Source organism: Oncorhynchus mykiss, chromosome 25 (genome assembly GCF_057628025.1).
Source record: "Oncorhynchus mykiss isolate SJ-2025 chromosome 25, ASM5762802v1, whole genome shotgun sequence".
Lineage (NCBI taxonomy): Eukaryota > Metazoa > Chordata > Actinopteri > Salmoniformes > Salmonidae > Oncorhynchus > Oncorhynchus mykiss.
In genome coordinates, this window is record NC_143046.1 from 716,702 (window position 1) to 777,981 (window position 61,280).

At 42.8% G+C, this 61,280-nt stretch overlaps 1 protein-coding gene across 1 annotated transcript; it reads left to right on the plus strand.

Annotated features, from left to right (window-relative positions):
• Positions 1-21,333: 21,333 nt before the first annotated feature.
• On the plus strand, positions 21,334-43,825 carry tbx22 (T-box transcription factor 22). Its single transcript, XM_021583215.3, has 8 exons — positions 21,334-21,818; positions 22,235-22,451; positions 23,919-24,020; positions 26,900-27,074; positions 31,141-31,305; positions 40,427-40,491; positions 40,578-40,651; positions 41,657-43,825. The coding sequence occupies exons 1-8, from the start codon at positions 21,662-21,664 to the stop codon at positions 42,205-42,207; spliced, it is 1,506 nt and encodes a 501-aa protein (XP_021438890.3). The 5' UTR covers positions 21,334-21,661; the 3' UTR covers positions 42,208-43,825.
• The last annotated feature ends 17,455 nt before the right edge of the window (positions 43,826-61,280 follow it).

Below are 61,280 nucleotides of genomic sequence, written 5' to 3' on the forward strand. Positions count from 1 at the left end.
CAGGTCCTCAGAGCTGCGCATTTAGCAAGAAAATTACTCTGCCATGAAAACATAGCTTCTGACGGTGGGCTTTCTGGGACCTTGTGTGTGTGTGTGTGTGGGAGGGGGGGTAGAGAGAGGGTGGCATGTTTGGGGGGGGGGGGGGTAGAGAGTGGGTGGCACGTTAAGGGACTCCTTAGTGGTGTTCATCCTGTCCCAAGGCCCCAAAGACAGACCCAACTCTACACACACCGCTCAGCATCACTATCCAACCTAAAACAAACCATCAGGAGCTGTCAGAACCACTCAGCACTGAGACACAGGCCGCCTGCTCTGTGTTTATAAACACACACACACACACAAACACACACACACACACACACACACAAACACACACACACACACACACACACACACACACACACACACACATGGCTGCGGCAGGGAGCCTGCCTGCCCAGGGAATGCTGCTGGACATGCTCAGTCTGGGCACGAGCCTCCCTTCAGCTACACACTGCTATGGTTACACACATGCATCCACACACACATACACATACACATCCACACACAAACATGTACTACACCATCATCATCATCACCCCCATTATCTTCCTCACCTTCGTCAGATTTGTAATGATCGTCATCGACAGTCTCCCTTGTTGACTTATAAACAACATAACTAGCTTATGATTGTAGGATAGTGATTGAAGGATAGTGATTGGAGGATAGTGATTGGAGGACAGTGATTGGAGGACAGTGATTGGAGGACAGTGATTGGATGATAGTGATTGGAGGACAGTGATTGGAGGATAGTGATTGGAGGACAGTGATTGGAGGACAGTGATTGGAGGACAGTGATTGGAGGACAGTGATTGGACGATAGTGATTGGAGGACAGTCAGCAAGATCACACCAGACAGTCTTCAGTATTTGACGTTTGTCCAGGTCCCAGGACATCGGGAGATGTATTCGATAACGTCCACTATGGCAAACCAAGCGTTTCAGCTCCTAGGATTGCGGGTTCAATCCCAGTGCTACACATTCTGTTTTTATCCTCATTCCAAACCTTAACCCTTACCTTAACCAGTCGGTATTAATGTATAAACTTAACCATCAAGTTGTTTCATAAAGGGAAACTGGCCCTAGAACCATCTTGTCTGGTTATAAAGGGAAACTGGCCCTAGAACCATCTTGTCTGGTTATAAAGGGAAACTGGCCCTAGAACCATCTTGTCTGGTTATAAAGGGAAACTGGCCCTAGAACCATCTTGTCTGGTCATAAAGGGAAACTGGCCCTAGAACCATCTTGTCTGGTTATAAATGGAAACTGGCCCTAGAACCATCTTGTCTGGTTATAAAGGGAAACTGGCCCTAGAACCATCTTGTCTGGTTATAAAGGGAAACTGGCCCTAGAACCATCTTGTCTGGTTATAAAGGGAAACTGGCCCTAGAACCATCTTGTCTGGTCATAAAGGGAAACTGGCCCTAGAACCATCTTGTCTGGTTATAAATGGAAACTGGCCCTAGAACCATCTTGTCTGGTTATAAAGGGAAACTGGCCCTAGAACCATCTTGTCTGGTTATAAAGGGAAACTGGCCCTAGAACCATCTTGTCTGGTTATAAAGGGAAACTGGCCCTAGAACCATCTTGTCTGGTCATAAAGGGAAACTGGCCCTAGAACCATCTTGTCTGGTTATAAAGGGAAACTGGCCCTAGAACCATCTTGTCTGGTTATAAAGGGAAACTGGCCCTAGAACCATCTTGTCTGGTTATAAAGGGAAACTGGCCCTAGAACCATTTTGTCTGGTTATAAATGGAAACTGGCCCCTAGAACCATCTTGTCTGGTAATAAAGGGAAACTGGCCCCTAGAACTAGAAACTGGCTCTTCTCCTTGTTCCGGCGGCGTACGGTGGTCGACGTCACCGGTCTTCTAGCCATCGCCTCTCCACATTGTTCCATTTGTTTTGTCTTGTTTCCCCGCACACCTGGTTTACATTCCCTAATCACACTACATATCTGGGGTGGCAGGGTAGCCTAGTGGTTAGAGCGTTGGACAAGTAACTGGAAGATTGCAAGTTCAAACCACCGAGCTGACAAATCAAATCAAATTTATTTGTCACATACACATGGTTAGCAGATGTTAATGCGAGTGTAGAGGGATAAAGAATATGTACATAAAGGTATATGAATGTGTGATGGTACAGAATGGCATAGGCAAGATGCAGTAGATGGTATCGAGTACAGTATATGAGATGAGTAATGTAGGGTATGTAAACAAAATGGCATAGTTTAAAAAGTGGCTAGTGATACATGCATTACATAAAGATGCAGTAGATGATATAGAGTACACTATATACGTATACATATGAGATGAGTAATGCAGGGTATGTAAACATTATATTAAGTGGCATTGTTTAAAGGTTGAGTCACTGATGTGATCTTCCTGTCTGGGTTGGCGCCCCCCCCCCCCCCCCCCCCCCCCCCCCCCCCCTTGGGTTGTGCCGTGGCGGTGATCTTTGTGGGCTATACTCGGCCTTGTCTCAGGATGGTAAGTTGGTGGTTGAAGATATCCCTCTAGTGGTGTGGGGGCTGTGCTTTGGCAAAGTGGGTGGGGTTATATCCTTCCTGTTTGGCCCTGTCTGGGGGTGTCATCGGATGGGGCCACAGTGTCTCCTGACCCCTCCTGTCTCAGCCTACAGTATTTATGCTGCAGTAGTTCATGTGTCGGGGGGCTAGGGTCAGTTTGTTATATCTGGAGTACTTCTCCTGTCCTATTCGGTGTCCTGTGTGAATCTAAGTGTGCGTTCTCTAATTCTCTCCTTCTCTCTTTCTTTCTTTCTCTCGGAGGACCTGAGCCCTAGGACCATGCCCCAGGACTACCTGACATGATGACTCCTTGCTGTCCCCAGTCCACCTGGCCGTGCTGCTGCTCCAGTTTCAACTGTTCTGCCTTATAATTATTCGACCATGCTGGTCATTTATGAACATTTGAACATCTTGGCCATGTTCTGTTATAATCTCCACCCGGCACAGCCAGAAGAGGACTGGCCACCCCACATAGCCTGGTTCCTCTCTAGGTTTCTTCCTAGGTTTTGGCCTTTCTAGGGAGTTTTTCCTAGTCACCATGCTTCTACACCTGCATTGCTTGCTGTTTGGGGTTTTAGGCACTTTGAGATATCAGCTGATGTACGAAGGGCTATACAAATACATTTGATTTGATTCCCAGGACCACGCATAGTAAATCGCCAGGGTAGTGTGTTTGATTCCCAGGACCACGCATAGTAAATCACCAGGGTAGTGTGTTTGATTCCCAGGACCACCCATAGTAAATCACCAGGGTAGTGTGTTTGATTCCCAGGACCACCCATAGTAAATCGCCAGGGTAGTGTGTTTGATTCCCAGGACCACCCATAGTAAATCGCCAGGGTAGTGTGTTTGATTCCCAGGACCACCCATAGTAAATCACCAGGGTAGGCTGTACGCGTGTAGTAGTTGTGTTGGCGAAGTAAGATGGGCTACGTGATGACTAACGAAAATATACACACAGCAATTTAACTCCACTATAGTATGCAAATGAACCTACACACCGATAAACATGGCGGTCAAATGTACTTACATCAACATATTTATTTATTGGCTTTTCATTTTTTTTAATCGGTCAAAAGTCGGCAATTGTCGGCTAACAGAAACCTTGTTGTTGTCACTCTATTAGCATAATTACTTCCAAACTAGAAAAGTTATTTTTCTTACTATATTTTTATTGAGTGATGATACTGTGCCTTCACAAAGTATCCATACCCCTTGATATATTCCACATTTTGTTGTGTTACAGCCTGAATTCAAAATGGATTCAATATTGTTTTTAATCACCAATCTACACACAATATCTCATTTACTTAAGTATTCACACCCCTGAGTCAATACATGTTAGAATAACCTTTGGCAGCGATTGGCAGCAAGTCTTTCTGGGTAAATCTCTAAGAGCTTTCCACTCCTGGATTGTACAATATTTGCACATTATTCTCTTAATTTCTTCAAGCTCTGTCAAATTGGTTGTTGATCATTGCTAGACAACCTTTTCCTCTGAATTTAACCTGTGCTTAGCTCTATTGTTTTCTTTAAATCTTAAAATAGTCCCTAATATTTGATGATGACAGCCATACCCATAACATGAAGCAGCCACCACTATGCTTGAACATATGGAAAGTGGTACTCAGTAATGTGTTTTATTGGATGTGCCCCAAACATATTCAAGACAACAAAGTTGTTGCAAACCGGGTGCATGTTTTGGAATATTTGTATTCTGTACAGGCTTCCTTCTTTTCACTCTGTCATTTAGGTTAGTATTGTGGAGTAACTTCAATGTTGTTGATCCATCTTCAGTTTTCTCCCATCACAGCCATTTAACTCTGTAACTGTTTTAAAGACACCATTGATTTCGTTCCTCTCTGGCAACAGAGTCCCTGTAGTGACTGGGTGTATTGATACATCATCCAGAGTGTAATTATTAACTTTACCTCTACCTGCTCAAAGGGAAATTCAATGTTTGCTTTTTTATTGTTACCAATAGGTGCCCTTCTTTTCGAGGCAAAAACCTCTGGGTCTTTGTGGTTGAATCTGCCTTTGAAATTCACTGCTCGACTGAGGGACTTAATTGGATGTGTGGGGTATAGAGATGAGGTAGTCATTCAAAAATCATGTAAAATTAAACACTATTATTGCACACATAGTGAGTCCATGCAACTTATTTATTATTTTTTACATTTTATTTCACCTTTATTTAACCAGGTTGGCCAGTTGAGAACAAGTTCTCAATTACAACTGTGACCTGGCCAAGATAAAGCAAAGCAGTCTGACAAAAACAACAACAGAGTTACACATTGGATAAACAAACATACAGTCAATAAAGCAATAGAAAATAAAAATATATATACAGTGTGTGCAAATGTAGTAAGGAGGTAAGTCAATAAATAGGCCAATAGTAGCGAAGTAATTACAATTTGTGGCTAGTGGCTAGTGATATATTTCACATCAATTCCCATTATTAAAGTGGCTGGAGTTGAGTCAGTGTGTTGGCAGCAGCCACTCAATGTTAGTGGTGGCTGTTTAACAGTCTGATGGCCTTGAGATAGAAGCTGTTTTTCAGTCTCCCGGTCCCTGCTTTGATGCACCTGTACTGACCTCGCCATCTGGATGATAGGGCAGTGGCTCGGGTGGTTGTTGTCCTTGATGATCTTTATGGCCTTCCTGTGACATCGGGCGGTATAGGTCTGATGCGTTGTGCAGACCTCACTACCCTCTGGAGAGCCTTATGGTTGTGGGTGAAGCAGTTGCCGTACCAGGCGGTGATGCAGCCCGACATGATGCTCTCGATTGTGCATCTGTAGAAGTTTGTGAGTGCTTTTGGTAACAAGCCGAATTTCCTCAGCCTCCTGAGGTTGAAGAGGCGCTGCCGCGCCTTCTTCACGACGCTGTCTGTGTGGGTGGACCAATTCAGTTTGTCCGTGATGTGTACGCCGAGGAACTTAAAACTTACTACCCTCTCCACTACTGTCGATGTGGATAGGGGGGTGCTCCCTCTGCTGTCTCCTGAAGTCCACAATCATCTCCTTTGTTTTGTTGACATTGAGTGTGAGGTTATTTTCCTGACACCACACTCCGAGGGCCCTCACTTCCTCCCTGTAGGCCGTCTCGTCGTTGTTGGTAATCAAGCCTACCACTGTAGTGTCGTCCGCAAACTTGATGATTGAGTTGGAGGCGTGCATGGCCACACAGTCGTGGGTGAACAGGGAGTACAGGAAAGGGCTCAGAATGCACCCTTGTGGGGCCCCAGTGTTGAGGATCAGCGGGGTGGAGATGTTGTTACCTACCCTCACCACCTGGGGGCGGCCCGTCAGGAAGTCCAGTACCCAGTTGCACAGGGCGGGGTCGAGACCCAAGGTCTCGAGCTTGATGACGAGTTTGGAGGGTACTATGGTGTTAAATGCTGAGCTGTAGTTGATGAACAGCATTCTCACATAGGTATTCCTCTTGTCCAGATGGGTTAGGGCAGTGTGCAGTGTGGTTGAGATTGCATCGTCTGTGGACCTATTTGGGCAGTAAGCAAATTGGAGTGGGTCTAGGGTGCATGTGGGGACCGCAGACTGGGATAAGGATTGATTGAATATGTCCGTAAACACACCAGCCAGCTGGTCTGCGCATGCTCTGAGGACGCGGCTGAGGATGCCGTCTGGGCCTGCAGCCTTGCAAGGGTTAACACGTTTAAATGTTTTACTCACGTCGGCTGCAGTGAAGGAGAGTCCACAGGTTTTGGTTGCGGGCCGTGTTAGTGACACTGTATTGTCCTCAAAGCGGGCAAAAAAGTTATTTAGTCTGCCTGGGAGCAAGACATCCTGGTCCGTGACGGGGCTGGTTTTCTTTTTGTAATCCGTGATTGACTGTAGACCCTGCCACATACCTCTTGTGTCTGAGCCGTTGAATTGTGACTCTACTTTGTCTCTATACTGTCGCTTAGCTTGTTTGATTGCCTTGCAGAGGGAATAGCTACACTGTTTGTATTCGGTCATGTTTCCTGTCACCTTTCCCTGGTTAAAAGCAGTGGTTCGGGCTTTCAGTTTCACACGAATGCTGCCATCAATCCACGGTTTCTGGTTTGGGAATGTTTTAATCGTTGCTATGGGAACGACATCATCAATGCACTTCTAATGAACTCGCTCACCGAATCAGCGTATTCGTCAATGTTGTTGTTGGACGCAATGCGGAACATATTCCAGTCCGCGTGATCGAAGCAGTCGTGGAGTCGTGGTCAGCTTTTCCGAAAGGAGGGCGGAGGGCCTTATATGCGTCGCGGAAGTTAGAATAGCAATGATCCAAGGTTTTACCAGCCCTGGTTGCGCAATCGATACGCTGATACAATTTAGGGAGTCTTGTTTTCAGATTAGCCTTGTTAAAATCCCCAGCTACAATGAATGCAGCCTCAGGATATGTGGTTTCCAGTTTGCATAGAGTCAAATAAAGTTTGTTCAGGGCCATCTATATGTCTGCTTGGGGGGGGGATATATATGTCTGTGATTATAATCGAAGAGAATTCCCTTGGTAGATAATGCGGACGACATTTGATTGTGAGGAATTCTAAGTCAGGTGAACAGAAGAACTTGAGTTCCTGTATGTTGTTGTGATCACACCACGTCTCGTTAATCATAAGGCATACGCCCCCCGCCCCTCTTCTTACCAGAAAGATGTTTGTTTCTGTCGGCGCGATGCGTGAAGAAACCAGCTGGCTCTACCGACTCCGATAGAGTCTCTCGAGTGAGCCATGTTTCCGTGAAGCAAAGAACGTTACAGTCTCTGATGTCTCTCTGGAATGCTACCCTTGCTCGGATTTCATCAAACTTGTTGTCAAGAGACTGGACATTGGCGAGTAGTATGCTAGGGAGTGGTGCGCGATGTGCCCGTCTCCGGAGCCTGACCAGAAGACCACTACGTTTCCCTCTTTTACAACGTCTTTGTTTTGGGTCGCAGGTTGGGATCTAATCCGTTGTCCTGGGTGAAAGGCTGAACACAGGATCCGCTTCGGGAAAGTCATATTCCTGGTCATACTGATGGTGAGTTGACGTTGCTCTTATATTCAGTAGTTCTTCCCGACTGTATGTAATGAAACCTAAGATTACCTGGGGTACCAATGTAAGAAATAACACGTAAAAAAACAAAAAACTGCCTAGTTTCCTAGGAACACGAAGCGCGAAGCTGTCCTCCTGCCCCTGAACAGGCAGTTAACCCACTTTTCCTAGGCCGTCATTGAAAATAAGAATTTGTTCTTAACTGACTAGTTAAATAAAGGTAAAATACAAATAAATATATTCCCTCTGTTCCCCCCCATGTCTTTGTGTGGAATTGTTTTGTTACGTGTTTAGTGTTACGCGCCAGGCTGGTTTTTCCCTGGGTACCGTGTTTAACCAGAAGTATGTTTAATTGTTAAACATCTGCATCATTGTGACTGTTGTCGCGCTTTTCACTTTTGCCATTGGCTGGAGGTTTTTTGATGCAGTTGCGTCAGTCTGTTGGTTTCTCCTGCCTCATTAAAGTGTGCGCCTGATCACCCTCTGCTCTCCTGCACCTGACTTCTATACCAGTAGATCACAACTGCTCTACTGCACCTGACTTCTATACCAATAGATCACAACTCTCTGCTCTCATGCACCTGACTTCTATACCAATAGATCACAACTCTCTGCTCTCCTGCACCTGACTTCTATACAAATAGATCACAACTTTCTGCTCTCCTGCACCTGACTTCTATACCAATAGATCACAACTCTCTGCTCTCCTGCACCTGACTTCTATACCAATAGTGTATTCTATATGGGGGGGACCCTGTGTATTCTTTATGGGGGGACTGTGTATTCTTTATGGGGGGCCGGTGTATTATTTATGGGGGACCTGTGTATTATTTATGGGGGGGGGGCCCTGTGTATTCTTTATGGGGAGACCCTGTGTATTCTTTATGGGGGGGGGCTGTGTATTCTTTATGGGGGGACCCTGTGTATTCTTTATGGGGGGACCCTGTGTATTTTTTATGGGGGGCCCTGTGTATTCTTTATGGGGGGACCCTGTGCATTCTTTATGGGGGGCTGTGTATTCTTTATGGGGGGACCCTGTGCATTCTTTATGGGGGGGCTGTGTAGTCTTTATGGGGGGACCCTGTGTATTCTTTATGGGGGAACCCTGTGTATTCTTTATGGGGGAACCCTGTGTATTCTTTATGGGGGGACCCTGTGTATTCTTTATGGGGGGGACCGTGTGTATTCTTTATGGGGGGGACCCTGTGTATTCTTTATGGGGGGACCCTGTGTATTCTTTATGGGGGGACCCTGTGTATTCTTTATGGGGGGACCCTGTGTATTCTTTATGGGGGGACCCTGTGTATTCGTCATGGGGGGACCATGTGTATTCTTTATGGGGGGGACCCTGTGTGTTCTTTATGGGGGGGACCCTGTGTGTTCTTTATGGGGGGACCCTGTGTATTCTTTATGGGGGGAACCTGTGTATTCTTTATGGGGGGACCCTGTGTATTCTTTATCGGGGGCTGTGTATACTTTATGGGGGGACCCTGGGTATTCTTTATGGGGGGACCCTGTGTATTCTTTATGGGGGGACCTTGTGTATTCCTTATGGGGGAACCCTGTGTATTCTTTATGGGGGGGACTCTGTGTATTCTTTATGGGGGGGACCCTGTGTATTCTTTATGGGGGGACCCTGTGTATTCTTTATGGGGGACCCTGTATATTCTTTATGGGGGGGACCCTTTGTATTCTTTATGGGGGGACCCTGTGTATTCTTTATGGGGGGACCCTGTGTATTCTTTATGGGGGGACCCTGTGTATTCTTTATGGGGGGACCCTGTGTATTCTTTATGGGGGGACCCTGTGTATTCTTTATGGGGGGACCCAGTGTATTCTTTATGGGGGGACCCTGTGTATTCTTCATGGGGGGACTCTGTGTATTCTTTATCGGGGGCTGTGTATACTTTATGGGGGGACCCTGTGTATTCTTTATGGGGAGACCCTGTGTATTCTTTATGGGGGGACCATGTGTATTCTTTATGGGGGGGCCCTGTGTATTCTTTATGGGGGGACCCTGTGTATTCTTTATGGGGGACTCTGTGTATTCTTTATCGGGGGCTGTGTATACTTTATGGGGGGACCCTGTGTATTCTTTATGGGGGGACCCTGTGTATTCTTTATGGGGGGACCCTGTGTATTCTTTATGGGGGAACCCTGTTTATTCTTTATGGGGGGGACCCTGTGTATTCTTTATGGGGGGGACCCTGTGTATTCTTTATGGGGGGGACCCTGTTTATTCTTTATGGGGGACCCTGTGTATTCTTTATGGGGGGGACCCTGTGTATTCTTTATGGGGGGACCCTGTGTATTCTTTATGGGGGGACCCTGTGTATTCTTTATGGGGGGACCCTGTGTATTCTTTATGGGGGGACCATGTGTATTCTTTATTGGGGGGACCCTGTGTGTTCTTTATGGGGGGGGCCCTGTGTATTCTTTATGGGGGGACCCTGTGTATTCTTTATGGGGGGACCCTGTGTATTCTTTATCGGGGGCTGTGTATACTTTATGGGGGGACCCTGTGTATTCTTTATGGGGGGGGTAGATAGAGTATCTGTATCGATGTACCACCAGACAACATCTTGATAGGTAGAGTATCTGTATCGGCTGTGAATGACAATAGAAGATGAAAGACAAGTGTAATATTCACACATTGTTATATTAGAAACGTCTCAAGGCAAGGCATTCCGGTAGAGGGACAACTTCCGGTGAATCTGGAGGGCGCGTAATTCAAAAAAATAATTTAAAATGATGGATATTAAACATTTAGGAACATACAAGTGTCTTATATCGGTTAAAAGCTTAAATTGTTGTTAATCTAACTGCACTGTCCGATGTTCAATAGGCTTTACAGCGAAAGCATGCGAAGCGATTGTTTGAGGAAGGCAGGGAACCCCCCCCCACATTCAGCTGCAAAGGTGGCGCAGGGAATGCAAAAATATTATTTAGAAATATTTAACCTCCACACATTAACAAGTCCAATACCTCAAATGAAAGATAAACACCTTGTTCATCTACCCAGCGTGTCAGATTTTTAAAACGTTTTACGGCGAAAACACAACATATATTTATGTTAGACCACCACCAAACCAAAGAAAAAACGTAGCCATTTTTTCCAGCAAAAGATAAAAATCACAAAAGCAGGATTAAAAAAAAAATCAATCACTAACCTCTTGAAAAACTTCATCAGATGACAGTCATATGACATGTTACACAGTACATTTATGTTTTGTTCGATAATATGCATTTTATATCCATAAATCTGAGTTTACATTGACGCCATGTTCAGAAAATCCTCCAAAATATCCGGAGGAATTATAGAAAGCTACGCCAGATAACAGAAATACTCATCATAAACTTTGACTAAAAATACATGTTCCACATATAATTAAAAAGATACACTGGTTCTTAATGCAACCGCAGTGTCACATTTTTTTTTAACGTTACGGAAAAAGCCTAACATTGCAATAATCTGAGACGCCGCTCAGACGTAACAATATTTCTCCGCCATGTTGGAGTCAACAGAAATACAAAATTACAACATAAATATTCCCTTACCGTTGATGATCTTTCATCAGAATGTAGTGCAAGGAGTCCTAGTTCCACAATACATCGTTTTGTTCCATAATGTTCAATTCTAGTGTCCAAGTAGCAGCATTTGCTATCACTTTCAGCTCACAGGGCCAAAAAATGACTTCTGGTCCTGGATAACTTTGCATCAAAACTTCCAAAACTTCCAAAAGACATATTACAGGTCGAAGAAACTGGTCAAACTAAGTGCAGAATAAATCTTCAGGATGTTATAATCATATATATCCAATAGCATTCCAACCGGATCATTTGTTTTCATCTGGGGCTGATTGGAACAGCCGTAGCAATCAAAGACAAACGCGCCACAACAAAATGGCATTCTTTTGCGACACCGACTACTTTCCTTCCCATTAGGTCAAAGTTCACAGCAAATGCTCCATTACACTTTCTACTGAATGAGGTTATCTAGTGGAAGACGTAGGAAGTGTTTCCAGATCCATAACTTATTGGGAAGGGAGGGGGCGATGACATCAAAGTTGCCCCAACTTTCATGATTTCAAAACCTGTTTGGAAGATTGCCTGCCCTGTGAGTTCTGTTATACTCACAGACATAATTCAAACGGGTTTAGAAACTTCAGAGTGTTTTCTATCCAATATTAATAATAATATGCATATATTAGCAATTTAGGACAGATTTTGATGCAGTCACTATGGGCACGCAATTCATCCAAAGTGGAAATACTACCCCCTATCTCTAATGAACTTATTTTCCACCATAATTTGCAAAAAAAATCATTAAAAATCTTACAATGTGATATTCTGGATATTTTTTTTCCTAATTTTGTCTGTCACAGTTGAAGTGTACCTATGATGAAAATTACAGGCCTCTCTCATATTTTTAAGTGGAAGAACTTGCACAATTGGTGGCTGACTAAATACTTTTTTGCCCCACTGTATATTATATATATGTACATATTCTTATTAATTTCTTTACACTTATAAGGAAGTTGATGTGAAATTGTTAGATTACATGTTAGATATTACTGCAAGGTCGGAACTAGAAGCACAAGCATTTTGCTACACTCACATTAACATCTGCTAACCATGTGTGTGACCAATACAATTTGATTTGATTTGATCTTAACACACTGCTTGCTTAACCCGGAAGCCAGCCGTGTCGGAGGAAACACCTTCCAACTGGCGATGGAATTTAGCTTGCAGGTGCCGAGCCCACCACAACGAGTCGCTAGAGCGAGATGGGACAAGGAAATCACTTCTGGTCAAACCGTCCCCTAACCCAGACAGTGCTGGGCCAATTGTGCGCCACCTCATTAGACTCCAGGTCGTGGCCAGGCTGTGACACAGCCTGGGATCGAACCCAGGGCTGTAGTGATGCCTCAAGCACTGCGATGCAGTGCCTTGGAAAGCTGCGCCACTCCAGAGCTTCCATTGATCATCCTTGAGATGTTTCTACAACTTGATTGGAGTCCATGGTGATGATTTGGAAAGGCACACACCTGTCTATATAAGGTCCCACAGTTGGCAGTACATGTCAGAGAAAAAACCAAGCCATGAGGTCAGAGCAAAATAAAAAGTAATGAGGTTGAAGGAATTGTCCATAGAGCTCCGAGACAGGATTGTGTTGAGTCACAGATCTGGGAAAGGATACCAAAAAATGTCTGCAGCATTTAATGTTCCCAAGAACACCGTGATCTCCATTATTCTTAAATTGAAGAAGTTTGTAACCACCAAGACTCTTCCTAGAGCTGCCCGCCCGGCCAAACTGAGCATTTGGGGAAGAAGAGTCTTGGTCAGAGAGGTGACCAAGAACCCAATGGTCACTCTGACAGAGCTTCAGAGTTCTTCTGTGGAGATGGGAGAACCTTCAAGAAGGACAACCATCTCTGCAGCACTCCACCAATCAGGCCTTTATGGTAGAGTGGCCAGACGGAAGCCACTCCTTAGTAAAAGGCACATGACAGCCTGCTTGGAGTTTGCCAAAAGGCCAAAAGGCACCTAAAGGACTCTCAGACCATTAGAAACAAGATTCCCTAATCTGATGAAATCAAGATTAAATTCTTTGGCCTGAATGCCAAGCATCACGTCTAGGGGAAACATGATACCATCCCTAAAGTGAAGCATGGTGGTGGCAGCATCATCCCGTGGGGATGTTTTCATTGGCAGGAACTGGGATTGAGGGAAAGATGAATGGATCAAAGTACAGCAAGATCCTTGATGAAAACATGCTCCAGAGCGCTCAGGACCTCAGACTGGTGTGTGAAGGTTCACCTTCCAACAGGACAACAACCCTAAGCACACGGCCAAGACAACGCAGGAGCGGCTTCTGGACAAGTCTCTGAATGTCCTTGAGTGGACCAGCAAGAGACCGGACTTGAACCTGATCAAACATCTTTGGAGAAACCTGAAAATAGCTGTGCAGCGACGCTCCACATCCAACCTGACAGAGCTTTACATAATCTGCAGAGAAGAACGGGAGAAACTTCCCAAATACAGGCGTGACATGCTTGTAGAGTCATACCAAAATTCCTCAAAGCTATAATCACTGGTGCTTCAACAAAGTAAAGGGTCTGAATACTTACACTACCAGTTAAACAAACTCATTCCAGGGTTTTTCTTTATTTTTACTAATTTCTATAATTGTAGAATAATAGTGAAGACATCAAAACTATGAAATAACACATATGGAATCATATAGTAACCAAAAAAGTGTTGAACAAATCAAAATATATTTTATATTTGAGATTCTTCAAATAGCCACCATTTGCCTTGATGACAACTTTGCACACTCTTGGTCATTCTTACAACCGGCTTTATGAGGTAGTCACCTGGAAGGCATTTCAATTAACAGGTGTGCCTGTTAAGTTAAAGGGATTCATTTCCGTAAAACCTCTCTGGGATATGTGGGACGGTAGCGTCCCACTTCGCCAACAGCCAGTGAAATTGCAGGGCGCCAAATTCAAACAACAGAAATCTCATAATAAAATTCCTCAAACATCCAACCACAGTCTCTCATTTCAAAAAGGCTTTACGGCGAAAGCACACTTTGCGATTATGTTAGGTTAGCACCTAGCCACAGAAAACCATACAGCCATTTTCCAACCAAGAAGAGGTGTCACAAAAGTCAGAAATAGCGTTAAAATGAATCACTTAAGTTTATCTTTATGTCCAAATACCTCCTTTTGTTCACGCGTTTAATCCAGTAATCCAAATGCACAAGGCGCTGGCACTGGCAAGTCCAGACGGAAAGTCAAAAAAGTTCCATTACAGTTCGTAGAAACATGTCAAATGATGTATATAATCAATCTTTAGGATGTTTTTATCATAAATCTTCAATAATGTTTCAACCGGACAATTCCTTTGTCTTTAGAAATGAAAGGGAATGGAGCTTGCCCTCACGGCAAGACTTAGCTAAAGGCTTTCAGCCAGACCCCTGGTTCAAACAGCTCTTATTCGCTCCTCCTTCATAGTAGAAGTCTGTAACAACGTTTTAAAGACTGTTGACATCTAGTGGAAACCTTAGGAAGTACAATCTGACCCCATTTACACTGTATATTAGATTGGCAATCACTTAAATAAAACGACAAAAAAAGATTTTTCTCCGGTTTTTGCCTGCCATATGAGTTCTGTTATACTCACAGACATTATTTTAACCGTTTTGGAGACTTTAGAGTGTTTTCTATCCAAATCTACTAATTATATGCATATTCTAGCTTCTGGGCCTGAGTAGCAGGCAGTTTACTCTGGGAACCTTATTCATCCAAGCTACTCAATACTGCCCCCCCGTTCCCAAAGAACTTATCGTGTTTGAGCCAATCAGTTGTGTTGTGACAGGTAGGGGTGGTATACAGAAGATAGGCCTATATGGTAAAATGGTAATACGTTAAAATACCAAGTCCATATTATGGCAAGAACAGCTCAAATAAGCAAAGAGAAACGATCATTACTTTAAGGCATGAACGTCAGTCAATACGGAACATTTTAAGAAGTGCATTCGCAAAAACCTATCAAGCGCTATGATGAAACTGACTCTCAATGGACATTAGACCGGTGGAAATTTGTCATTTGGTCTGGAGTCCAAATTAGAGATTTTTGGTTCCAAACACTGTGTCTTTGTGTGATGCTATTTTACCAAGAAGGAGAGTGAAGGAGTGCTGCATCAGATGACCTGGCCACCGCAATCCCCTAACCTCAACTAAATTGAAATGGTTTGCAATGACTCTGTTCTATTCTGCTCTAATATACTGTGTTCTGTTCTACTCTACTCTGCTCTGCTCTACTCTGTTCTGTTCTACTCTGCTCTAATATTCTGTGTTCTGTTCTACTCTACTCTGCTCTGTTTTACTCTACTCTACTCTATTCTGCTCTAATATACTGTGTTCTCTTCTACTCTACTCTGTACTGCTCTAATATTCTGTGTTCTGTTCTACTCTACTCTGCTCTGTTCTACTCTGCTCTGCTCTACTCTGCTCTAATATTCTCTGTTCTACTCTACTCTGCTCTGTTCTACTCTGCTCTGTTCTACTCTGCTCTAATATTCTGTGTTCTGTTCTACTCTACTCTGTTCTGTTCTACTCTGCTTTAATATTCTGTGTTCTGTTCTACTCTACTCTGCTCTGTTCTACTCTGCTCTACACTGCTCTGCTCTGCTCTACTCTGCGCTGATCTACTCTACTCTACTCTAATACTCTGTGTTCTGTTCAACTCTACTCTGTTCTGTTCTACTCTGCTCTAATATACTGTGTTCTGTTCTACTCTAGGGAAAAGGGAATGGAGCTTGCCCTCACGGCAAGACTTAGCTAAAGGCTTTCAGCCAGACCCCTGGTTCAAACAGCTCTTATTCGCTCCTCCTTCATAGTAGAAGTCTGTAACAACGTTTTAAAGACTGTTGACATCTAGTGGAAACCTTAGGAAGTACAATCTGACCCCATTTACACTGTATATTAGATTGGCAATCACTTAAATAAAACGACAAAAAAAGATTTTTCTCCGGTTTTTGCCTGCCATATGAGTTCTGTTATACTCACAGACATTATTTTAACCGTTTTGGAGACTTTAGAGTGTTTTCTATCCAAATCTACTAATTATATGCATATTCTAGCTTCTGGGCCTGAGTAGCAGGCAGTTTACTCTGGGAACCTTATTCATCCAAGCTACTCAATACTGCCCCCCCGTTCCCAAAGAACTTATCGTGTTTGAGCCAATCAGTTGTGTTGTGACAGGTAGGGGTGGTATACAGAAGATAGGCCTATATGGTAAAATGGTAATACGTTAAAATACCAAGTCCATATTATGGCAAGAACAGCTCAAATAAGCAAAGAGAAACGATCATTACTTTAAGGCATGAACGTCAGTCAATACGGAACATTTTAAGAAGTGCATTCGCAAAAACCTATCAAGCGCTATGATGAAACTGACTCTCAATGGACATTAGACCGGTGGAAATTTGTCATTTGGTCTGGAGTCCAAATTAGAGATTTTTGGTTCCAAACACTGTGTCTTTGTGTGATGCTATTTTACCAAGAAGGAGAGTGAAGGAGTGCTGCATCAGATGACCTGGCCACCGCAATCCCCTAACCTCAACTAAATTGAAATGGTTTGCAATGACTCTGTTCTATTCTGCTCTAATATACTGTGTTCTGTTCTACTCTACTCTGCTCTGCTCTACTCTGTTCTGTTCTACTCTGCTCTAATATTCTGTGTTCTGTTCTACTCTACTCTGCTCTGTTTTACTCTACTCTACTCTATTCTGCTCTAATATACTGTGTTCTCTTCTACTCTACTCTGTACTGCTCTAATATTCTGTGTTCTGTTCTACTCTACTCTGCTCTGTTCTACTCTGCTCTGCTCTACTCTGCTCTAATATTCTCTGTTCTACTCTACTCTGCTCTGTTCTACTCTGCTCTGTTCTACTCTGCTCTAATATTCTGTGTTCTGTTCTACTCTACTCTGTTCTGTTCTACTCTGCTTTAATATTCTGTGTTCTGTTCTACTCTACTCTGCTCTGTTCTACTCTGCTCTACACTGCTCTGCTCTGCTCTACTCTGCGCTGCTCTACTCTACTCTACTCTAATACTCTGTGTTCTGTTCAACTCTACTCTGTTCTGTTCTACTCTGCTCTAATATACTGTGTTCTGTTCTACTCTACTCTGCTATGCTCCACTCTGCTCTGCTCTACTCTGCTCTGCTCTGTTCTGTTCTACTCTGCTCTAATATACTGTGTTCTGTTCTACTCTACTCTGCTCTTCTTGCTCTAATATTCTGTGTTCTGTTCTACTCTGCTCTGCTCTATTCTGCTGTACTCTACTCTGCTCTACTCTGCTCTAATGTATTGTGTTCTACTCTGCTGTACTCTGTTTTACTGTACTCTGCTCTACTCTGTTCTACTCTACTCGGTTCTACTCTACTCTGCTCTAATCAGCTCTGCTCTACTCTGCTCTGCTCTGTTCTACTCTGCTCTAATATACTGTGTTCTGTTCTACTCTACTCTGTTCTGTTCTACTCTGATCTAATATACTGTGTTCTGTTCTACTCTACTCTACCCTGCTCTGCTCTGCTCTAATTTCTGTGTTCTACTCTACTCTACTCTGCTCTACTCTGCTCATTCTACTCTAATCTGCTCTACTCTACTCTGCTCTACTCAGCTCTACTCTGCTCTGTTCTACTCTGCTCTAATATACTGTGTTCTGCTCTACTCTGCTCTACTCTACTCTATCTTACTCTATCTACTCTACCTCTGCTCTGCTCTGCTCTACTCTACTCTGCTCAACTCTGCTCTGCTCTGCTCTACTCTACTCTGCTCTGCTCTACTGTACTGTGTTCTGTTCTACTCTACTCTGCTCTGCTCTACTCTGCTCTGCTCTACTCTGCTCTAATATACTGTGTTCTGCTCTACTCTGCTCTACTCTACTCTGCTCAACTCTACTCTACCATGCTCTGCTCTGCTCTGCTCTGCCCTACTCTACTCTACCATGCTCTGCTCTACTCCACTCTGCTCTGTTCTACTCTACTCTACTCTACCATGCTCTACCATGCTCTGCTCTGCTCTACTCTGTTCTACTCTACTCTGCTCTACTCTGCTCTGCTCTACTCTGCTCTAATGTACTATGTTCTGTTCTACTCTGCTCTGCTCTACTCTGCTCTAATATACTCTACTACTCTCTCTCTCTCTCGCTCTCTTTCTTTATCTCTCTCACTCTCTTTCTCTCTCTCTCTGTTCTCTCTTTATTTCTCTATTACTTACTCTCACTCACTCTCACATACACACACTCTCTCTCTCACTCACTCACACACACACACACACACACACACACACACACACACACACACACACACACACACACACACACACACACACACACACACACACACACACACACACACACACACACACATCTTCTCAGAGGGCAAGGACCTTCTTGAGAGGTTGTAGGCCAGTAGGCATTACTCTAGTGTCAACAGGTTATTGAAATAGAGTTGGGCGGAATTATGAAGTTGCCTAGTAGATCCCGTCAGAACTAGTCAACCTGCCATGTGCCCCTGCAGGCCGGACATGATGGGAAAGACCAATTACAGCTGATCAGCCAAGCTCCTGGGTCGATGGAAACTTGAAGCATGTCTAAATTGGATTGGAGTTTCTAGTTTCCGCCAAGAGTGTGCACATCGAGCTAAGAGCGTGCACGTCGAGCTTAATAAAAGGAAACACGTGTGCCAAACATCCCGAATCAGACAAACCATGACTTGTGTTAGATTTAGAACCATAAAACAACTAGCGCCGCTTCCTGTGAACACACACACTCCGGGCCCTATCCTGTATGGTCGTCAGTCTGTTGACAGCCACATAATGTGATCAGGAGAGTTACGATCTGAACAGCGACACAGCTTTCTGCCCCGAGGACTGACATACACACACACATACACACAACTGCACACATTACAGGACAATTCACCAGTTGTTGGCTGGAAGCTAAGGAATTAAACTAGGAGTTTATTGTGTACTAAATGGATTTTTATCAATAATGGACATTATCCGTGACAGGGTGTAGACCCTGGTTGAAGCCCACAATAAACTCCTAGCTTCCAGGCCTACAGAGGAGCAGACATAATGCCACCACGTTTGTAATGCACTTTGTCACAGTAATTTATGGATTCAAATAAAGTTAAATAAGAATATGAAAATGAATAAAAGAGCAAGTCTCCAAAACAAGCTGGAGCCTAGCTGTACCGACAGAGCCCCATCTGAGTCTGGGTCCAAAACAGGCTGGAGCCTAGCTGTACCGACAAAGCCCCATCTGAGTCTGGGTCATCATCGCTAGTTCTCTGGTTCCCTCCTGTTGTCACACCAAAGTCCCAGGGCCTCCATCAGGCACCAAACCAACCATTCACCACAACAGAGTCCCGGGGCCTCCATCAGGCACCAAACCAACCGTTCACCATATCAGAGTTCCTGGGCCTCCGTCAGGCACCAAACCAACCATTCACCACATCAGAGTCTCGGGGCCTCCATCAGGCACCAAACCAACCATTCACCACATCAGAGTCCCGGGGCCTCCATCAGGCACCAAACCAACCATTCACCACATCAGAGTCCCGGTGCCTCAGTCAGGCACCAAACAACCATTCACCACATCAGAGTCCCGGGGCCTCCATCAGGCATCAAACCAACCATTCACCAGACCAGAGTCCTTGGGCCTCCATCAGGCACCAAACGAAGCATTTACCAGACCATCATAAACACAGCTAAATTTGTTTTGCCTTCTAACCAATTATTTTCTGTGATTAAAAAACATTCTGTGTTTGTGTTGAATGGATCTATTTCATGTCAGAAGGTAATGTAATAATCTCCAGCTGTCATTATGGCCCCGTTTTCCCGCACGCCAAACTCCATCTGATCCCTGTTATGAGAACCAGACAGCTCTCACATAGCACCGCAGACCCTCTCCCACACCGGTGCAGCGCGAGACACAAAACCGTTTTACTTACAGAAAGCCTCCAAATTAATAACGGAAATGTCAGCTTCAACCGAGAAGGAGAGAGAGTTTCAGGGATATATATTAAATAGGCTCTCCAGATGTTCCGAGTTTGTCTCGAGTCAAATATTTGTCCCAGGATTTCCCCCTGTCCTTTAAATAACATTATATTACCACTCTCAACATTATGTTGCCACGCAGGCTGAAAAATATAAAATAAATATGGAATATGAAAGACTACAATGGGTTCGCTTAAAAAAATATAGGCGAACTATCTAATTTATTTTATTGAGAAACTAATATCTCATTTATTTTTTTGACAAACTTACGTCTCGTTTATTTTATTGACAAGCTAAAATGGCATGTATTTGATTGACAAACTAACATTGAATTTCAGAATCTTTTTTTTATAAACCTGTTATTTTAGATTAAATATCACACGTGTAAATATTCTCTAATAGGCTGTTTTATTATGTATGATCATAGTTAAAACAGAGCAGGGCTTTCTATAACGGGAAAACTGTAAATACTGTTGTTCACGTTAAAACAAAATAGTAGTGTATTAAAAACATCTTTCGTTTAGCTTAAATCAATCGTATAGTTGGGTGCCTTTTAGGAACGAGTTATTCAACAAATAGATGTTGAATGTAATTTCACTATTTTGAATAATTGACAAAATACAAATTTAAAAACTGGACATGGAGAAGATGTAATTAAACCAACACACCAAACAAATGGAGCAATAAAATTCATTATTCACTGTTTTTTCACCATTAAAATAATTATTTTCATAACTCCAGATTGTTTTGTTACAATCTGAAATATACAAAAAAAGCTACGGTTTGTGACGGGGATGAGCAATGTCTTACTCAATGGTGCTTTAACAGTTCACCTAATATGGCTGTCTAAATGTTTGTTTCAGTCAAGAGATGAGTCTAAAAGCTGTCCAAAAACCCAGACAAAAGGAGAATGCAGGAGTATCAGATGCATTAATAAAATAGAATGATGACGCTATCATAAACATGCAATTACCTAAGAAATACATAATGAGAACTGATAATTGCCGTCTATCGACGTGAGTGTAATGTTTAGTGTTTATTTACGTTGTTTATTTACCGTTTTATTTATGTTCTATTCTATTTGCTTTGGCAATGTAAACACATGTTTCCCATGCCAATTAAAACCCTTTGAATTGATTTGAGAGAGAGAGAGGGGGGGGGGGGGGGGGGAGAGGGAGATGGAGAGAGAGAGAGAGAAGGAAAGCGAGGAGAGGAACAGAGGAGCGTGAAAAGGAGGAAAGGGAGGAGAGAGGCAAGCGGAAATCGCGGGGCCGTTAACAAGGATTTAGATGCATAGTGCGCACGCCACGGAGAAATGGGAACTCGCCGGGTCAATTAGCTGCGTCGCATAGCCACATGAACAGAAGACAGATAGACGGACCGGGGGCTCGCAGAGGCCCTGGGTGAAGCGGAAAACGGAACAGCGCACGACAAGAGTGCAGCTTTCAGGACCCCAGAGAAAGGAGACTGACCGCCTCGCGCCAGGATGCAGGGTCTGAGCTCACGAGCCCACGCTTTCTCGGTGGAAGCGTTGGTCGGTAAAACGATAAAGAGGATGAAGAGGGAGAACGGGAAGGACTCGAGCTCACCGGGAGACACAGAGACGGAGACAAGCTCTGTTCGACAGGAGACATACGAGCACGGTCGGTCAACTTTAACCCGCGCGCATCTCTCTGTTTTTCACACGCATTATTCTGCGACGAACTTGAATAAAAAGTCATTTTTTTATAAGACAGAAAATGTATACAATAATGTAAAAATAAAAACAGTACAGTGTATTGGAGTGATGTCTTTGCTTCTTCTGAGAAGCACTGTCCAAGTAGTAAAATAGAAAACAACAACATGTTTTGTGGCTTTGTGTTGAGTTTGTAGGACTACACATTCCTAGCGTTTTTCACTTCAATGGTTTGTCAAATTGATGTGTTTTAATTAAAGGAAACAGCTGAAAGCTTTACACTTAAATGGAATCAAGCCAGCAGCATTCCGCATGTTCAGGATGCAACAGTTCTAATTTATCAACAACATAGAATGTCTTAAACTGTTCCTTTACACAAAAAAGATTACCCAAACGACCAGAGGAGGAAGGCTGGTAACACGCCAAGAAGGCTGGGAGAGTGCGACTCTGAGCCTGGGAGAGAAGAAAGGACAAGGACGGGAGAAAGTGACTCTAACCCGGGTAGAGAGGAGAGTGAGGTCCGGGTGGAGCTCCAGGGGTCGGATCTGTGGACCAGGTTCCATGAGATCGGGACAGAGATGATTATTACCAAAGCCGGCAGGTAAAACTGACCCCTTCACACGCCTACCAAACTGTCAAATTACAGACCTTTACACAAGCTAGCTAAACTAGGTAAAACTCAGACCTTTACACACTAACACACAGTAGCCAATACACTACACTATGGACTAAACACTAATCAAACTGTTAATTCATCTGATTTACAGTATGAGGATAATACACATTGGTCAGGAAAGAGACACAATCGTATAGGCGTATAGGTGTGTTACAACAAGTCACTGATGTTGCACTTGCAAAAACATATTTTCTATAGCGTATTATGCAGGCCTATATTATGTTATACAGGCCTATAGGCTATTATTTTTTATTTTTTTTATTTTACCTTATTTAACTAGGCAAGTCAGTTAAGAACAAATTCTTATTTTCATTGAACAGTGGGTTAACTGCCTGTTCAGGGGCAGAACGACATATTTGTACCATGTCAGCTCGGGGGTTTGAACTTCCGGTTACTAGTCCAACGCTCTAACCACTAGGCTACCCTGCCGCCGCTATTATACAAGCCTATATTCTATTATACAGGCCTATAGTCTATTATACAGATTTATAGCCTATTATTCGATTGATGTGTACGAAATCTTTATGTAGGCTGTATCTACAGTTCGCTAATTGTATTTTCGTTGTATAAGATGACCGCCAAATTAAATGTACAGTTTACTGCAGCCTTTGAACTATTGAATGTTTATTTAATTTCACCAATAGAAACAACGTTTTTACACAGTTAAAACAACAACAGCAGTTTGTGTAGGTGGGGGGAAAATCGAGTATTTACTTTACAGGGTCAGTGCTACCCCGTAAAAACTACTTGGGATGCTTTTTTATCATTTTATAAAGGCCATTGGAATTTTTTCAAGTATTTTAGGGTTGTATTTTTTCATAGTATTTTAGGGTTGTATTTTTTCATAGTATTTTAGGGTTGTATTTTGTCATAGTATTTCTATAACTTTATATTCTTTGACTCTTATCATATAATTAACTATGTACACGCTTTATTCCTCAGGAATTAGAGCTCTGTTATTTTGTAATTACATTTTGGGGTAATTTTGTCATTTGAATTTCTTTGCATATTCGTTCACATTTTCATAACAGTTTCATAAAAGCACATGTTATTCTACATAGCCTAAACATTTCATGACTTGTTGTAAATTCTATTATCTCTGTTGCTGCAAAGTTCTTTTTAAACATTTGATAGTCCTTTTTATGAGATGAGTAATGCCCTCGTGGCCTCAGAGATTCACCTTGACTGAGGCCCGCATTCTCTCTTTCACTGGTGTTACATTTCCAACGAATTTAACTGACGCATCAAAACACTGATCTCTGTTAGTTTTATTAGTTCTCCACACTAGCTGATATTTAATAACATTATGGATTGAATTAAATACGCTTATTATATGATAACCATTTTAGCTAATTTGTCCTACTTTAAACTCTTTGTGTGTGTTTTCTACAGGAGGATGTTCCCGTCCTTGCGCGTAAAGGTGCGTAACTTGGACCCGTGCCAGCAGTACTACATCGCCATGGACGTTTTGCCCGTCGACTCCAAACGATACAGGTAGACCCTAAACGTATATGTAGCCTACAATTGTAAATTGCACGAAAGGAAATTGTCTCCTATTTTAGAAACGTACTTTAAAACCAGCGCATTATTGCATCAATAGGTATTTCCTTTGTATTAAAATTTATCTGAATGAAGCTGCAATTATACTATATTTTTATACTATAAATCAAACATTTTACCCAATATACACAGATTTAACGAGCACAGGGTGACAGTAGCGGTGCTTGGGTAAAATCACCGGGGAAGTCAAGCTAGGGGAAAAAGCCATATTACAACCAATGTGTTGTGATAAATGCGTTGTTTGCTCTATAACCTGTTAGTTCGCTCTATAACCTGAGACACTACATTTCAAGTTTTAATGTCACGTGCACAAGTACAGTGAAATGCAAATCTAGCAAACTCAAAACCCATCAATGCAATAAAGAATAACATTTTTTTTTTAAATACAAAAATAAAGATAATTCTGAATTAGAAATATGAAATACACAATAAAGTAAGTAAGTAAGCAAGTAAGCATACTATATCCAGGAAATATGAAACAATTCAGTTCCAATACCATATTTAGAAGACACAGTGGCAGAATAAATTCCACCAAACCTTTGTTTTATTACCAAACTGGAGAGCAAAATCTGCTGGGTGAAGTCCACAAAGCATATAGCATGTAACAGTTACATGACCATAGCATGGTCAGGCAAGTTCATATTTATAACATTCTTCAACTACTAAACAACTATTGATTGAGAACACAGAAGAGTTACCACAAGTGGAAAATAAAACAGGAGCTGCCTCTATTGCAGAACCACATCAACATCATCTAATCACCTCTGCATCGTGTAATACAGCGCCAACTAAAATATTTTAAAAACCATTCAGAAATCAATGTAAGCTATGTGCCTGTCCATGGTGCTGCTTGCTGTGTGTTTAAGTTGAAAAAACATGTTGACTCACCCTACTTGTAGAGAAACGCCAATGCCATCCTCCTGTCTTTCATGTTGGCAAAACGGTCTATCACTCTGTCATACAGTACACCCTTTTAGTTTTTGTTGTCCTAACCTACCTGACTAAAATGCTTGCTAGCTTGCCTAACTTCCTTTCATGGGCAACGATTAGCCAACTAGTTAACATTAGCCTCCTATGGCATAGCTTTGTAAGAGGAGAACTATGTGGTCACAATTCATTATTAGTATTTTCATCTGTTGTTAGTGAAGCCAACTTGTCAACTCTAGGTGGACAATAGAGTTGAAGGATATTCTATTCTGATATTCTATTCTGATATTGTGTTCTGATGGTCTGTTCTGATATTCTGTTCTGATATTATGTTCTGATGTTCTGTTCCAATGTTCTGTTCTCATATTCTGTTTTGATATTCTGTTTTGATATTCTGTTTTGATATTCTGTTTTGATATTCTGTTCTGATATTGTGTTCTGATGTTCTGATATTCTGTTCTGATCTTCTATTCTGATATTCTATTCTGATGTTCTGTTTTGATATTGTGTTCTGATATTCTGTTCTAATGTTCTGTTCTGATATTCTGTTCTGATGTTCTATTCTGATATTCTATTCTGATGTTCTGTTTTGATATTGTGTTCTGATATTCTGTTCTAATGTTCTGTTCTGATATTCTGTTCTGATGTTCTGTTTTGATGTAATGTTCTGATTTTCTGTTCTGATGTTCTGATATTCTGTTCTGATATTCTGTTCTGATATTCTGTTCTGATGTTCTGTTCTGATATTCTGATGTTCTGTTGTGATATTCTGATGTTCTGATATTCTGTTGTGATGTCCTTTTCTGATTTTCTTTTCTGATATTCTATTATGATATTCTGTTTTGATATTCTGTTGTATTTAGGTATGTGATGTTCTGATGTTCTGTTCTGATATTCTGATATTCTGTTCTGCTATTCCGTTTTTACCTATGTAAAAAACTATGTTTACCTACCTATTTACCTATGTGATATTCAGATTTTCTGTTCTGATATTCTGACGTTCTGTTGTATTTAGTTATGTGATATTCTGATATTCTGTTCTGATGTTCTGTTATTTTAAGGTATGTGATATTCTGATATTCTGATGTTCTGTGGTATTTAGGTATGTGATATTCTGTTGTATTTAAGTATGTGATATTCTGATGTATTTAGGTATGTGATGTTGTAATGTTCTGTTGTGATGTTCTGTTTTATTTAGGTATGTGATGTTCTGATATTCTGATATTCTGATGTATTTAGGTATGTGATGTTCAGCTGTTCTGTTCTGATATTCTGATATTCTGATGTATTTAGGTATGTGATGTTCTGTTGTATTTCGTTATGTGATATTCTGATGTTCTGTTCTGATGTTCTGTTGTATTTAGGTATGTGATGTTCTGATGTTCTGTTCTGATGTTCTGTTTTATTTAGGTATGTGATGTTCTGTTGTATTTCGTTATATGATGTTCTGATGTTCTGTTCTGATGTTCTGTTGTATTTAGGTATGTGATGTTCTTTTGTGATATTCTGTTGTTTTTAGGTATGTGATATTCTGATGTTCTGTTGTGATATTCTGTTGTTTTTAGGTATGTGATATTCTGATGTTCTGTTGTATTTCGTTATGTGATGTTCTGATGTTCTGTTCTGATGTTCTGTTGTATTTAGGTATGTGATGTTCTTTTGTGATATTCTGTTGTTTTTAGGTATGTGATATTCTGATGTTCTGTTGTGATATTCTGTTGTATTTAGGTATGTGATATTCGGATGTTCTGTTTTGATGTTCTGTTGTATTTAGGAATGTGATGTTGTGATGTTCTGTTGTATTTAGGTATGTGATGTTCTGATATTCTGTTCTGATGTTGTTTTTAGGTATGTGATGTTCTGTTGTGATGTTCTGTCATATTTAGGTATGTGTACCACAGCTCTCAGTGGATGGTGGCAGGAAATACGGACCACTCCTGCATCGCGCCGCGCTTGTACATGCACCCGGACTCCCCGTGCGTGGGCGAGACGTGGATGCGTCAGGTGATCAGCTTCGATCGGGTCAAACTGACCAATAACGAGATGGAGGACAAGGGACACGTACGTCACATCTCTCTTTGTGATCTACAATCATTTAATCTACTGTGTTCTATAACTATCTGACTGCTAATCTATAGGACTTTATTAAACATGGCTGGAATGCTGTTTTAGCCAATCATCATCCAGGATCCAAACTACCAGGTTTAAAACTACTTTTATAATCCGGGTAGTGTAGGTACTGGATGCTGATTGGATGGAAGCCATGGTATACCAAACAAGTAATTCTATTATAAATTGGTTACGAACATTATAAACTGGTTTCCAACATTATTAGAACAGTAAACAAGTAATTATATTATAAACTGGTTACCAACATTACAAACTGTTTACCAACATTATAAACTGGTTACCAACATTATAAACTGGTTACCAACATTATTAGAACAGTAAACAAGTCATTCTATTATAAACTGGTTTCCAACATTATTAGAACAGTAAACAAGTAATTATATTATAAACTGGTTACAAACATTATAAACTGTTACCAACATTATAAACTGGTTACCAACATTATAAACTGTTACCAACATTATAAACTGGTTACCAACATTATAAACTGTTACCAACATTATAAACTGGTTACCAACATTATAAACTGGTTACCAACATTATTAGAACAGTAAACAAGTCATTATATTATAAAATGGTTACCAACATTATAAACTGGTTAACAACATTATAAACTGGTTACCAACATTATAACATGGTTACCAACATTATAAACTGGTTACCAACATTATAAACTGGTTATCAACATTATCAGAACAGTAAACAAGTCATTCTATTATAAACTGGTTACCAACATTATCAGAACAGTAAACAAGTCATTCTATTATAAACTGGTTACCAACATTATCAGAACAGTAAACAAGTCATTCTATTATAAACTGGTTACCAACATTATCAGAACAGTAAACAAGTCGTTCTATTATAAACTGGTTACCAACATTATCAGAACAGTAAACAAGTCATTCTATTATAAACAGGTTACCAACATTATAAACTGTTACCAACATTATAAACTGTTACCAACATTATAAACTGGTTACCAACATTATTAGAACAGTAAAGAAGTAATTATATTATAAACTGGTTACCAACATTATAAACTGGTTACCAACATTATTAGAACAGTAAACAAGTAATTCTATTATAAACTAGTTACCAACATTTTAAACTGTTAACAACATTATTAGAACAGTAAACAAGTAATTCTATTATCAACTGGTTACCAACATTATAAACTGGTTACCAACATTATCAGAACAGTAAACAAGTCATTGTATTATAAACTGGTTACCAACATTATTAGAACAGTAAACAAGTCATTATATTACAAACTGGTTACCAACATTATAAACTGGTTACCAACATGATTAACTGTTACCAACATTATGAACTGGTTACCAACATTATAAACTGGTTACCAACATTATAAACTGGTTACCAACATTATAAACTGGTTACCAACATTATAAACTGTTACCAACATTATAAACTGTTACCAACATTATAAACTGGTTACCAACATTATTAGAACAGTAAAGAAGTAATTATATTATAAACTGGTTACCAACATTAAAAACTGGTTACCAACATTATTAGAACAGTAAACAAGTAATTCTATTATAAACTGGTTACCAACATTATAAACTGCTTACCAACATTATAAACTGGTTAACAACATTATCAACTAGTTACCAACATTATGAACTGGTTACCAACATTATAAACTGATTACCAACATTATTAGAACAGTAAACAAGTCATTATATTATAAACTGGTTACCAACATTATAAACTGGTTACCAACATTATAAACTGTTTACCAACATGATTAACTGTTACCAACATTATGAACTGGTTACCAACATTATAAACTGGTTACCAACATTATAAACTGGTTACCAACATTATAAACTGGTTACCAACATTATAAACTGTTACCAACATTATAAACTGTTACCAACATTATAAACTGGTTACCAACATTATTAGAACAGTAAAGAAGTAATTCTATTATAAACTGGTTACCAACATTAAAAACTGGTTACCAACATTATTAGAACAGTAAACAAGTAATTCTATTATAAACTGGTTACCAACATTATAAACTGCTTACCAACATTATAAACTGGTTAACAACATTATCAACTGGTTACCAACATTATAAACTGGTTACCAACATTATAAACTGCTTACCAACATTATCAACTGGTTACCAACATTATTAGAACAGTAAACAAGTAATTCTATTATCAACTGGTTACCAACATTATAAACTGGTTACCAACATTATAAACTGGTTACCAACATTTTAAACTGTTACCAACATTATTAGAACAGTAAACAAGTAATTCTATTATCAACTGGTTACCAACATTATAAACTGGTTACCAACATTATAAACTGGTTAACAACAATATAAACTGGTTACCAACACTTTAAACTGTTACCAACATTATTAGAACAGTAAACAAGTAATTCTATTATCAACTGGTTACCAACATTATAAACTGGTTACCAACATTATCAGAACAGTAAACAAGTCATTATATTATAAACTGGTTACCAACATTATAAACTGGTTACCAACATTATTAGAACAGTAAACAAGTAATTCTATTATCAACTGGTTACCAACATTATAAACTGGTTACCAACATTATCAGAACAGTAAACAAGTCATTATATTATAAACTGGTTACCAACATTATTAGAACAGTAAACAAGTCATTATATTATAAACTGGTTACCAACATTATAAACTGTTTACCAACATTATTAACTGTTACCAACATTATGAACTGGTTACCAACATTATAAACTGGTTACCAACATTATAAACTGGTTACCAACATTATAAACTGGTTACCAACATTATAAACTGGTTATCAACATTATAAACTGGTTACCAACATTATAAACTGGTTACCAACATTATTAGAACAGTAAACAAGTCATTATATTATAAACTGGTTACCAACATTATAAACTGGTTACCAACATTATTAACTGATACCAACATTATAAACTGGTTACCAACATTATAAACTGGTTACCAACATTATTAACTGATACCAACATTATAAACTGGTTACCAACATTATAAACTGGTTACCAACATTATTAGAACAGTAAACAAGTCATTATATTATAAACTGGTTACCAACATTATAAACTGGTTACCAACATTATTAACTGATACCAACATTATAAACTGGTTACCAACATTATAAACTGGTTACCAACATTATTAACTGATACCAACATTATAAACTGGTTACCAACATTATAAACTGGTTACCAACATTATTAGAACAGTAAACAAGTCATTATATTATAAACTGGTTACCAACATTATAAACTGGTTACCAACATTATTAACTGATACCAACATTATAAACTGGTTACCAACATTATAAACTGGTTACCAAGATTATTAGAACAGTAAACAAGTCATTATATTATAAACTGGTTACCAACATTATTAGAACAGTAAACAAGTCATTATATTATAAACTGGTTACCAACATTATAAACTGGTTAACAACAATTTAAAGTGGTTACCAACATTATAAACTGGTTACCAACATTATTAGAACCGTAAACAAGTCTATTAATGACAGTAACCAATTTATAATTACAATAAGACTCCTCTTGGGTTGGTGGTACATGGACAATATACCACGGCTAAGGGCTGTGTGCAGGCTGTACTCCGCATTGTGTTGTACATAAGAACAGCCCTTAGCCGTGGTATATCGGCCATATACCACACCTCCTTATTGCTTAATTCTATTCCATCACTGTATTTTATGGTTCAAGAATAAACAGTTTACTGAAAGAGGCTTCAAACTATCTGAGATGAGAAATGTTTTGTTAGAAAAAAGGCTAGAGTCATGATGAAAGTTAAAATGGCTACTGCATGGTGATGGTGTCCGATAAGTCACATCACCTAACCCTAACCTCCAAAACACAACATACATGTCCAAAATGCATGTAATATCTATATTGTGCTGATGGACATCACATTGACCTCATTCTCTAAATGACTCTCTTGGTTCAGATCATTCTACAGTCAATGCATAAGTACAAGCCTCGCGTCCATGTGATCCGCCACAACCCCCGGCTGGACCTATCAAAAATCCCCTCGCTACCCACTGAGGGTATGGCCAGCTTCTCCTTCCCAGAGACAGAGTTCACCACCGTGACAGCCTATCAGAACCAACAGGTACTTTCTCTCAGCCAGTCAGAACCAATAGGTACTGCCTTACCAATCAGAACTAACAAGCACTTACTGCGTCAGCCAATCAGAACAGCGAATTTAGAACAGTCTATCAGAACCAAAAGGTAGTTAACTCAGTTATTGAAAATATGATTTTTGTATTAATGCTAACACAGTATAATGGAACAGGGACTATGGCTTCACTGTGGTCTGAACTAGAAAATCAGTATAATGGATCAGGAGGACTGGCTTCACTGTGGTGTAAACTAGATACTCCGTAGAATTAATATGGAGGACTGGCTTCACAGTGGTGTAAACTAGATACTCCGTAGAATTAATATGGAGGACTGGCTTCACTATGGTGTAAACTAGATACTCAGTAGAATTAATATGGAGGACTGGCTTCACTGTGGTCTAATTATTATTGAGGATTGGCTTTAATGTGGTCTAAACTAGATACTCAGTAGAAGTAATATGGAGGACTGGCTTCATGTGTGTGTGTGTGTCCATGTGACCGTGGTGTTGCCTGTGGTCCCTGCAGTAACAGAAGACTCTCGTGGATTCATTCATGACTTCCGGCGCGGAACTGACTTCCGGCGCCGACAGAGATGGCCGCCTCGCTTCGCGTTCCTAGGAAACTATGCAGTTTTTTGTTTTTTTACGTGTTATTTCTTACATTGGTACCCCAGGTCATCTTAGGTTTCATTACATACAGTCGAGAAGAACTACTGAATATAAGAGCTGCGTCAACTCACCATCAGTACGACCAAGAATATGTTTTTCGCGACGCGGATCCTGTGTTCTGCCTTACAAACAGGACAACGGAGTGGATCCTATGCAGCGACCCAAAAAAACGACTCCGAAAGAGAGGGAAACGAGGCGGTCTTCTGGTCAGACTCCGGAGACGGGCACACCGTGCACCACTCCCTAGCATTCTTCTTGCCAATGTCCAGTCTCTTGACAACAAGGTTGATGAAATCCGAGCAAGGGTAGCATTCCAGAGGGACATCAGAGACTGTAACGTCCTTTGCTTCACTGAAACATGGCTCACTGGAGAGACTCTATCCGAAGCGGTGCAGCCAACGGGTTTCTCCACGCATCGCGCTGACAGAAACAAACATCTTTCTGGTAAGAAGAGGGGCGGGGGCGTATGCCTCATGGCCAACGTGACATGGTGTGATGAAAGAAACATACAGGAACTCAAATCCTTCTGTTCACCTGATTTAGAATTCCTCACAATCAAATGTAGACCGCATTATCTACCAAGAGAATTCTCTTCGATTATAATCACAGCCGTATATATCCCCCCCCCCAAGCAGAAACATCGATGGCTCTGAACTAACTTTATTTAACTCTCTGCAAACTGGAAACGATTTATCCGGAGGCTGCATTAATTGTAGCTGGGGATTTTAACAAGGCTAATCTGAAAACAAGACTGCCTAAATTTTATCAGCATATCGATTGCGCAACCAGGGGTGGAAAGACCTTGGATCATTGTTACTCTAACTTCCGCGACGCATATAAGGCCCTGCCCCGCCCCCCTTTCGGAAAAGCTGACCACGACTCCATTTTGTTGATCCCTGCCTACAGACAGAAACTAAAACAAGAGGCTCCCACGCTGAGGTCTGTCCAACGCTGGTCCGACCAAGCTGACTCCACACTCCAAGACTGCTTCCATCACGTGGACTGGGAGATGTTTCGTATTGCGTCAGATAACAACATTGACGAATACGCTGATTCGGTGTGCGAGTTCATTAGAACGTGCGTTGAAGATGTCGTTCCCATAGCAACGATTAAAACATTCCCTAACCAGAAACCGTGGATTGATGGCAGCATTCGTGTGAAACTGAAAGCGCGAACCACTGCTTTTAATAAGGGCAAGGTGTCTGGTAACATGACCGAATACAAACAGTGCAGCTATTCCCTCCGCAAGGCTATCAAACAAGCTAAGCGCCAGTACAGAGACAAAGTAGAATCTCAATTCAACGGCTCAGACACAAGAGGCATGTGGCAGGGTCTACAGTCAATCACGGACTACAGGAAGAAATCCAGCCCAGTCATGGACCAGGATGTCTTGCTCCCAGGCAGACTAAATAACTTTTTTGCCCGCTTTGAGGACAATACAGTGCCACTGACACGGCCTGCAACGAAAACATGCGGTCTCTCCTTCACTGCAGCCGAGGTGAGTAAGACATTTAAACGTGTTAACCCTCGCAAGGCTGCAGGCCCAGACGGCATCCCCAGCCGCGCCCTCAGAGCATGCGCAGACCAGCTGGCCGGTGTGTTTACGGACATATTCAATCAATCCCTATACCAGTCTGCTGTTCCCACATGCTTCAAGAGGGCCACCATTGTTCCTGTTCTCAAGAAAGCTAAGGTAACTGAGCTAAACGACTACCGCCCCGTAGCCCCCACATCCACCCTACCTGACACCCTAGACCCACTCCAATTTGCTTACCGCCCAAATAGGTCCACAGACGTTGCAATCTCAACCACACTGCACACTGCCCTAACCCATCTGGACAAGAGGAATACCTATGTGAGAATGTTGTTCATCGACTACAGCTCGGCATTCAACACCATAGTACCCTCCAAGCTCGTCATCAAGCTCGAGACCCTGGGTCTTGACCCCGCCCTGTGCAACTGGGTACTGGACTTCCTGACGGGCCGCCCCCAGGTGGTGAGGGTAGGCAACAACATCTCCTCCCCACTGATCCTCAACACTGGGGCCCCACAAGGGTGCGTTCTGAGCCCTCTCCTGTACTCCCTGTTCACCCACGACTGCGTGGCCACGCACGCCTCCAACTCAATCATCAAGTTTGGGGACGACACAACAGTGGTAGGCTTGATTACCAACAACGACGAGACGGCCTACAGGGAGGAGGTGAGGGCCCTCGGAGTGTGGTGTCAGGAAAATAACCTCACACTCAACGTCAACAAAACTAAGGAGATGATTGTGGACTTCAGGAAACAGCAGAGGGAACACCCCCCCATCCACATCGATGGAACAGTAGTGGAGAGGTTAGCAAGTTTTAAGTTCCTCGGCATACACATCACAGACAAACTGAATTGGTCCACTCACACAGACAGCATCGTGAAGAAGGCGCAGCAGCGCCTCTTCAACCTCAGGAGGCTGAAGAAATTCGGCTTGTCACCAAAAGCACTCACAAACTTCTACAGATGCACAATCGAGAGCATCCTGGCGGGCTGTATCACCGCCTGGTATGGCAACTGCACCGCCCTCAACCGTAAGGCTCTCCAGAGTGTAGTGAGGTCTGCACAACGCATCACCGGGGGCAAACTACCTGCCCTCCAGGACACCTACACCACCCGATGTCACAGGAAGGCCATAAAGATCATCAAGGACATCAACCACCCGAGCCACTGCCTGTTCACCCCGCTATCATCCAGAAGGCGAGGTCAGTACAGGTGCATCAAAGCTGGGACCGAGAGACTGAAAAACAGCTTCTATCTCAAGGCCATCAGACTGTTAAACAGCCACCACTAACACTGAGTGGCTGCTGCCAACACACTGACACTGACTCAACTCCAGCCACTTTAATAATGGGAATTGATGGGAAATGATGTAAATATATCACTAGCCACTTTAAACAATGCTACCTTATATAATGTTACTTACCCTACATTATTCATCTCATATGCATACGTATATACTGTACTCTATATCATCGACTGTATCCTTATGTAATACATGTATCACTAGCCACTTTAAACTATGCCACTTTGTTTACATACTCATCTCATTTGTACATACTGTACTCGATACCATCTACTGTATCTTGCCTATGCTGCTCTGTACCATCACTCATTCTTATATCCTTATGTACATATTCTTTATCCCCTTACACTGTGTACAAGACAGTAGTTTTGGAATTGTTAGTTAGATTACTTGTTATTACTGCATTGTCGGAACTAGAAGCACAAGCATTTCGCTACACTCGCATTAACATCTGCTAACCATGTGTATGTGACAAATAAAATTTGATTTGATGATTTGATTTGATTTGATTGGCAGCAGCTCTCTTCATCAGGGTCCACTTCACTTCTGCTGGATGCATAATAATATAGACAGGCACACGCACACACACCATCTGTTCAGGACAGAAACACACACACCATCTGTTCAGGACAGAAACACACACCATCTGTTCAGGACAGAATCACACACACCATCTGTTCAGGACAGAAACACACACACTCTGTTCAGGACAGAAACACGCACACCATCTGTTCAAGACAGAAACACACACACCAGAATGTCTATTTTTCATGTATGATGAGAGAAAAGTGAAAAATGTCCTAAATGGATGCTCCCTACCCAGCCGTGGAACCCTTGCACCCTCCTAAAGGCATTCAAAACCATTTCAAAAATGTTTTCCTGGTAACCCGTTCCAATCACCAGGCGCACGGCTGTCCATTTGCAATATGTTTCATTGGGCATTTACCATCACGAATTTGACATGCTCAAAAATACTGCAGAAATGCAAAATTTACTGGCTCGATGAACACGGGATGGCCGGGCATTGATAGTGGTTCCTCTCCGTCGCTCGTTGTGTTGATTTTATCATGTCCATTTGGTGAGGTTTTTTCACTGTTTAAACATATTGCAAATGGACAAATGTCAGCCAGCAAGTCAGCGTCCATCATTCAATTAAATATCATTCGGACACCAAGCTGATACAGACAGACACCAAACCCACTTTTTCCATCTCGTTTAGAAGCCAACTATCACATTTTTCAGAGCAGGCCCAAAATTCATAGCGCCTTCTGTTTAACTTGCTTCTGCTGGAAGTGGTTTTGGAGGGCCGGTAGGAGGCACTCTTTCCTCTGGTCTAAAAAAATTGGGGACACTGCCCTGTGTAGGGTGCCGTCTTTCAGATGGGACGTTAAAACGGGTGTCCTGATTGTCTGAGGTCATTAAAGATCCCATGGCACCCCGGTGTCCTGGCTAAATTCCCAATCTGGCCCTCAAATCATCATGGTCACCTAATAATCCCCAGTTTACAATTGACTCATTCATCCCCCTCCTCTCCCCTGTAACTATTCCCCAGGGCATTGCTGTAAATGAGAATGTGTTCTCGGTCAACTTACCTGGTAAAATAATTGAAAAAAATATGTATATTTTAGAGTGTTTTCTATCCTAAGCTGTCAGTTATACAGTGCCTTGCGAAAGTATTCGGCACCCTTGAACTTTGCAACCTTTTGCCACATTTCAGGCTTCAAACATAAAGATATAAAACTGTATTTTTTTGTGAAGAATCAACAACAAGTGGGACACAATCATGAAGTGGAACGACATTTATTGGATATTTCAAACTTTTTTAACAAATCAAAAACTGAAAAATTGGGCGTGCAAAAAGTATTCAGCCCCTTTACTTTCAGTGCAGCAAACTCTCTCCAGAAGTTCAGTGGGGAACTCTGAATGATCCAATGTTGACCTAAATGACTAATGATGATAAATATAATCCACCTGTGTGTAATCAAGTCTCCGTATAAATGCACCTGCACTGTGATAGTCTCAGAGGTCCGTTAAAAGCGCAGAGAGCATCATGAAGAACAAGGAACACACCAGGCAGGTCCGAGATACTGTTGTGAAGAAGTTTAAAGCCGGATTTGGATACAAAAAGATTTCCCAAGCTTTAAACATCCCAAGGAGCACTGTGCAAGCGATAATATTGAAATGGAAGGAGTATCAGACCACTGCAAATCTACCAAGACCTGGCCGTCCCTCTAAACTTTCAGCTCATACAAGGAGAAGACTGATCAGAGATGCAGCCAAGAGGCCCATGATCACTCTGGATGAACTGCAGAGATCTACAGCTGAGGTGGGAGACTCTGTCCATAGGACAACAATCAGTCGTATATTGCATAAATCTGGCCTTTATGGAAGAGTGGCAAGAAGAAAGCCATTTCTTAAAGATATCCATAAAAAGTGTTGTTTAAAGTTTGCCACAAGCCACCTGGGAGACACACCAAACATGTGGAAGAAGGTGCTCTGGTCAGATGAAACCAAAATAGAACTTTTTGGCAACAATGCAAAACGTTATGTTTGGCGTAAAAGCAACACAGCTGAACACACCATCCCCACTGTCAAACATGGTGGTGGCAGCATCATGGTTTGGGCCTGCTTTTCTTCAGCAGGGACAGGGAAGATGGTTAAAATTGATGGGAAGATGGATGGAGCCAAATACAGGACCATTCTGGAAGAAAACCTGATGGAGTCTGCAAAAGACCTGAGACTGGGACGGAGATTTGTCTTCCAACAAGACAATGATCCAAAACATAAAGCAAAATCTACAATGGAATGGTTAAAAAATAAACATATCCAGGTGTTAGAATGGCCAAGTCAAAGTCCAGACCTGAATCCAATCGAGAATCTGTGGAAAGAACTGAAAACTGCTGTTCACAAATGCTCTCCATCCAACCTCACTGAGCTCGAGCTGTTTTGCAAGGAGGAATGGGAAAAAATTTCAGTCTCTCGATGTGCAAAACTGATAGAGACATACCCTAAGCGACTTACAGCTGTAATCGCAGCAAAAGGTGGTGCTACAAAGTATTAACTTAAGGGGGCTGAATAATTTTGCACGCCCAATTTTTTAGTTTTTTTAAATTTGTTAAAAAAGTTTGAAATATCCAATAAATGTCGTTCCACTTCATGATTGTGTCCCACTTGTTGTTGATTCTTCACAAACAAATACAGTTTTATATCTTTATGTTTAAAGCCTGAAATGTGGCAAAAGGTCGCAAAGTTCAAGGGGGCCGAATACTTTCGCAAGGCACTGTATGCATATTCTAGCATCTTGTCCTGACAAAATATCCCGTTTAATTTGGGAACGTTATTTTTCCAAAAATGAAAATACTGCCCCCTAGTACCAACAGGTTAATTGGTGCTGAAAATCCACTTTTTCCGGGCGTTGCTACGGGGTCCTTGGATGAGCTATCGGACAGAAATGTTAGGGTCTGTCTCTATGGGCTGAGACGGTTTCAATGCACCTAGTCTTGCAACTCTGGGACTTTTCTAAATGTTGTCATTTTCGTGATGGTCAAAATGAATTGAAGTTATTGCAAATGTACGAGGCTGTTTCTCGGTCTGAGAACCTTCTAGAGCCACATAACTCACCACGAACTATCGAGCACTAGAACAGGTTTCTAAAGTTTCAGAGCTCTAGGTCTGATGGTTCTTTGATAGTTTGAATGAAGGTAACTACACACTGTGTCATTCCGTACTTGCTGTGTGTGTGTGTGTGTGTGAGTTTTTCTTGGAAATCTGATGGGAGAAATTACTGATTTACAGTTCATGAGGGTTGCCTAATCACACATATGAAGTTTTGGAAAGATGTGACCTTTTTAACCCTTTGAAACAACCCCTACAGAATATTGAGTTTTAAGTCTTTACGTAAAGAATTGAATTATTTACAGAAGGTTGAATGAGTGTGTGTTATTACAGAAAATCACAGAAATCTCGCAGAGCTCCGAAACCCACCTTAACGGATTCTTCTGAACAAGCTGCACCTGGATCTGTAACTTTTTTGGAAAAAAAAACACATTTCTTTGAGCATCACCAATTCTACATTGTACGATTTCTCGTAAATTACGATAGATAAATGTCTGGTTCTTTTTTACCGAACTCTGTAGGTTCATGTACTTTGACGTGAAGCGGTCAAATTATCGCTCTATTTTCGTTTTTGACCTTTAATCCCAGAAAAATAGCTTTGACTCAAAAAGCGTTGAGGCCTCGACGGAATCTTGTTTCTGGGCTAACAGCCAAAGCATCAGCTACTCTTCCTAGGGTTGAGCAAAATTAAGGCAGTTTAAACCATTTTAAAACATTACAATACATTCACAGATTTCTCAACACTCTGTGTGCCTAGTCAAATAATTAACATCCAATCACATTAACCGTTACTCTCTCGCGGGAATTCCACTAACGGTCCATATGTAGCCAAACGTAGCTGCTACTCATTCCCTTTGCTCGAAAATGTATAAATGGTTACAAAAAGTAAAGCCTGCATCCATAGAGACACTTACCAGCTCTACTGGTAGTACTGCTACTACCAGCAGTACTACACCTGCACCTGTCAACAACACAAGCTGTTCTGCTTCCACGAGCACATCCAATGCCTCAGTAATTCTACATTACCTTACCCTTACCCGGGAAAGCACCAAGCTACTGGCCCCTTACCCGGAAAAGCACCGAACAACAGACAGGGACATTGGACCATCGAAGAAGCGCAAAAATGATGAGGACTACATTGATTTGGGGTTGACTTACACTACCGTTCAAAAGTTTGGGGTCACTTAGAAATGTACTTGTTTTTGAACAAAAGCAAAAAAAAATGTGTCCATTAAAATAACATCAAATTGATCAGAAATACAGTGTAGACATTGTTAATGTTGTAAATGACTATTGTAGCTGGAAACAGCTGATTTTTTATGGAATATCTACATAGATGTACCGAGGCCCATTATCAGCAACCATCACTCCTGTGTTCCAATGGCACATTGTGTTACCTAATCCAAGTCTAGCACTTTAAAATGCAAATTGATCATTAGAAAAACACTTTTGCAATTATGTTAGCACAGCTGAAAACTGTTGTTCTGATTAAAGAATCAATAAAACTGATCTGACCTTTAGACTAGTTGAGTATTTGAAGCTTCAGCATTTGTGAGTTTGATTACAGGCTCAAAATGGCCAGAAACAAAACACTTTCTTCTGAAACTCGTCAGTCTATGCGAGAAATTGCTAAGAAACTGAAGATCTCGTACAACACTGTGTACGACTCCCTTCACAGAACAGTGCAAACTGGCCCTAACCAAAATAGAAATAGGAGTGGGAGGCCCCGGTGTACAACTGAGCAAGAGGAGAAGTACATTAGAGTGTCTAGTTTGAGAAGCAGGCGCCTCACAAGTCCTCAACTGGCAGCTTCATTAAATAGTACCCGCAAGACACCAGTCTCAACTTAAACAGTGAAGAGGCGACTCCGGGATGCTGGCCTTGTAGACAGAGTTCACAAAGCTGTGACTTTGGAAACCATAGCTCCTACTAAACCATGTAGGTTATATTCCTAACCCTCTGTCTGTCCTGATTTGTTGTTTGTGCTGTCAGATCACCAAATTGAAGATTGACAGGAACCCATTCGCTAAGGGCTTCAGAGACCCAGGACGGAACAGGTAAACAAACACAGCTATAAGTGTCTACATCACACCATATTCTCCATGTAGTTCACTTAACACTTCTGTATGCTCCCTCTGTGTAGGGGCGTGTTGGACGGCCTCATGGAGTCCTATCCCTGGAGTCTGGAGTTCAAACCATTTACTCTACAGCTACAAGGTGAATGGCTACTGACAGACAAACACAGACCTATTCCGACACTCACTTATAAAAGTAAAACTAAGAACAATTCGTCTTCGAAGTCTCAATCACAGACATTTACATTATATTGTTGTTAATCTAACTCTAGTTATGGTCGTTAATCTAACTCTAGTTATGGTCGTTAATCTAACTCTAGGTATGATTGTTAATATAACTCTAGGTATAGTTGTTAATCTATCTCTAGTTATGGTCGTTAATCTAACTCTAGGTATGATTGTTAATCTAACTCTAGGTATAGTTGTTAATCTACCTCTAGGTATAGTTGTTAATCTACCTCTAGGTATAGTTGTTAATCTACCTCTAGGTATAGTTGTTAATCTACCTCTAGTTATGGTCGTTAATCTACCTCTTATTATGGTTGTTAATCTATCTATAGTTATGGTTGTTAATCTATCTATAGTTATGGTTGTTAATCTATCTATAGTTATGGTTGTTAGTATAACTCTTATTATGGTTGTTAATCTATCTATAGTTATGGTTGTTAATCTATCTATAGTTATGGTTGTTAATCTATCTATAGTTATGGTTGTTAATCTATCTATAGTTATGGTTGTTAATCTATCTATAGTTATGGTTGTTAGTATAACTCTTATTATGGTTGTTAATCTATCTATAGTTATGGTTGTTAATCTATCTATAGTTATGGTTGTTAATCTATCTATAGTTATGGTTGTTAATCTATCTATAGTTATGGTTGTTAATCTATCTATAGTTATGGTTGTTAATCTATCTATAGTTATGGTTGTTAGTATAACTCTTATTATGGTTGTTAATCTATCTATAGTTATGGTTGTTAGTAAAACTCTTATTATGGTTGTTAATCTATCTATAGTTATGGTTGTTAGTATAACTCTTATTATGGTTGTTAATCCAGGTGTGTTTTGGTTATTAATCTAACAATAGGTACGGTTATTCATCTTGTTTTTAAACCCCTTCTGTTGTCTTGTTGTCTTGTCTCATCAGGAGGTAGCTGTGGGTCTCCAAGCAACTGCACTTCTCCTCTGAAGAGCCTTGTCCCTCTCTCCTGTCCTCTGACCTCTCACCCCTTCACCCTCTCCTCCTTCTCCTGCCCCGACACCAGCCTGCACTCCTTTTGTCTTCCCCTCTGCTGCAAGACCTCCCCCTTCTCCCCCATTTCCCCCCTGCCGGCCAGACCCTGCCCTTCCCCCCGACGCTACTCCCCCCTGCCACCCCTCCTCTCGGCCCTGCCGGGGAAGAAGGCTCCAGGCTTCAGTGCTCTATGTCTTCAGGGGGGCATTCCCGGACATCCTCCCAGCCTGCAGCCACACCCCCTACAGGCCCCTCCCTCTCACAGCTCCCCGCGGGGACCCGGCCCTCACTACCCTCACCGCTCCCACCCAGACCCAGCTCCCCCGTACTGTCTGTACCGCTCCAGTCTACCCAGAAACGCTCACCTCGCTGCTTTCTCATGCCACGCCAAACTGGCTGACAGCACCACAGACTGTCTGCTACGCCAGACACCCTGGAACACCACCATCAACCACTGCCTCTGACCTCTAACCCTTCCTTACCCTTACCCTAACCTAGCAATAACAAGTAGCCCTTATCCTGGAAACCATAGCGCCAGGGAGATGTACTACATCATCTACTAGAGCTGTATCAGACCATCATCATCTACTAGAGCTGTATCAGACCATCATCTGCTAGAGCTGTATCAGACCATCATCTACTAGAGCTGTATCAGACCATCATCTGCTAGAGCTGTATCAGACCATCATCTACTAGAGCTGTATCAGACCATCATCATCTACTAGAGCTGTATCAGACCAGCATCATCTACTAGAGCTGTATCAGACCATCATCTGCTAGAGCTGTATCAGACCATCATCTACTAGAGCTGTATCAGACCATCATCATCTACTAGAACTGTATCAGACCATCATCTACTAGAGCTGTATCAGACCACCGTTATCTACTAGAGCTGTATCAGACCACCATCATCTACTAGAGCTGTATCAGACCATCATCCACTAGAGATGTATCAGATCATCATCTACTAGAACTGTATCAGACCATCATCATCTACTAGAGCTGTATCAGGCCACCATCATCTACTAGAGCTGTATCAGACCATCATCATCTACTAGAGGTGTATCAGACCATCATCTACCAGAGCTGTATCAGACCATCATCTACTAGAGATGTATCAGACCATCATCTACTAGAGCCGTATCAGACCATCATCTACTAGAGCATAATCAGACCACCGTCATCTGCTAGAGCTGTATCAGACCACCATCATCTACTAGAGCTGTATCAGACCATCATCTACTAGAGCTGTATCAGACCATCATCTACTAGAGGTGTATCAGACCATTATCATCTACTAAAGCTGTGTCAGACCACCATCATCTACTAGAGCTGTATCAGACCATGATCTACTAGAGCGGTATTAGACCACCATCATCTACTAAAGCTGTGTCAGACCACCATCATCTACTAGAGCTGTATCAGACCATCATCTACTAGAGCTGTATCAGACCATCATCATCTACTAGAGGTGTATCAGACCATTATCATCTACTAAAGCTGTGTCAGACCACCATCATCTACTAGAGCTGTATCAGACCACCATCATCTACTAGAGCTGTATCAGACCATCATCTACTAGAGCTGTATCAAACCACCATCATCTACTAAAGCTGTATCAGACCATCATCTACTAGAGCTGTATCTGACCACCATCTACTAGAGCTGTATCAGACCATCATCATATACTAGAGCTGTATCAGACCACTGTTATCTACTGTTTTATATTTTCTCTCTTTTTCTACCCTGACCCTGACCCTAACCCTGACCCTAACACTGACCCTGACCCTAACCCCAACCTTATCACTGACCCTAACTCTAACCCTAACCCTTCTACTTTACCTCTGACTGATTTTTTTCAGCTGCAATCCAAATGTTGTTTTCTACAAGCAAGCATTCAGGTTCCCTCTGAGCTGTGTATAAATGTACTCTGTGTGTGTGTGTGTGTGTGTGTGTGTGTGTGTGTGTGTGTGTGTGTGTGTGTGTGTGTGTGTGTGTGTGTGTGTGTGTATATCTCAGACCTAACAAACACCAAATTATATAAGTGTGATTATTATGCCACTTCATAAAATGCTTTAAAAATACTTTCTGTTGAATTATGGAATCAAATATTATTTTACAGCGCTGTTTAGTTGAGCTGTTGGACTCAGTTACACACACACACACACACACACACACACACACACACACACACACACACACACACACACACACACACACACACACACACATACACACACACACACACACACACACACACACACACACACACACACACACACACACACACAATCAATTCAGTTTATCCCAAATGCAGTGACAATTTGTTGTCAGTCAACCCACCTCTAACAAAATGCAATCCCTTGCTCAGGATCTCCTCTATGTAAACTGCGTCCTTCCCTGATACCAGTATGGCTGAGTCATCAGCATAAAGCAGGACTTTACTGTATCTGGCATATCATTAACATATATTAGAAATGAGAGAGGCCCTAAAATGGATCCCTGTGGTACTCCACAGGATTTTTCTTTGGCCTCTGACATCACCAACATTACATACTTGTGTTCTGTTGGTCAGATAAGACCTAAACCAATTCACTTCTACATCATTTAGACCCATGCATTTCAGTTTCATCAATTCATAAGCTTTCATGACCATAGCTGTATAGTTTCACTTCTCACTTTCCTGCTTAATGTGGTCAAAAAGGTGGATACGGCAAGTATCAGTGGAATGAGCTGTTCTAAAGTCAGACTGGAGTTCATAAAGAAGATTGTTCTCCAGAAGGTATCCTTCAAGTTGATTAAAAACTCATCTCTCAACAATTTTGGATGAGGTTCTGAGGATTGACACGGGCCTGTAGTTTCCTACATTTGTTTTACTGCTCTTCTTGTGGAGTGGAACCATCCAGGCTGTTTTGAGATGCTTGGGAAACGTACCACTAGTAATAGAAAGGTTTACAATATGAGTTATAATTTTAGCAGTGACACCACCATTATCCTTTATGAATCTTGCAGGAAGGTTATCCAGCCCAGTTGCTTTGTTGGTGCTCATTAAGCATAGCAGATTGGACATTTTGTCCTCTGTTACCATGCACATCTCAAACAAATCACTAGTGATCCTTTGCTGTGGTAAAAGTTGATAATAAAGACTGGCCATAGTGTCCAGAGCAGGTGGGTTACTTCTTAACCAGAGATGAGGCTATAGTGGTTAAAAATGGGTTAAAGTAATTAGCAACCTTTGCCTGGTCATAACATGAAACATCATCAATATCCAGGCCAATACTACAGGATTTTACCGTTTGGGGAGCTTTTGAGCCAATGTCTTTGAAAATGTTCCATATTTTACGAGGCTGATGTAAGGTGTCATTCACAGTGTCTATGTAATGTTAGGATTTGGCCTTATCCATTTTGTATCTTGCCTGGTTTCTACAGTTACTTTAACCATCATAATCTTGAAGTAGATTTGTCTTTCTGAATCTGGCCAGGTGGCTATTCCCTTTTCCTTATGAGGTCTAAGATCTTCCAAGTGATCCATTTCCCTGACCGCTGTTTGATTCTAATTTGTTTAATTGCAGTCAGAGAGTTGAGTACAGACAGAAACAGATCTTTAAAAAGATACCAAGCTTGATCAACATAAAACTTTAATTTGTCACATGGCCGAATACAACAACCGTGAAATAGTGTGTGGGGGTACAGTTGAGGTACGTGACATCACAGTACATGAGACCAATCCAAATTTCCAAGTCCTTCTACAAAACGTTCCATTGAGTATTGTGACATAAACCGTACCTTCATGTATGTTATTACCTGGCTCAAGTAGCATTTTGGATGCCTTACGGGTACAGCAGGATACCATATACTCACTAAAACCAATAGGAACAGAGGAGGAGTAGGATTAGGGTATGGCTAAATGCTATCAAAACTGGTCGTCTAGTGCGTTGGGGGCAGAGAATAGAAGGAGCAGATTTCTGGGTGTGGTAGAAAAGATTCAGGGCATAATGTACAGACAGGGGTATGTTAGGATGTGAGTACAGTGGAGGTAAAACTGGGCATTGAGTGACGATAAGAGAGGTTGCATCTCTGGAGGCACTAGTTATGCTAGGTGAGATCACCGCATGTGTGGGAGGTGGGACAAAGGGGGTATCTGAGGCATGTTGAGTGGGACTAGGGGCTCTGCAGTAAAATAAAACAATGATTACTACCCTAAACAACAGTATACAGCAAAGAATAACACAATCACAGGTGTTGATTGGGAGAGCTAGCTAAGACAACAACAGATAATCAGCTAAGACAACAACAACAACAGGTAAAATGGAGATGAATGGGCAGAGAGGGTCTGTTAACTACACACAGGGCCTGAGTTCGAGGCTGGGGCCAACAGATAAACAAAATAAACCAAATGAATTGATTAAAGAACAGTCCAGCGGGCATCAGCTATGTAGCCAAGCGATCATAGGGTCCAGTGAACAGCAATAGATGAAACAGGGACGCCGCTGGGTAGTTGTTACTACGCTAGGCAAGCGGGAGACACAGCTTTAAAAAAAAAGTTAGCAGGCCGGGGCTAGTTGAGGGCACAATGGATGGAATTACGTTGGCAGACCCATCGTGATGGAACGGCGGGGCTCCGTGTCGACAAAAGGTCCAGGCCAGTTGGCAAAAGAGGTATTGTAGCTGGAGAAATTTTGTTTGCTAGCTGGGAGATGCGCCTGGCTCGCGGCTAACTGGTGCTAGCCACTATAGCCACTCGGTAGCAGCTAGCCAGCAGCGATGATTCGCTGCAAAGGTCCAGAGCATACTGGCAGAAATCCGTTGGTGAAGCGGATTCTAGTCGTGTTCGTGAAGAGTCCGGAAGGCATCAGCTGTGTAGCCGAGTGATCATAGGGTCCACTGAGCAGGCCAGGAGATGGGCCTGGCTCAAGGCTAGCTTCGGGCCTGGGCCACTCGGTAGCAGCTAGCTAGCTGCGATGATCTGGAGTAATGGTCCAGGGCTTATGACAGGAATCCGGTGTTGTAGTGGAGAAAAACAGTCCGATATGCCGACTGGCAGGCTGGCAAGTATTATCTAGGCTAAAAGCGGCTGGTGTCTGTGCTAAAGGTAAAGGCTGCTTGCAGTGGCCAACAATGACTAAATAGCTAATAGCCAATTAGCTGGATAGCTTCTGATGGCTAGCTTCTGATGGAGGTTCTGGCTATAAGGTCTAGAAATAGCAGATCCGTATCACATTGGGTGAGGCGGGTTGCTTGAAGTTATATTTCATTTAAAAAATGGAAAAAGAGATTGAAAATATATTGAAATATATACAAAAAAGACAAAAATACTAAATTTACACGGGAGAACAACAAACAGCATCTGCACTGCTATGCCATCTTGGTCAACATATGACAAATGCTGGATATCTCCACACGTTAAGTGATCAAACAAATCACAAATATTGCAAGCCACCACTTTTTATTTCTTCCTCAATAAGGTCTTATCTCAGTGATGAAGCAGCCAGACCTCTAGCCAGACTTATTCTGTCAGTGTCCACCCCTGCCCGGTGATGTGAGCTCATTCAGGTCTGAGTGAGGAAGCTGCCAGTCCTCTAGCCAGGCTCATTCAGGTCTGAGTGGTGAAGCTGCCAGTCCTCTAGCCAGTCTGGGATGAGGCAGAGGGAGGAGGCAGAGGGAGGAGGCGCAGAGTGGAGGCACAGGGAGAAAGTACGCAGGAGGCACACAGAAGGAACACGGAGGAGGCGAAGGGAGGAAGTGCAGGGAGGAGGCGCAGGGAGGAGGTGCGCAGGAGTCACAATGAGGAGGCACAGGGAGGAGGTGCACAGGAGGCACAGGGATGTGGTTTAAGGAAAAGGCTCAGGGAAGAGGCACAGGAAGCAGGCACAGGGAGGAGGCGCAGGGAGGAGGCACAGGGAGGTGGCACAGGGAGGTGGCACGCAGGAGGCACAGGAAGGAGGCGCAGGGAGGAGGCACGCAGGAAGGAGGTGCAGGGAGGTGGCACAGTGAGGAGGCACAGTGAGGAGTCAAGCAGGAGGCATGCAGGAGGAGGTGAAGGGAGGAGGCACAGGAAGGAGGTGCAGGGAGGAGGTGCAGGGAGGAGGCACGCAGGAGGCACGGGGAGGAGGCGCAGGGAGGAGGCACAGGGAGGAGGCACGCAGGAGGTGCAGGGAGGAGGCAGGAGGCACGCAGGAGGAGGTGAAGGGAGGAGGCGCAGGAAGGAGGTGCAGGGAGGAGGCGCATGGAGGAGGCACGCAGGAGGCACAGGGAGGAGGCGCAGAGGGGAGGCGCAGGGGGGAGGCGCAGGGAGGAGGCACACAGGAGGCAAGCAGGAGACGCTGGGAGGAGGCACAGGTAGGAACCACGGGGAGGAGGCATTCAGGAGGGCCAGTGGGGTGGCACGCAGGAGACGTAGGGAGGAGGCACAGTGAGGAGGTACAGTGAGGAGGTGAAGGGAGGAGGCGCAGGAAGGAGGTGCCGGGAGGAGGCGCAGGGAGGAGGCGTAGGGAGGAGGCGCACAGGAGGTGCAGGGAGGAAGTGAAGGGAGGATGCACATGGAGGAGTTGCAGGAGGCGCAGGGAGGAGGTGCAGGGAAGAGTTAAGCAGGAGGCACAGGGAGGAGGCACAGGGAGGAGGCACAGAGAAGAGGCACAGTGAGGAGTCAAGCAGGAGGCACAGGGAGGAGGCAGTGAGGAGTCAAGTAGGAGGCGCAGGGAGGAGGCACAGTGAGGAGGTGCAGGGAGGAGGCACATCAGGAGGCACAGGGAGGAAGCACGCAGGAGGGCGAATGGGGGTTTAGCCAAGCTGTGGAAATGGCCAGTTTCCCTCCAAACCAACATCCAAAACCAAACAGTGATTTAGCTGTCACAGTGGGGCTGTCATGCCAGTGAACTAACGTTCTACTGCTGCTGCCTGGGGTAGGGAAATAGCAGGAAGGAGTTAATTGATGGGAGGCCCCAGTGCGTGCGTGTGTCTCATAGGTCAGGTGTTTGAGTATCCAACAGGCCCGTCTTTGTCCAGTAATCTGACACAGTCAACTCTACGAATCGATTCTAACCTCCTTGAAGGCTCATTTCATGATTCTCCTATTAGACTAATTGCTTTCATACTGTGGTCAACCTTGCAGGGCTGTGCACCTGTCTAGTGGTGTCTCACAGTAGAACTTGCCCAGAGCGTTAGTGTGATCAATCATGGCTCCTCTCTGAGTGTCTACCTGTCATGGATCCTCTCTGAGTGTCTACCTGTCATGGCTCCTCTCTGAGTGTCTACCTGTCATGGATCCTCTCTGAGTGTCTACCTGTCATGGCTCCTCTCTGAGTGTCTACCTGTCATGGCTCCTCTCTGAGTGTCTACCTGTCATGGCTCCTCTCTCTCTCTCTGTCTGTCTGTCTCTCTCTCTTCCCCCTGGCAGTAAATAACACAGATTAACAGATCTGCTTTTCATTACGAGTTCACTTCCCCTGTTACACACGCACACACACACACACACACACACACTTTAAGTTGGTGATTTCTTACACATCCAAAACGGTATTTAACCTTGTTAACATTGTTGGTAATTTCTTACAAGGGCGGAGACCTCTGTCCTTTTTCACAAAAAGAAGCCAGATTTGTTGACAGATTTTTTATTTCATAAATTTTTATTTCACCTTTATTTAACCAGGTAGGCTAGTTGAGAACACCTTTATTTAACCAGGTAGGCTAGTTGAGAACAAGTTCTCATTTGCAACTGCGACCTGGCCAAGATAAAGCGTAGCAATTCGACACATACAACAACACAGAGTTACACATGGAATAAACAAAACATACAGTCAATAATACAGTAGAACAAAAGAAAACAAAAAGTCTATATACAGTGAGTGCAAATGAGGTAAATTAAGGAAATAAATAGGCCATGGTGGCAAAGTAATTACAATATAGCAATTAAACACTGGAATGGTATATCGGCAGAAGATGAATGTGCAGGTAGAGATACTGGGGTGCAAAGGAGCAAAATAAATAAATAAATACCAGTATGGGGATGAGGTAGGTAGATAGATGGGCTATTTACAGATGGGCTATGTACAGGTGCAGTGATCTGTAAGCTGCTCTGACAGCTGGTGCTTAAAGCTAGTGAGAGAGATGCGAGTCTCCAGCTTCAGTGATTTTTGCAATTTGTTCCAGTCATGGGCAGCAGAGAACTGGAAGGAAAGACGGCCAAAGGAGGAATTGGCTTTGGGGGTAACCAGTGAGATATACCTGCTGGAGTGCGTGCTATGAGTGGGTGCTGCTACGGTGACCAGTGAGCTGAGATAAGGCGGGGCTTTACCTAGCAGAGACTTGTAGATAGCCTGTAGCCAGTGGGTTTGGCGACGAGTATGAAGCGAGGGCCAACCAACGAGAGCGTACAGGTCGCAATGGTGGGTAGTGTATGGGGCTTTGGTGACAAAACGGATGGCACTGTGATAGACTGCATCCAGTTTGTTGAGTAGCGTGATGGAGGCTATTTTATAGATGACATCACAGAAGTCAAGGATCGGTAGGATAGTCAGTTTTACGAGGGTATGTTTGGAAGCATGAGTGAAGGATGCTTTGTTGCGATATAGAAATCCTTAGGATCCTTGAGGAATCCTTGGGCCAGCACCTCCTGGATGTAGACCTCCATGGCTTCGGTCTCTGCATGTGAGAGAGGGTAGATGTGCCCCTGCAGGAGGGTAGAACCAGGCATTAGGTCGATAGTGCAGTCCCATGGCCAATGAGGGGGCAGGTACGTGGCACGAGTCTTTGATAAAGCCACCTGTAGGTCCCGGTATTATAGATAGAGACGTCGGTGGCCTGGTCCGGATCTTCCACAGAGGAGGCACAGATAGACACAGAGAAACAGCTCCCCTGACACTCCTGCAACCAACCCAACAACCTCCTCTCTGTCCACAATATTCTGGGGTTATGCAACTGTAACCAGGGGAAACCTAAACCTGCGGGTGTGCAGGAGAGTTTAAGATGAGGAAAGTGATGTGTTCATGGTGGTTGTGAACAACTGTGAGGGAAATGGGAATCGTGGTCTGGCACACCAGTCCTGTTCCTAGGGGACGGTTGTCTAGGGCATGGACTGGGATAGGGGGTTGTAAAGGGACTAGAGGAATGCGTAATGATAAGGCCACTGACTGGTCTAGGAAATTGCCTGCAGAACCAGACTCCACTAGGGCAGGACTCAGTGCAGGGGCCAGGATAGTCCAGGAAGGTGACAGGAAGGAGGACGGGCTGGGTGGACAGAGAGGAGAAAGGCACGGCCATGCCTACCTGGGAAGGTGCAGGAGCGCTCCTCGGCCTGTCGCTTCCTCGCCTGGTTGTCCTTCTCGGACAGGTGTTCCAGGAGTGGTCCGGAGCGGTGTTGATGTTCTTCTGGGGGATGGTGTGTCGTGCCCACCTCCATGGGCTCAGTCTCGCTGGATGTTCCTGGGAACGACCCTGAAACCCCCAGGATGGTTGACGACGGGCACGCAGGAGATTATACAGGTGGATGGCCAGGGTGATGAGCTGATCCAGCATGCAGTCCTCATCACAATAGGCCAATCCGTCAAAAATCCGGAAATCCGTCAACATGGCCTGGTCGTTCCAGCCAGTGGACGTAGCCACCGTCCGGAAATCCAGAGCGTACTCAGACTCTGTCCAGAACCCCTGGTGTAGACAGGGGAGACGCTCACCTCCCTCCCGGCCCTCTGTAGGGTGGTCAAAAATTAAACGGAAGAGTTGGGTGAAGCTTTCATAGGACTGCACTTTTGGACCATCCCTCTCCCAGATGGCGTGCACCCATTCCAGAGCCCGGCCTGTCAGCACCAAGATCACCAAGGCCACCTTGTCCCTCTTAGAGACCGTCCCGGCATGACGGGCAAGGTGGAGGTCACACTGAAGGAGAAACCCCCTACAGTGAGATGGGAGGGGCAGGTGGACGATGCTGATCAGATCGGGTGATGTAGATGGTGGTGGGGTGGTTGGAACGACCGCGGGGAGCTGGGAAGGTGGTGGTGTAGCCTGCGGTGTATGGGCCGGAGCATCTCGTCCATGGCAATCCCGAGGTGCTCCAGGCACGAGTTGCGGTATTGGAGCTTTGCTCCTATACTGTATAAAAGCTGCAGAAAAGTGCAAAATAATAAAGTACTCAGTAAAATAGTAGGAGATATTCCTCTCAGGAAAATAAACAACATTTACAATTATCGACAAAGACAAATGACAGGGGGAGTATATATACAGTGATAGTGGGGATTGGAACCTAGGTGTGTGCAATGATGATGAGACAAGTGATAAGTGAAGGGTGATTGCCAGCTGCAGGTTCGGCAGCAGCTAGAAGGCCGGCGACACCAAACACCTGAGCTGGACAGGAGGGGGAGCCAAAGCCAAGGCTGGTGTGACACCTGTAGGCTGTCTCATTGCCGTCTGTGATCAGGCCTACAACTGTCATGTTGTCAGCAAACTGGATGATGGTGTTGGAGTTGTGGGTGAACAGGGAGTACAGAAGTGGATTAATCACACACCCCTGAGGGGCCCTCGTATTGAGGGTCAGTGTGGCAGAAGTGTTGTTGCCTACCCTCACCACCTGCGGGTGGCCTGTCAAGAAGTCTGGGATCCAGTTTCACAGGGAGGGGTTCAATCCCAGGGTCCCCTAGCTTGGTGATGAGTTTGGAGGGGACTATGGTGTTGAACACTGAGCTGTATTCTGTGAACAGCATTCTCTCATAGTTATTTCCCCTCTTGTCCATGTGGGAAAGGGCAGCGTGAAGTGCAATTTAGATTACATCATCTGTGGATCTGTTGGGGTAGGATGCTAATTGGAGTGGTTCTAGGGTTTCTGAGATAATGGTGTTGATGTTGATGTGAGCCATGACCAGCCTTTCAAAGCACTTCATGGCTACAGACGTGAGTGCTACGGGTCGGTAGTCATTTAGGCAGCTTACCTTGGAGCTCTTGTGAACAGGGACAATGGTGGTTTGCTTGAAACATGTTGGGATTACAGACTGGGACAAGGAGATATTGAAAATGTTATCTGGTCTGTGCATGCTTTGAGAACACACCCTGATATTCCTCTCTGGCCCATCGGCTTTGAGATTGTTAACCTGTTTAAATGTTTTGCTCACATTGACCATGGAGAGTGAGATCACACAGTCATCCGGAGAAACCGGCTTAAAAGGCATTTAGCTCGTTTGGGAGGTCTGCATTGCTAGGCAGCTCACGGCTGGGTTTCCCTTTGTAATCTGTTATCATCTGCATGCCCTGCCACATACGACGAGCGTCGTGGCCGGTGTAATAGGATTCCACGTTCCTCCTATATTGTCCTTTTGTGTGTTTGATGCCTAGTCGGAGGTCGTTGCAGGCTTTCTTGTATACGTCCATGCTTGTGTCTTGTTCCTTCTAAGCGGTAGCTCTAGCCTTTAGCTCAGTGCAAATATTGCCTGTAATCCATGGTTTTTGGTTTAGATACGCTCTTATAGTCACTGTCGGGATGACATCGTCTATGCACTAATTGATGAACATATCCCAATCTGTACTAGCAAAACAGTCTTGTAGCCTCGCGTTTGCTTCATCTGACCACTTCCGTATTGAGTGCATCACTGGTACTTCCTGTTTGAACTTTTGTTTGTAAACAGGAAGCAGGAGAATGGAGTCATGGTCAGAGTTGCCAAAGGGAGGATGAGGGAGGGCTTGTGCTGTATATGTTTCTGTGGGTAGAATTAAAGTGATCAAAACAGAAAGAAGGTGCTCTCCCAGAAGCCTGGTGCATATAACCTGCCAATTCAGACAAACAAAAAGGTGTAATGGGTACACACTCAGAAATATCTCATAAAGCGTACTTCATTATTCCATGTTTTAAATGTTTTATTGCATCAGGGATACCGTACACAGACATTTTGGCTTTACAGTATGTAGGTATAATATTATTTCATTCAAAACAGCATTTGTTAAGAAAAACCTATGAGAAGCAGGTGCTTCTAATCAGTGTTGCCACTCATCTGCCAATCAGTGACTATGCCCCTCTGGTCTACCTGTATACAAATTAGGCACATTATTATTTAACCTTCATTTAACTAGGCAGTTAAGAACAAATTCTTATTTACAATGACAGCCTACCGGGGAACAGTGGGTTAACTGCCATGTTCAGAGGCAGAACAACATATTTTTGCCTTGTCAGCTCAGGGATTTGATCCAGCAACCTTTCAGTTACTGGTCCAACGCTCTAAGCACTAGGATACCTGCCGCCCCAAGGCAGGGTATGGGAGCGAACACGAAGGGCAACTCACAAATCAATCACCCCAGGTGTCCGCTTACCTAAATACATCAATTCATGAGATAGCCCACCACAAAGGACATCAGGCACAGCCGTCATAAATATGTTGGGCCATAAACTATATGAGAAATCTGATATGGACAGTGTACTTGTTTAACAGTCTAAATGTGGCTGGTAGAAAGGAGGTGAAATCTAAATCTTCATTTAAACCGTGTGGAGATATAGAATTTATTTATATATCCACAGGGAATTAAAGTGGTCTATTCGCTCTGGGCAATAGTCAAAAGTAGTGCACTATATAGGGAATAGGGTTCCATAGGGTTCTTGTCTATAGTAGTGCACTATATAGGGAATAGGGTTCTAAAGGGCTCTGGTCTATAGTAGTGCACTATATAGGGAATAGGGTTCCATTGACTACATGCTGGAGCAGAGACCTGCAGCAGACTGACAGAGTGTAAATATACATGTTCCTCATTAGATTAACATACACACACACACTGGTCCATGCCCCATGGGCATGTCTGTGTACAGGCGGTGTTAAACAGGGTTAGGGTGGAAATGGACACTTTTCTTTGTAACAGTTTATTTATCAGGTCAGCTTAAAGGAGGTGACTGAGGAGAGCTGGAAAGATTGGTTATTAAGAAGGCTTCAACTGGTTGATCAGCATGATAATCTCTACGGCTCTCTACTGTTCTCTACTCTACGGATCTCTACTGTTCTCTACTCTACTGTTCTCTACTCTACTGTGCTCTACTGTTCTCTACTCTACGGATCTCTACTGTTCTCTACTCTACTGTTCTCTACTCTACTGTTCTCTACTGTTCTCTACTCTACGGATCTCTACTGTTCTCTACTGTTCTCTACCCTACTGTTCTCTACTGTTCTCTACTCTACGGATCTCTACTGTTCTCTACTCTACTGTTCTCTACTCTACTGTTCTCTACTGTTCTCTACTCTACGGATCTCTACTGTTCTCTACTGTTCTCTACTCTACGGATCTCTACTGTTCTCTACTCTACTGTTCTCTACTCTACGGCTCTCTACTGTTCTCTACTCTACGGATCTCTACTGTTCTCTACTCTACTGTTCTCTACTCTACTGTTCTCTACTGTTCTCTACTCTACGGATCTCTACTGTTCTCTACTCTACTGTTCTCTACTCTACTGTTCTCTACTGTTCTCTACTCTACGGATCTCTACTGTTCTCTACTCTACTGTTCTCTACTCTACTGTTCTCTACTGTTCTCTACTCTACGGATCTCTACTGTTCTCTACTGTTCTCTACTCTACGGATCTCTACTGTTCTCTACTCTACTGTTCTCTACTGTTCTCTACCCTACTGTTCTCTACTCTACTGTTCTCTACTCCACTGTTCTCTACTGTTCTCTACGGCTCTCTACTCTACTGTTCTCTACTGTTCTCTACTCTACTGTTCTCTTCTCTACTGTTCTCTACTCTACTGTTCTCTACTCTACTGTTCTCTACTGTTCTCTACGGCTCTCTACTCTACTGTTCTCTACTGTTCTCTACTCTACTGTTCTCTACTGTTCTCTACCCTACTGTTCTCTACTCTACTGTTCTCTACTCTACTGTTCTCTACTGTTCTCTACGGCTCTCTACTCTACTGTTCTCTACGGCTCTCTACTCTACTGTTCTCTATGGCTCTCTACTCTACTGTTCTCTACGGCTCTCTACTGTTCTCTACTCTACGGATCTCTACTGTTCTCTACTGTTCTCTACTCTACGGATCTCTACTGTTCTCTACTCTACGGATCTCTACTGTTCTCTACTCTACTGTTCTCTACTCTACGGCTCTCTACTGTTCTCTACGGCTCTCTACTGTTCTCTACTCTACGGCTCTCTACTGTTCTCTACTCTACGGCTCTCTACTGTTCTCTACTCTCTTGTTTTCTACTCTACGGCTCTCTACTGTTCTCTACTGTTCTCTACTCTACTGTTCTCTACTCTACGGCTATCTACGGCTCTCTACTCTTCTCTACTCTTGTTCTCTACTCTACGGATCTCTACTGTTCTCTACTCTACGGTTCTATACTGTTCTATACTCTACGGCTCTCTACTGTTCTCTACTCTATGGATCTCTACTGTTCTCTACTCTACTGTTCTCTACTCTACGGATCTCTACTGTTCTCTACTCGCCTGTTCTCTAATCTACGGCTCTCTACTGTTCTCTACTGTTCTATACTCTACTGTTCTCTACTCTACGGATCTCTACTCTACGGCCCTCTACTGTTCTCTACTCTCTTGTTTTCTACTCTACGGCTCTACTGTTCTCTACGGCTCTCTACTGTTCTCTACTGTTCTCTACACTACGGCTCTCTACGGCTCTCTACTCTTCTCTACTCTATTGTTCTCTACTTTACGGATCTCTACTGTTCTCTACTCTACGGTTCTATACTGTTCTCTACTCTACTGTTCTCTACGGCTCTCTACTGTTCTCTACTCTACGGATCTCTACTGTTCTCTACTCTACTGTTCTCTACTCTACGGCTCTCTGCTGTTCTCTACTCTACTGTTCTCTACTCCACTGTTCTCTATTCTACGGCTCTCTACTGTTCTCTGCTGTTCTCTACTCTACTGTTCTCTACTCTACGGTTCTCTACTGTTCTCTACTCTACTGTTCTCTACTCTACTGTTCTCTACTGTTCTCTACTCTACGGTTCTCTACTCTACGGTTCTCTACTGTTCTCTACTCTAAAGCTCTCTACTGTTCTCTACTGTTCTCTACTCTACTGTTCTCTACTGTTCTCTACTCTACTCTACTCTACTGTTCTCTACTGTTCTCTACTCTACTGTTCCCTACTGTTCTCTACTCTACGGTTCTCTACTGTTCTTTGCTGTTCTCTACTCTACTGTTCTCTACGGTTCTCTACTGATCTCTAACATTCTCCACTCTATTGTTCTCTACTCTACTGTTTCTACTGTTCTCTAACATTCTCTACTCTACTGTTCTCTACTCTACTGTTCTCTACTCTACGGTTCTCTACTGTTCTCTAACATTCTGTACTCTACTGTTCTCTACTCTACAGTCCTCTACTGTTCTCTAACATTCTCTACTCTACTGTTCTCTACTCTACGGTTCTCTACTGTTCTCCAACATTCTCTACTCTACTGTTCTCTACTCTACTGTTCTCTACGGTTCTCTAACATTCTCTACTCTACTGTTCTCTACTGTTCTCTACTCTAAGGTTCTCTACTGTTCTCTAACATTCTCTACTCGACTGTTCTCTACTGTTCTCTACTCTACTGTTCTCTACTGATCTCTACTCTACGGTTCTCTACTGTTCTCTAACATTCTCTACTCTGCTGTTCTCTACTCTACTGTTCACTACTGCTCTATGCTCTACTGTTCTCTAACATTCTCTACTCTACTCTACTGTTCTCTAACATTCTCTACTCTACTGTTCTCTATTCTACTGTTCTCTACTCTACTGTTCTCTAACATTCTCTACTCTACTCTAATGTTCTCTATGCTACAGTTCTCTACTGTTCTCTACTCTACAGTTCTCTACTGTTCTCTACTGTTCTTTACTCTACGGTTCTCTAACATTCTCTACTCTGCAGTTCTAACATTCTCTCCTCTACTGTTCTCTAACATTCTCTACTCTACTGTTCTCTACTCAACTATTCTCAACTATACTCTACTCTACTGTTCTCTAACATTCTCTACTCTACTGTTCTCTACTGTTCTCTACTCCACTGTTCTCTGCTATTCTCTAACATTCTCTACTCTACGTTTCTCTACTCTACTGTTCTCTACTGTTCTCTACTCTAAGGTTCTCTACTGTTCTCCAACATTCTCTACTCGACTGTTCTCTACTGTTCTCTACTCTACTGTTCTCTACTGATCTCTACTCTACGGTTCTCTACTGTTCTCTAACATTCTCTACTCTGCTGTTCTCTACTCCACTGTTCACTACTGCTCTATGCTCTACTGTTCTCTAACATTCTCTACTCTACTCTACTGTTCTCTAACATTCTCTACTCTACTGTTCTCTATTCTACTGTTCTCTACTCTACTGTTCTCTAACATTCTCTACTCTACTCTAATGTTCTCTATGCTACAGTTCTCTACTGTTCTCTACTCTACAGTTCTCTACTGTTCTCTACTCTACAGTTCTCTACTGTTCTCTACTGTTCTTTACTCTACGGTTCTCTAACATTCTCTACTCTGCAGTTCTCTAACATTCTCTCCTCTACTGTTCTTTAACATTCTCTACTCTACTGTTCTCTACTCAACTATTCTCAACTATTCTCTACTCTACTGTTCTCTAATATTCTCTACTCTACTGTTCTCTACTGTTCTCTACTCCACTGTTCTCTACTATTCTCTAACATTTTCTACTCTACGTGTCTCTACTCTACTGTTCTCAAACATTCTCTACTCTACTGTTCTATTCTATTCTCTAACATTCTCTACTCTACTGTTCTCTACTATTCTCTAACATTCTCTACTCTACTGTTCTCTAACATTCTCTACTCTACTGTTCTCTACTGTTCTCTAACATTCTCTACTCTACTGTTCTCTACTATTCTCTAACATTCTCTACTCCACTGTTCTCTAACATTCTCTACTCTACTGTTCTCTACTGTTCTCTAACATTCTCTACTCTACTGTTCACTACTGTTCTCTACACTACGGTTCTCTACGGTTCTCTAACATTCTCCACTCTACTGTTCTCTAACATTTTCTACTGTACTCTACTCTACTGTTCTCTACTCTACTGGTCTCTACTCTACTCTAATGTTCTTTTCTACAAACCTGTTCTCTACTGTTCTCTACATTGCTCTAATTTTCTCTACGCTTCTTTTCTCCACTGTTCTCTACTGTTCTCTACTATAAAGTTATTTACTGTATTGTTCTCTACTATAGTGTTCTCTACTGTACTGTTATTTACTTACTCTACTGTTCTCCACTCTACTGTTCTCTACTATAGTGTTCTCTACCCTACTGTACTCCACTCTACTGTTCTCCACTCTACTGTTCTCCACTCTACTGTTCTCTACTATAGTGTTCTCTACTATAGTGTTCTCCCATCTAATGTTCTGCACTCTACTGTTCTCCACTCTACTGTTCTCTACTATAGTGTTCTATACTATACTGTTCTCCACTCTACTGTTCTCCACTCTACTGTTCTCCACTCTACTGTTCTCTACTATAGTGTTCGCTACTATAGTGTTCTTCACTCTACTGTTCTCCACTCTACTGTTCTCTACTATAGTGTTCGCTACTATAGTGTTCTCCACTCTAGTGTTCTCTACTCTACTGTTCTCCACTCTACTGTTCTCTACTATAGTGTTCTCTACTATACTGTTCTCCACTCTACTGTTCTCCACTCTACTGTTCTCCACTCTACTGTTCTCCACCCTACTGTTCTCTACCCTACTGTTCTCTACTCTACTGTTCTCTACCCTACTGTTCTCTACTGTTCTCTTCCCTACTGTTCTCTACTCTACTGTTCTCTACTCTACTGGTCTCTACTGTTCTCTACTCTACAGTTCTCTAGTGTACTGTTCTCTACTCTACTGGTCTCTACTCTACTCTAATGTTCTCTTCTACAGACCTGATGTGGATAGTGTTTCATCGTGTTGATGAGACAGTAACTTGTTGATCAGAGCGTTTTTAATCCCGTGTTCCATCTGTGACTGGGTGTTCCGTCTAGGGTCAAGGGTTTTGTTCCGTTTAGGGTCAGAGGTGAGGGGTCAGGCAGGTGTCAGTCAGGCATGTGTCCAGGGAGCAGGGGTCACGTGAGAAGGGGGGCAGGTGAGTCTGGAGGAAACTACTTTACCAGGTGGAGGTTGGTCGGTTGGGAGGAGGGAGGGAGAGGGGAGGATAGTGTGTGTGGCCTAGTTCCCTACATCCTCTGTTGGGGCCTCACGCTGATGGCACGTCCTCCCAGTCAGGTCACTAGTGATACAAGCTGGTATTCAAAGTCCATCCATGTCTGAGAACGTCGAGAGATGGCGTGGAAACCGGCTGCTAGGGGCAAAAGTGAGTGCTGTTACCGTCAAGTAAGTTTCGGATTTGCTAGGATGTTGTGGACGGGGACATCTGCCTCTGAAGCCAAAGGTTGCATGTTTAAATCCAGCGATAGAAAGTTGTTCATTATATTTTTGCTTCAAGATTAAAAATGTATGCCTAAACTTAACTTTAATGAAGCAAGCAGCCTTCACACACACATACACAAAGTGGGTCAATAAGCCTGTCAGCACTCAGTTCTGGACCAACAAACACCCTGACCCCAGCTGTCAATCACTGCAGGGTGTGTTCTCTAACATACGGTTTATCATATATAGACATACTATTCAACTGGGTAGGGGGATGAAAAAGACCAGAGAATTCTCTTTCTCTGTCTCTCCTTCTTTCACTCTCTCTCCTTTTCTCTCTTTTTGACTCTCTCCTCTCTCTTTCTCTCAGGAATGATAACCTGTCAAACACAGGAAGCTGGCAGAGGAGAGGAGAATCCATCCATCTGTCCGAAACAGAGAGAGATAGGAGGCTCCTAAACCTGGTATATCGGGTGTTGGATGAAGGGTGTGTGAGAGAAGGAAAAGAGAACGTGATTTAGTAGTGGCCTGTGCTCTCCTGTCCTGTCCTGGATGCCCTGGTTCATTCAACTCCGGGGCCAGGGTCGCCCGGCGCATGCCCCAGATGGTGCTGTCTGTCTGGGCTGCTGGCGCAGGATGTGCCCCTCTCACCCCCACCTCCACACACACTCTCACACAGCTAATTGATTACAGGGGGTAGGCCTTCTCACTTCCATACACACACACCGCGGACTGCTGGTCACAGAGACACACACACAAACGTGGCCGGAGCTGGTCTGTCATCGCTAATTCTATTAGAGACGCAGGAGTGTGACTGACTGCAGAGCACTTTACCATCTGCAACACACACACACACACACACACACACACACACACACACACACACACACACACACACACACACACACACACACACACACACACACACACACACACACACACACACACACACACACACACACACACACACAAATCCAGGTCAGAGAATTTAACATGTAGAGACACAACAACTGTCCAGTTTTGCAAACTGGTTGTGTATTCGTTAAAAACCTCTTGAAGCTAGGGGGCACTATTTTTATATTTGGAAAAATAACGTTCCCAAAGTAAACGGCCTATTTCTCAGGACCAGATGCTAGAATATGCATGTAATTGACAGATTAGGATAGAAAACACTCTAATATTGTATGTGAGTATAATAGAACTGATATTGCAGGCAAAACCCTGAGA

What these genes read in the sequence shown, in the direction of transcription:
- tbx22 (XM_021583215.3), top strand. Translation starts at nt 21,662, where the DNA reads ATGCAGGGTCTGAGCTCACGAGCCCACGCTTTCTCGGTGGAAGCGTTG. An exon ending in ATTATTACCAAAGCCGGCAG is followed by an intron (nt 22,452 to 23,918) that starts GTAAAACTGACC and finishes TGTTTTCTACAG; the next exon opens with GAGGATGTTCCCGTCCTTGC. An exon ending in CAGCCTATCAGAACCAACAG is followed by an intron (nt 31,306 to 40,426) that starts GTACTTTCTCTC and finishes TTGTGCTGTCAG; the next exon opens with ATCACCAAATTGAAGATTGA.